The sequence below is a fragment of the Tenrec ecaudatus genome, chromosome 2 (genome assembly GCF_050624435.1).
Source record: "Tenrec ecaudatus isolate mTenEca1 chromosome 2, mTenEca1.hap1, whole genome shotgun sequence".
NCBI lineage: Eukaryota > Metazoa > Chordata > Mammalia > Afrosoricida > Tenrecidae > Tenrec > Tenrec ecaudatus.
In genome coordinates, this window is record NC_134531.1 from 255,080,265 (window position 1) to 255,152,353 (window position 72,089).

General features: G+C 39.8%; 2 pseudogenes; one reads left to right on the top strand and one right to left on the bottom strand.

The window, feature by feature from the left end:
- Nucleotides 1-18,374: 18,374 nt before the first annotated feature.
- LOC142440590 (uncharacterized) lies at nt 18,375-58,075 on the bottom strand (annotated as a pseudogene).
- A 10,043-nt stretch (nt 58,076-68,118) lies between these two features.
- On the top strand, nt 68,119-68,490 carry LOC142440591 (large ribosomal subunit protein eL30-like; annotated as a pseudogene).
- The last annotated feature ends 3,599 nt before the right edge of the window (nt 68,491-72,089 follow it).

Consider the following 72,089-nt stretch of genomic DNA (forward strand, 5'->3'; position numbering starts at 1 on the left):
TCTGGGTGGTATAATTAACATTTATTGTGACACTTTAGGAGTATGAATATACATGTTCATGTATATTTGTGGTGGCATTGATATGCTGTTCTATACTTTCCCAGGCTGAATCTGAAGGGTTCTTGAGATAGAATTCCCAGTATAATGTAGTTCAAAATCTGCTCATGCAGACTTGAATATACTGCATTATACATACTGATATTTAAAATAAATTTGGTCAGAAGCAGAAAAATTAAGGACAGATGTCATCAATTAGTGAAACTTGCTAAAAGGGGCAGAAAAGGCAATTATGGCAAGGCTTCCTGAGATTGAAGCTGCAATTCTTCCTGTCTGTCTCGCCTATTACCAGACACAGAACAAACTAGAATGCAGAGGGTGTTATTTGATATCTTAAATTTAAGTGTGGATTGCTTTGGGGAGAGGGGGAAGATGGCCGACAGGGACACCCGCATACTCTGAGAGCTCCTCCAAACAAAGCGGGATTGGCGACCAGGTAGCTGAATAGTAAGAGTCTGGTGAGTGAAATATCCCCCTGGGTCAGCACCCCAGTCCTACCCCACGTATTTGTCCGGAGCAGGGGTCTAGGTGAAAGAGGACCGGACTAGTGGGACATCTCTGGCCACTAAGCTGCCGTGAGCTCACTGGCGACCGGCTTAGGCTCCATCCCCAAACCCGGCGCCTAGCCCAGAGCCACTTGCCTGCCCTGCCTACTCCAGCGGCCCACTCCCCACTCCCTATCGCGGATCCCCACTGGGAGAGAAGCTTTCCTCTCCCGCAGTTCCCCTCTCCCCACAGGGCAGCGATCTGCCCTCGGGCCCACGTCCCTCCCTCCATTCATCCAAGCTCAAGGGAGCGGACCCGCGGGTTGTCTGGCGACCCCCACGGGGGACCATCCACCCGCACCGCTGCCGCGGACCTCTCCACCTGCCCTCCGTGCACTGGCCTCCCACCCCCGCCCGCCCCCGCCAGCCCCTGGCAGCCTAGCGCCAGCTCCACTCCTGGCGGGGACCCTGCGCTGAGCACTTCCCGCCAACAGGAGCCATAGCCCAACCCGCGCCTGTCCCGGACCCTGAGCTTCCGCGGAGCGCCGCGCCCCGCGCTGCTGAGTCTGCCCACCAAGGGCCCCCCCCTGCGCAAGGCACAAGAGTAGGTGCCCTCCCCAGGGTGCTGCGGGGACCCCGGCGGCCGCGACTCTGAGCCTGAGCAGAGGAAGGGCGCCATTGCCCCCTGCGGTTTTGCGCCAAGCCTCCTTTGCCGGCGCCATTACCCCCTGCGGTTTCGCGCCAAAAGGGCAGAGAGCGAACACCATTGTTCCCTGCAGTGTCCCGAAGCTGCCTGGCAGCTATCCAAGGGGCCCCGCTCACAGCCCGGGCAGATCAAACACTCCACCTGCAGTCTCGGCTTTGCAGTCCCTGAGGAGCCGTCAGTGAGCTCCAGCCAGCTCTCACCACCTGGGGCCCTGTTGGGTCTCCAGTGCCAGCCCTAAGCCTGCCGCAGCCCGCCCCAGCCACCCCAGGAGACGGCACAGTGGCCTGAGCCTCCACACAATAAGGTTACTCCTCTCTCCCAGAAGCATGGGGCCTATTAAAGGATCAAGGAAAAATCAACAGACCACATCACTCCCAACAAAAAAATCAGAAAAATGAGGCACTTTAACAGACCTAACATCACTCATAGAAGAAACAGATATAGATCAGCCACAAAAGGAAATCTTCAGAACTCTGCTTGCAGTAATACAGGAGCTAAGAGAAGCAAACCAAAATAAGGATGCAACGATAGAAGGGATGAAATGCACAATAGAGGGGATGAAGTCCACAATAGAGGGGATGAATACTATCCACCAAAAGGAACTGCAGAAACTAACAGAGGAGGTAGCAGAGGCCACACAAAAGGTCACAGAAGCTATATCTAGGCTTGAGGAGGCTGAGAACCGTATCAGTGAACTCGAGGACGCTCAAAACAAACGAAGCAAGCGAGAAAAACAATCAGATAGGAAAATTAAAGAAACAGAAGACAGCCTGAGATCAATGACAGATGCTATGAAGAGGAATAATATTCGAATAATCGGTCTACCGGAACACAACATAACACACAAATCGACCGCCAAGATAGCAAAGGAATTCCTGGAAGAAAATTTCCCCAACCTAACAAAGGAGAATCCGACTCTCATACAGGAAGCAGAGAGGACGCCGGCTAAGCTAAACACCAAGAAGAACACGCCAAGGCATATAATTGTAAAATTATCCAACTTAGAGGAAAAAGAGAAAATTCTACGAGCATCAAGAGAAAGGAAGACAGTCACATACAAAGGAGCGCAGGTAAGGGTATGCTCAGACTTATCAGCTGAAACCATGAAGAGGAGGAGAGAATGGAGCAGCATCTTCCAAATTCTGAAAGATAAAAATGCCTCCCCCAGAATCCTATACCCTGCCAAGTTATCCATTAAGATAGAGGGTAAGATAAGGGTCTTCCAGGACAAGGAAGAACTCAAAAAATATACTGCAAGTCACCCGACCCTGCAGAACATACTGGCTGACTCACTACGGCCAGAAGATCAAGCTCCAACTAGAACCTCCAGGAGACCACCATATAGCCCATCTCCATCTAGAAGCCAACATGCCAGCAACACGTACCAGGACAACACGGTCTCAGATGGAAAAGAGGACAGGATAGAAACCCTCCACTCAAACGCAGTACACTGATATGAAGGAAGATAGGCAAAGACCCAAAACACAAAACAGAATATGGCAACCATGAAGCCAGAGATTGTAATAATCACTTTGAATACAAATGGGCTCAATTCATATGTTAAAAGAAAGAGGCTGGAGGATTGGATTAGAAAACATAACCCATCAATCTGCTGCCTGCAAGAGACACACCTTAAGCAAGCAGACAAGCATATGCTGAGAATAAAGGGCTGGCAGAAAGTTTACCAAGCAAATGGTAACTCCAAGAAGGCAGGAGTGGCTATCTTAATCTCCGACAAAATGGATCTCAAGATCCAAAACATAAAAAGAGACAAAGAGGGACATTACATAATGCTCAAAGGCTCAGTAAACCAGGAAGCAATAAGCATACTGAATATTTACGCACCTAATAATGGTGCTGCAAATTTCGTCAAACAAACTATTAAAAAAATGACAGAAGAAATCACGGAAACAACAATAATAGTGGGGGACTTCAACACTCCACTATCAGAGAAAGACAGGTCACAGGGAAAGAAGCTCAGCAAAGAGGCCAGAGAGCTAAACAATGTAATTAGGCAACAGGGCCTGATAGACATCTATAGAGCCTTTCATCCAAAAGCAAAAGGTTTCACATTCTTCTCCAATCCACACGGATCTTTCTCAAGAATAGATCACATGCTGGGGCACAAGGCCAGCCTGAGTAAATTCAAACACATAGATATTATCCAGACGTCTTTCTCAGACCACCATGCCATAAAGCTGGAGATTAATAGAAGGGCACCCAGAAAAGCAAGGGCCACCAATTGGAGAATAAACAACGATCTCCTGCGACATGAATGGGTTAAGGTCCAGATCAGAGAGGATATCAGGAAATTTCTAGAAACTAATGAGAACGAGCATACAACATATCAAAACTTATGGGACACTGCAAAGGCAGTTATCAGAGGTAGCTTGATATCACTGAATGCATACATGAAAAAAGAAGAAAGGCGTATGACAGATATGTTAACACAAAACCTCCAACAACTAGAACAGAGTCAACAGAACTACCCCTCCAATAGCAAGAGAAAAGAAATAATAAAAATCAGGGCGGAGTTAAACCAGTGGGAAGACAAAAGAACAATGCAAAGGATTAACGCAACTAGAAGCTGGTTTTATGAACGAATTAATAAAATTGACACTCCCCTGGCAAAGCTTACCAAAGACAGAAGGAACAATCATCAATAGCCAGGATGAGGGATGAATCGGGGGCAATAACAACAGACCCCAATGAGATAAAAAGGATAATCACAAAGTACTATGAAGGTTTGTATTCTAATGAATTCAGAAACCTGGAAGACATGGATAAATATTTAGAAAAACAATCTATTCCTAGATTATCTGAGACAGAGATCAAGAACCTCAACAAACCCATAGCGAAGGAAGAAATAGAGAGTGTCATCAAAAACCTACCAAGGAAAAAGGCCCCAGGGCCAGATGGCTACACAGCAGAATTTTACCAAACATTCAGGGAAGAGCTGACACCGATCCTCCACAAAGTATTCCATAACATAGAAAAGAACGGCAAGCTCCCAAACTCATTTTACGAAGCCAGCATTACTTTGATACCCAAACAGGGAAAAGACCCCACAAGCGTAGAGAATTATAGACCAATATCTCTAATGAACATAGATGCAAAAATCCTTAACAAAATATTGGCCAATAGAATACAAAGGAACATCAAACATATCATTCACCACGACCAAGTAGGATTCATCCCAGCGATGCAGGGATGGTTTAACATCCGAAAATCCATCAATATCATTCACCACATCGAGAAGAAAAAGGATAAAAACCATATGATAATATCCATAGATGCAGAAAAAGCATTTGACAACATCCAGCATCCATTCCTAATCAAAACACTCATGAAGATAGGATTGGAAGGTAAGTTCCTCAAGCTCATACAAGCTATCTATGAAAGACCAACAGCCAACATCATAGTCAATGGAGAAAAGACAAGAACAATACCACTGAAAAAGGGTACAAGACAAGGATGCCCCCTTTCCCCTCTTCTATTCAATATCGTTTTGGAGGTTCTGGCTAACAACATAAGACAGCGGAAGGACATCAAAGGGATCCAGTTGGGAGAGGAGGAGGTGAAACTATCGTTATTTGCAGATGACATGATCCTATACATTGAAGACCCCCAAAACTCCACAGTTGGAATACTTACAGCAATAGAGGAATACGGAAGAGTAGCAGGATACAAGATCAATAAACAGAAGTCGGTAGGGTTTCTATACACATCGGACAGGGCCATGGAAGAGGCGATTAAGAGGGAAGTACCCTTCACAGTAGCCAAGAACAAACTGAAATACCTAGGAATATACTTAACAAAAAATACTAAAGACCTATATAAGCATAATTATAAAACCCTATTACAGGAAACCAAAAGTGACCTTCACAAATGGATGAAGCTCCCCTGCTCATGGTTAGGTAGGCTGAACATAGTAAAGATGACAGTTCTTCCTAAAGCACTCTACAAGTTCAATGCTATACCAATCCAATTACCATCAACCTTCTTCAAAGAATTGGAAAAACTGACCACCAACTTCATATGGAGAGGGAAGAAACCCAGAATTAGCAGAGAACTCCTCAAGAAGAAGGATACAATTGGAGGACTCGCCCTACCTGATTTTAATGCCTACTACACAGCTACAGTGGTCAAAACAGCATGGTACTGGCACAATGATAGACACTCAGACCAGTGGAAAAGAATAGAAAGCCCAGGAGTAAAATCATCAGCATATAGACAACTGATCTTCGACAAGGGTCCCAAAAACGTCAAGTGGGAAGCAAATGCCCTCTTTAATAAGTGGTGCTGGAAACAATGGATATCCACATGTAGAAAGTTGAAACAAGACGTCTACCTCACCCCATGCACAAGAATTCACTCAAGGTGGATCACAGATCTAGAAGTCAAACCCCAAACCATCAGGACCATTAAGGAGGGAATCGGGACTAATCTCAGAGCACTGGCCCAGGGAGCACATAGGCTCACTGCAACAGGGAAGGGGACACACACAGGTGATCTGGAAATCGACAAATGGGATCTAATAAGAATAAAACACCTGTGCACCTCGAAAGACTTTGCCAAGAGGGTGACAAGGCAACCCACAGACTGGGAGAAGATTTTTAGTAATGACACGTCAGACAAAGGGCTCATTACTAAAATCTACAACACCATCATGACCTGCAAAAAGAGGAAAACAGTTAACCCCCTAAGGAAGTGGGCAAAAGAAATGAGAAGAACTTTCACTAGAGAGGAGATCAATATGGCCAATAAATATATGAGAAAGTGCTCGAAGTCCCTTGCCATAAGAGAAATGCAAATCAAAACAACCATGAGATACCACCTAACACTCTCAGGATAGCTCAGATCAGTAAATCAGAGAGCAACAAGTGTTGGAGGGGCTGTGGTGAAATAGGAACCCTCCTCCACTGCTGGTGGTCGTGCAGATTTGTACAGACACTGTGGAAAGCAATCTGGCGATACCTAAAGAAAATGGAAATTGATCTACCTTACGACCCAGCCATCCCTCTACTGGGCATATACCCGGTTGAAGCAGCAAATAAAACACGACCAGTCATATGCGCTCCAATGTTTATTGCGGCACAATTCACAATAGCAAAGACTTGGAAACAGCCTAAGTTTCCATCGATAGACGAGTGGATTAGCAAACTTTGGCACATACACACAATGGAGTATTATGCAGCACTAAAAAGCACCGATGAGCACATGAAACACGTTATTTCATGGGAAGAGCTGGAAGGAATTATGTTAAGCGAGGTAAGCCAGACCCAAAGGGACAGGTACAACATGAGTCCCCTGAGGTAAGTACAATCAGCATGACAGAAATGGGGCATTAATCCACCCAAGGGGAGGGTATGGTTTATATCTCCACAGGGAAAGTGGGACCAGACTTCAACCCAGTGTCGCAAGGTGTGAATGCAATATCCCGGCGTGGAGGACGGAACCGGTGGAGAGGTCTGGGAGGCTGGCCCCAGCACCATAAATTAAGTGGATTCCTGCCCCTCCCCCGAAAAGAACTTGTTCCAAAGGACGACATTGACCCTGCAGCTATGGGAGATGGACATATTTGATCAGAGCACACGGGAGCAGATGAAGGGGCAGGAGGAGAGAGTGGAGCACAGCCTGGCCCACCAGGCCGTGATGATGATGTTCCTGAGTAGAGCAGTCAGTCCACAGAGAGAACAACATGGCTGACCCTACTATGAGACATGATGCCCCTCAGTGACTAAGGGCGATACAGGGGACAGCACCGGAGACACAGTGTGGGAATTGCACCTGACCTGATCCCACCACACCGAGGCAATGCACTGGGGGAGTGCAGCGGAACAGCAAGGGAATGGAGTGGCAAGGTCCCCAGGGAATGCTGAAAGCGGACTTTGGGGCCAGGGCGTGGTGCCCCAACAGACTGGACTGGAAAACGCTCTTAAGGGCCAGCAAAGATCCCTGAACTAACTACAAGCTTTTCTCTTGTGAACTGTTTTGTTCTGTTCTTTTTCAGTGGTTTGTTTTGGTTGTATTGTGGTCTGGTTGTATACTGTCGCTTTGTGTTCCTCTGTCTAGTTTTCGTGCATGTTAGTGATCCCACAGGTCTGTCTGAATAGGACAGGCTGGATGAACTATCTGGATGAAAAACAACGGGACCGACAGTTCCGGGGGGACTTGGGGTGGGGGGTAGGGGGGGTAAGGAAGTGGTGTTAACAAACCCAGGGACAAGGGAAAAACATGGGACCCCAAAGGGTAGAGAAGGGGGAGTGGCAGGCCTGATGGGAAATGATCAAGGGTAAGGTTGCTTAGAGAAGAGGTATACTCTAGCCCAGGGGGCGATGAAGCATGGTAGTAGGGCAGGAGGAAGGTCAAGGGAGATGGAGGAAAGAGCTAGGAGTCAAAGGGCATTCATGGAGGTCTAGACAAAGACATGTACATGCATATATATATAGGAGGTTGGGGAAATAGATCTTTGTGTCGATATTTATAGGTCAAGTATTAAGGTGGCGGAAGGACCTTGGGCCTCTACTCAAACACTCCCTCTATGCATGAATACCTTCTTTTATTAAATTGGAACTCTATGATGCTCACTCTCCCGACACAACGGCTGGAGCCAAAGTGTGTGAACAAGTAAATGTGGTGAAGAAAGCTGATGGTGCCCGGCTATCAAAAGAGATAGTGACTGGGGTCTTAAAGGCTTGAAGATAAACAAGCGGCCATCTAGCTCAGAAGCAACAAAGTCCACATGGAAGAACACACCAGCCTGTGTGATCGAGTGGTCCCAAAGGGATCAGTTACCAGGCATCAAAGAACAAAAAATCATATCATTGACTGCACACCTCCATGATAGGATCGCTGAAGACAAATGGGTGCACAAGCAAATGTGGTGAAGAAAGCTGATGGTGCCCGGCTATCAAAAGAGATAGTGTCTGGGGTCTTAAAGGCTTGAAGGTGAACAAGCGGCCATCTCGCTCAGAAACAAATAAGCCCACATGGAAGAAGCACACCGGCCAGTGCGATCACGAGGTGCCCAAGGGACCAGATATAAGGCATCATGCAAAAAAAAAAAAAAAAAGATATGTGTGTGTATGTATGTGTATATATGTGTATATGTATATATGTATGTGTATATATATTATATTAAATGAAGGGGGAAGTGCAGAGTGGAGACCCAAGGCCCAAGTGTCGGCCAATGGAGATCCCCTCATAGAGGGGCTTAGGAGAGGAGATGGGTTAACTAGGGTGTGAGGTAGTATTGATGAAGAACACAGCTTTCCCCCAGATCCTGGATGCTTCCTCCCCCCAACTACCATGATCCGAATTCTACCTTGCAGGGCTGGATAGGACAGAGGCTGTACACTGGTACATATGAGGGTTGGAGGTACAGGGAATCCAGAGTGGATGATACCTTCAGGACCAAGGGTGTGAGGGACGATGCTGGGAGAGTGGAGGGTGAGTGGGTTGGAAAGGGGGAACTGATTACAAGGATCCACATGTGACCTCTTCCCTGGGAGAGGGACAGCAGAGAAGGGGGGAAGGGAGACCCCGAATAGGGCAATATATGACAAAATAACGAGGTATGAATTACCAAGGGCATATGAGGGAGGGGGGAAAGGGGAGGGAGGGGCGGGGGGGAAAAGAGGACCTGATGCAAGGGGCTTAAGTGGAGAGCAAATGCCTTGAGAATGATTGGGGCAGGGAATGTATGGATGTGCTTTATACAATTGATGTACGTATATGTATGGATTGTGGTAAGAGTTGTTGGAGTCCCTAATAAAATGTAAAAGAAGAAAAGAGAAAAAAAAATGACTAGGGCAAAGACTGTACAGATGTGCTTTATACAATTGATGTATGTATATGTATGAACTGTGTAAAGAATTGTATCAGCCCCAATAAATTGTTAAAAAAAAAAAAAGAAAGTAAATGCCTGGAAAAAAAGATGGCAACATATGTCCAAATGTGCTTGATACAGTTGATGTATGGATTGTTATAAGAGCTGTAAGTGCCCCCAATAAAATGATCTTTTAATTAAAAAAAAAAAATTTAAGTGTGTTTAGCAATCATTAAAGGTTTTAGCTATGGTATTGACGATGTGATGTGATTATTTCAGACTGGCTTACCAACCGGTTTTTCTTGGGGAGAAATGTTGTATGGTAATGAAATCTCCAATTTTAGATTCTGATAGATGGAGCATTGACAGAATTCTGGCATTTACATTTCTAAACTTTCTTTTCAATTTATGGGTTCTTGAAATGGGGATGTAGAGCTTAAAAGTTTCCAAATGGGTTCTAAATATCAGCTGGCTATCTATGCTCATTAGTTAATAACCACCTTATAGCTTGTAGGTACTCAGACTTAAAAAACAACTCACTGACATTGAGTTGATGTTGACTCAGCAACTCTATAGCACACAGTAGACTGGCCCTTGTGGGTTTGTGAGACTGTTTACAGTAGTAGAAAGCCCTGTCTTTCTCCATGGAAAGGCTAGGGGGTAGGGGGTGAAATGCTGACCTTGCAGTTAGTAGCCCAACATTAAATCACTGCACCTCCATGGCTCCTAGAAGGTAGAGAACATATGACTAGACAGACTTTCCAGCACGTTTCTTTATTAGAAAAAATTACTTTGTTATTTCACCCACATGTTTCAGAATTTGACTATTAATAACCAATGAAATTAGTACTTATCTTTATCCTTACCCATAAATTACTCAAAGATTGGATATAAAGAAAATATTGAATATAAGGATGCTTCAGAAATGTTGTGGAAAATCAAAAAGGAAAGATAATACAACGTTTCCATGAATTTTGGGAGACCACTCATATTATAGCTAGAAAGTTCATATCTAAATTTTAGGTCTGTAGCAAGAGTCTACAGACATAAATACAAATTTAGGTCACTCCTGAGCTATATCTCAAGAAAGGTGCTTTAGTGATTGAATCTTTAGAAAACAATAAGGTCTTAAAATGAAGAATTCTGCTTTGGAAACTATAGCTTGTATGGTCACATAAAACCCAAACCCCAAATTGAGTCAATGGCAACTCATAGCAACCCAGATTAGACCTGCCCCTGTGTGTTCTAAGTCTATAACTCTTTATGGAAGAAGAGTGTCTCTTTTTGCTTCTAGGGAAGCTGGTAGTGTTGAAGTACTGAACTTGCAGTTACCAGCCCAACATGTAAGCACTACTCCAGTTTGTAAAGATGAAGATTCAGACTATGGGTAGCTGTCCTAGAAGAAAAGGTGACATCATCATGTATTTGAAAAAGAAGTGAAAGCCAACCAGTTCGGTAAACGACAGTGATTCTGATTGGCAAGATTTTGAGTGCAGTGAAATGTAACTGCACGGGTGACTCTTACATCTATTGTCTGTTTAATGCCCACCATGGACTGGGAAGGTGGCCACAAGCAATGCTAGAACACTCGAAGTAATGCACTGGTCAGTTTTAACATTGTTGTTTATAAAAGAGGTATTTCAAAAACAGGGAGAGGGATCCCTTAGCCATCAAGAAAGAATAGTCACCAGTGGAGTGCATGTAAGATGCCTGTCTGAAGTGCCAGAGATGACAGAGACCACAGAACAGACAATCATATTGAGGAGAGGATCACACGGATGGCATGGAACAGAACAGCAGAGCAGCTCCGAGTCCCAGGGATGGAGCAAGCAGAGGCCAATGAACTACTTGGAGAGAAACCACAACCCAAGGAGAAACATGTCTGTCTGAATGACTGAGCAGGGGCACTGCAGACAATATAACTGTATTATTACTATGCTGTCGCCTGTTAGCTTCCACAATAAACCTCCTGAATGGTTAATGATTGCCTGGGGAATACGCCAGTCATTGGAATGGATTACCAAACCCAGCAGAGAAGTAGAGTGCTGTAGGAGGAAGGTTTGGTGTTAGAACAGGCTGAAGAAAATGGAGACTGGAAGCATAGCAAACACCTATCTTGTGGCAATCATCCTGGATTGGTGTCAAGTTGGATTATCCTTATCCCTGATGAAGCTGAAAGTGGTGAGCCATGGAGCTCATGTCATTTTCTGCATGAACGTTAAGGCTACTACACACTATGACACCTTAGGGGATGTGTTCAGATAAACCCAAATAAATTAGGAAATGAGAATTTTAATGTAAGTTCTTTCTTTTTGACAGAGAAATAAGCATTCACAGTTGTATGGACAGTAGAGGCAAAGTTTAGCAGCATGGTGCTAAAAATATGGAAGTCTGGGTAGTTAAAATGCTATCAGTAAAGTTCAACCTAGTCAAAATTTAAATTAAATCCATCAAGTCAGTTAGTTTAGTTTTCCAACCTTTGTCTGCGTGGATATTGGTATTCTTAAAAAGTTATATAAAATTATCTCAGAGAGTGTGTTAAACTATATTTCAATTCTTCAAATAATCCTTTGGTGAGTGGTAAAAGGCAGATTAATCTGAGTGATTGCCAAGGAGATCTAGATTATTGTTAGAGAGACGTTATGAACAGTGACTATCATTATGTCACACTGCTAGCAAATGTGTACCTTCTTTCACAAATATGGATGTAAGAAATAACATTTTATTTGAGCTCATTTTTCACTCCACTACTGCTGTTACTAGGGGCCATCAGGTCGATTCCGACACAACAGAACTATCATTATCTGGTGTGGCACCATCCTGAAAGTTGTTATGTTTGACCAATCGTTGAAGCCATTGTATCAATCTGCAATTTTTTTTTTTTGCCGCCCAAGCATAATGCTCTTCACTATTGCATTCTTTAGTTGGCCTTTTAACCTGAAGGGCTCATCTTCTGGTATTCTATTTGACAATGTCTATTCTGACACTCTATCTGACAATGTTCTGTTGTTATTCATAAGCCTTTCTGTGGCTAATTTCTAAGAAGTAGAGAGCTACTCCTTCTTCCAACAAAAAAATTCAATCAGCATAGAAAAAATTATGATGAACAAAGAAAAAAATAAGAATCCAACAAAATGATAGCAATAAAACCATATCTATCAATTACAATATAGACTGTAAAAAATCTTTCTAGATAAGAGACAGGGTGAGCAAAAAATGGCTAAGAAAACATAAGGTAATATGCTGCTTTCAAGAAAGACATCTTAGATGCAAGCACAAAAACACTAAAAATCAAAGGATATGAAAATATATATCAAGTTAATAAGTTAAAGAAAGCAAATGTGACTATATTAATTCCTGAAAAAATAGACATTAAGGTAAAAGCCGTCATGGGAGAATAATAAGGCCATTATGTAATGAAGGAAGCCACAATCAGACAAAATGACATAACCATAACAAACATCTGTGCACCCTTACATGACCCTCGGAATACATTAATGTATCTTTTAGAGTGGAGGAGAGAGACAAAGAGACAATAAAACTATAAGAGTAGGAGATTTTAATGCATAATTTTAGAGCAACGAAAGAGTAGCTAGAAAGAAAATTAGCAATGGTCCAGAAAAATTAAACAAAACCATTAAATGACTTCACCTCTTAGACATAAACATAGCACTTCACCAAACAATAACACAGTATGCATTTGTGGTAGTTACATAATCTGTCGCCAATTTGAAAGCCTTAAAAGTGAAGTGGTGGAGTTTACCCTGTCAATTAGGTGGCAGCTTGATGACCTCATTTGGAGGCGCTAAGGAGATAAATAGCTTGCTGATGGAGAGACACATGCTTAGTCCTTTTGAGACATCCTTGTGGACAAGCCACATAGAGACAGGCTGATAGCAGCCAGAGACCCCTGCTGGTGCTGAAATGCTTACACTGCCACTGGATCCACAAGACATGTGTTTTGTGAGTCTGAAGAGGACTTTATAGTTCGGTGTCAGACATATGGGCTAATATCAGACTTATGGACTTGATCTGGACTGGGCTGAGATATTATCTTAATACACAAGGGCTCTTTTATATAAAGCTCTTTGTTACATACATATGAGTGTCTTTGAATGTGCTTCTCTAGTTTACCCAAAATAACACAGCATTTTTATGTATATTTTATGGAGTGTGGAACATGCTTCAGAATAGATCATGTGTTACTCCACAAAACAAACATCAAACTAAAAATCATTTCATTTCAGATTATAATGCCTTAAAATTAGCAATCAATGTCAGGAGGGTCAAAGAAACTATTACATAGAAATTTAACAGCATCTCATTTTAAAACTGATAGATAATTGAAGGAATAAAGAATGCAATTAAAAAATTTCCTTGAAATAAATATAAATGAAAACACAACATAGTAAGACCCTTAAAACACAGACATATCAGTTGTCAGAAGTATCTGCAGCAATAATTTGTACCAATAAGCGCACATATCAAAAAGAATAAAAAGCTAAAACCCCAAAGAAACAAAAATCCACATCAATGCCAAACCTGTAGCATCATCAGAGTAGAGAACTAGAGAGATCTGTCTCTTATGAACTTAGATGCTATAACAAGTAGAACAAGACCAGCAAACAAATTCTCAGTCACCAGAAGAAAATAAATAATAACTATTAGAGCAGAAATGTGTACGTTAGAAGGCAATACAAAAGAGAAAAAAATTGACAGATATGAAGTTGATTTTTCATTTGATAATTGATAAATGACTGGCAAAACTAATAATAGAAAATGAAGAGATGGAGCAAGTTTTGCCAATAAGAGGGATATTGGTCCAATGTTGATTAATTCCAGATCACGGTATCTGAATTATTCACTTGTACAGAATCAATCCTTTCATGAATGGATACAATTTATACAAACAATGTGGCTTATTTGTCAGAAAAAATTACAATTATATTCATTGAGAATGTCAGTTACAGGTTTGAAACTGTGGTAGCAAGTACACAATACTGCTTGATGTGACTGAACTATAGAATGATATGATATCTGTATTAACCCTTTGTGGTAGTCACCTAATCTGGTGTCAATTTAAGGAATAAAAATGTAGGGGTGGAGTCTAGGCTGTCAATCTAGAGATAACCAATGAGACTTCTGTGGGAATGGCCTTCTCCTGAGACTTCTGGGAAATCTGGTACTTCCTCCTTGGAGGCAGAAGACACTGCTCTCTCTCTGCTACCTCCTGGGAGATATAGCAGCTGATGAGACACTCTGTGCAGGGAGCCATGCAGAGATCTCTGTCAGCGCTGAGATGTTTCCAATGCCACTGGATCCAAAGACTTTCTACCCACTAGCCTGTGATCTTCTACATTTGACATCATTGTATGTGTTTCGTCGGTCTGAAGAGGACTTTATAGATTGGTATCAGACATCTGGGCTAATAGCAGACTTATAGACTTGATCTGGACTGGGCTGGGATGTTTTCTCAATGTGAACTTGCCCTTGTATATAAATCTCTCTCTTATACACACATGTGTGTCCATGGACTTGTGTCTCTGTCCTCCCAGACTCACACACCCCTGATAACGTGGCTTTGCAAAAAGAAAGAAAAGAAATATAATAAGTGGCATGACATCAGAACTAAAAGGAATTTAAAACATTAGACAACACTATGAAAAACTGGATTGCAACAAATTTAAAAACAGAAAAATGAACAAATTTCTATGAGCAAATCACTACCTAAATTAACACAGATTGATATAGAATATCTAACACCCCTGTAATACAAGAAAAAATGAATCTTGGTAAGACAGGAGAAATTAAGATGGTCACCAAAAACTCCCAACCGCAAAAAGCTTATAACCAGTTTATTTTACTGGGGAAGTTCAAGTCTACATAAACGATTCGAGAAAAAAAGAGATCATATGCTATCAAACCACTTTATGAAGCAGGATATAATCCTAATATCAAACCCAGGTGAAGGCATCACCAGAACAGGAAAACTGCAGGCCTCTGTCATTTAGGAACCCAGATGCTAAAATTTTCAAAAAAAAAATTTTCGTTAACAGAATTCAACAAACACCGACAAATCAATACTTTCAGAGTCCCGGTGAACATGGCTGCCAGATAGCAAGCGCAGGGAGGTCCCGGCAGACAGAGAGAAACCCCACCGTGAGGGAAGGCCTTCCTGTCACAGGTTTGAGTAAATGAAGAACACTACAATGTCCAATTCAAGCTATGTGGCGTCTTTATTATATCTGGCGAGCCCGGACTGCCCAGGGGACGTTGAAAAGGAACCGTCCATCATACCGCAGCGGGGGTGTTTCATTGGTCAAGTCTTTTTATATCATTTAGGAAGCGAGGGGGATACAGCAAGCAAATTAAAAGTGCATACATCACAAGTGAGAGAAGTCAAACAAAAGTACTTTTAGGTAGTCTTAGGTGCCTTGTTTTATAATCCTGTTCCTGGAGTTCTCCTGTTGAAGGGAAAATAAACACACCTGTCTGGGGTGGAAAGAAGTACTGCTCCTCTTTGATAAGGGTCATTTAAGTAGGAATTGCTCTAAGGGCCCTTACAGGCCTGCATTCGATTGTGATGACAAAACACAGCTTACCTTGGTCACAGCCAAGTCCTGAGGAGGAGGCCTTTGCCTTCAGTGGCAAAGGACTTTTGTGACAGTTCTGTTTAGCCTCAGGTCAATTAAATAAATAGATAAATGGGATGACAAGAGCCTGTCTGTTTCACTGCAATCTGTGGAAGGCAGTGAAAGCTAAGTATAGCAAAGTTTCTTAACGCTGGAGATCAGCAATGCCCGTGGGCTGCCAGTGACTTTGCTTCACTGTTGGCCAGTGGCTCCTCTGCTTTTGTGCACTTCTCCCCACGCACAGGCAAACCCATGGATATCCCTGGATCCTTCAACCAACCCAACTTAACTTATGACATTTATTGAGTCTGCAGCCCTGGGTGGATATCAGACTGCACGGGCAGCTTGTTTCAGACATCCTCACTGCCTAGTGACAGTACACTGCTAGCAATATTTCTATGCTTTTTCTTTCTTTTCTTCTTTCTCCCTTCACCCACGTGCTTCAGACTCATGCACTCATCAATCGCACCAAAAAATTCAGAAATTGCTACCCAAACCATGGTTGTTTTGTTTTGTTTAATTTTCCTTTTTCCTCTTCCTTCCTCTTTCTGTGCAATACCACTCCATTGGGGATTCTCAGGCCAACACTGGTGCAGATTCAGACACACAGGCCAAATTAATTTTTTTGTTTGCTTTTCTCCTTCTTATTCCCTTAACGAAGCCCTGTTGGGGTGGTGCTTACCCCATGGACTGGTAACCTGTTGGTCAGCATTTGGAAACCCCAGCCACTTTGCAGGAGAAAGACTGGACTGTTTCTTCCCTTAAAGAATTACATTCTCAGAAATCCACAGAAGTTGTTCCACCCTGCCCTAGATGGCCACCGTTGAGTCACAATTGACTTGATGGCAGTGTTTTATATATTTGGGGTATTTGTAGTTTTAGCTTTGTTTTTCCTTATTCCCTCATCCTATGCAGCCCTGCCCCATGGGACTCCCACACCTCTGAGGCAAACACAGCAAGAAGGCCAACATCATCATACATCTGCACATACCCCCTCAAATTAGGTTTGTTCTTTCTTTCTTCAAGTAAGAAGGAAACAGAGGAAGCATATCAGCTTGTGTGATCCCAGATTTATAAATTATGAAATCCAAACCAGAGAAAGAAATTATATTAGTGCTGGAAATCTGAGCACCTGGTTTGCAGCCTGCTGTGAATGACAGTGAAAGTGTAAGCTATCTCTCATGGGAAGGATATGCCTCTGTCCTTGGCTTCACATGAGAAAGAATCCATGCCGAAGCCTGGCTTGTGATCCAAGTGAGATTTTTGAAAGCTGAAAGAAGTTTCAGGTTTGCACAGGCAACTCGGGGCACGTCACCCCACACGTGGAGTCCCGAGGTCACAGGAGACCGCTGCAAGAACTCCGAGGGGCAGCTGGCTAAGCAGATGGGCCGTAAGGCTCTGGTTTCTGGCTTTTCAGCTCCTCCACTGAGAGGCCTGGTCAACTACCCAGGTTTACCCCACTGGCTGAATTGAATTCACCTGGTCCAGATGGGCCAATCTGGTGAAATGCCCACTTAGGTGCACCACCCCTTCCTGGCCGGAAACTCGAACCTTTGCGCTTGTGCATTGGATGTCCCACAACCTATGCTAGCTACCGAACATTTCACCCCTGAAGAGGTATGGACCCAAATCTTTGGGGTACTGGGCAACGGCATCTCTAGCTACTTCCTGCTGGCAAAGCGGTGGGGTGGGGCCTTGGGTCCACACCCTTCCTGCTCTGTTGGAAGGGGTTGTCCATTCAGGGCCCAGGATGGATAAGGTTGAGGTGGTCTAAAAGCTGGCACATTGGTTCAGGGTCTTGGTAACCTGAGAACTTCTGGGGACAAAAGAAACAAACCGGTGAACAGTTTAGGTGAGACTGGGGTCAAGTTGTGAGGCAGCAGTGAAACACCCCCGACAGCTCTCAGGAATGTTTGTTTGTATGCTCTGCTTCTGAGGGATCTGGGTGCAACAGCTTCCCCAGGTAAACCTGTGAACGGTGCCCAGGGTCCAGGGAAGAATGTGAGGACAGAATAGGCGGCCCAGTATCTAGGAGGACATCCACTGACCTGGCTGCCACATGGATCACCTGAGGTTCCAGACCTTCTACATCTGTTTCCCCTGCTGGGTTCTTATCGTTCATCACAAGCAGCTCCTCTGAAAAGTTCCTAGCACCTTTGAGCACTCGCTCTTTCTCAAAGTCTGTCATAGTCTGTCCGAGTATGGCCATTATATCTTTCCAGGTTAAATCATAGGCTGGGGTGAGTGCTGGAAGCGTTCTATGTGCGGTTCAGGTTTGTTAGAGTAACTGCCCAAGTCACTTTTAATTTGCTTGAGTTCAATTAGAGTGAAAGGCTTGTAGACTGCCTGGGGAGCAAACTCCCCAGCTGCCTCTACTACAGGTAGAAGGTTGGCAGGGGCAGGGCCCCTAAATCCAGGGTCCCTTAGGAGGTCCTGGGTGCACTGGCAATGAAGGGGGCCACTTCTCCTCAAGAGGAAACTGCTCTCACATACGGGAGCTCCGCCTACTTCCCCAGTCCTTCACAGAAACGTGCTAGCTGAATCAGGGTGTGCCCTTCTCTGGCCATGATTTTCCTTTTTCTAAAAGATTTTGTGGCCAAAGAGAGTTGCAAAATGATATCAACTTCTGTTTGTCCAGCCTCTCCAGATCAAATCTCTCCCAATTAGACAGGATTCATCCGCGGGGGTAATTCCTGGGTATCGAGCTGGTAAGTCCCATCTAGAAAACACAAAACAAGGAGGTTATCAAGAGCCTGATGCCCTCTAGGGTGCCATGAATCTGGGGCTCAGGCAGGGCCCCTGCCCAAGGTCAAAGACCAGTCGCTGCAGTCGACGTTAGGTCCGACCATTCTCTAGGCCACAAGCTTGCAGGGCCATTTCTTGGTGTGGCCCCATGGCCTTCAAATCTCTGAAGGGAAGGGACGTTTGTCCAGCAGCTTGGGGGACCATAAGGGAAATTGGGATTTCTGGGTGGAACATCGTGGCAGCAGAGCTGTATTAAGAACTGCCCCCCAAAATGCTGGAGGCAGTATTGTTGAGAGGCGAAAGGTAACAGTTACTCGGGCTTGGCTTCCAAACACCTTCGGCCTAGGCCTGGGCAACAGAAAACCAGCCAGTAGCAAAAGAACAAGCCCATGCTGGTAGGACTCTAAAGCAGCCTGTTTGTAATACCAGGAGACAGCTAAAGGGAGTGGAGGGGGGAGGGAAACATTTGGCTGGAACTAGGTGGGGCTAACTTCTGTGCCCAAGCAACCAGCTATCTAGGTACCACCCTCTCCCTCTCACCCCCACCCTGCCCATCCTGCCAGGGAGCAGAGAGTCAAGTGGTTGGGAAAATGGCAGCCACAGCTAGGGCCTAATTGCAAGTCAGTGGGGGGCCAGACACCAGAGCAAGAGCCATGCAGAAACCAGCAGGGTTTTTGCAGGCATGCCCAACCTTCTAGCTGAACACAGAGCAGAGCACTGAAAATCAAAGAGGCATAGAGGTTCCATCCCATCCCAGCAAGTGAGGCTGGGGGGTGCATGAAAACCCCTGGAAACACAGGTAGGCAGACGTAAAGTCCTGTTTACCAATAAGAATAGACAAAAAGACAGACACAGAGGATGAGACTTCTGCAGTACATTACGTGCGTCCCCAAAAGCTGGTTCTGGGGACCATCCACTCCACTGTGGTTTGGAAGGAGAAGTTCAGCCTGGCTTCCTTTCCAGCTTATATCCAAGCCACGTGGCACCAGGATGTCATATCTCTCTCATGGGAAAGATATACCTCGGTCATTGGCTTCGTGCAAGAAAGAAGCCTAGCTTGTGATCCAAGGGAGATTTATGAAAGGTGAAAGAAGTTTCAGGTTTACACAGGGACCTCAGGACCCTTCACCCCTGCACGTGGAGTCCTGAGGTCAGAGGAGACTGCTGCAGGACCTCCGAGGGGCAGCTTGAGAAGCAGAAGGGCTGTAAGGCTCTGCATTCTGGCTTTTCAGCTCCTCCACTGGGAGGCCTGGTTGATTACTCTGACGACTCCATTGGCTGAATTGAATTCACCTGGCCCAGATGGACCAATCCAGGTGAAATGCCCACTTAGGTGCACCAACCCTTCCTGGTTGGAAGTGCAAACCTCTGTGCATGTGCAACGGACGTCCCAGTCTCTATGGTAGCTACCTAACAAGAGCCAAACTATATTGGCAGGATGGATACAATTTGATCAGTCACCTCTGACCATTGACCAGGAATGTGAATAATCTTGCTACCAGAGTTGATTGTAAAATGAACAATATAGATAGATTTATGTTAAATTTTAGCACATTAACCTTTTTTTCCCCTTTGAAACATTTAACATGTGTTCTGTTTTTTTTTTTTTTTAATCATTGTCTGCTTCCTTTTGAAGTGAGGTCTTTCTGTGTTTATTTTGTCATTGTTTTGGGGGGCAAGGTTGTATGCTTTCCTTTATATGAAATCCAGGATAGGTAAACATATAGAGACAGGAATTAGATGAATAATTCCTTAGGGTTATGACAGGGGAGGTTGGAGTGGGAATTGAAGAGCTATTAAGGATCAGTACAAGAAAATGTTTCTTAATTGTGGTGGTGATTGCAAAAATATTTTTAACATGTTTAAACTATTGAAATGTATGGTATGTAAATTATATGTCAATAAAACTGTAATGGCATGACATTCATTGTCAGAAAGCATCTCAATAAACCTATCATACAGTACAATGCTGTTTGGGATAGAATAATATTTGTCTGCCTTCAAGAAAATCCAATCCATACAACTATTTTTCAAATGAATGGCCAACCACAAAAGTTATGATGAAGCAATTGAGGAATTCTACCAGTGACTTCAGTCAGAAATCGATCAACCATGCATTCAAGATGCATTGATATTTATTGGTGGTTAGAATGTAAAAGTTGGAAACAAAGAGGAAGGAACAAGAGTTGGTAAAAATGGACTCAGAATTCTGCAAAACTATTGACTTCTTCACAGCAGATACGACAAGTAAAGCAACACTACTACAGCAGCTAAAACCAGATGATGGGCCAACTGTGGAACAGACTATCAATTGCTCATTTGTAGGTTCAGGATAAAGCTGGAGAAAATTAAAACAAGTCCATAAGAGCTGAATTATGACCTTGAATCTACTTCACCTGAATTTCCAGAACATCTCAAGAAAAGTTTTGGCCCATTGGACACTAAGGACACAAGACCTGATGAGCAGTGGGAGGAACTCAAGAACATCATCCATAAAGAAACCAACAAGTCATTAAAGAACAGGAAATAAATAAAAGATCCAATTGAATGTCAGAAGAGATTATGAAGCTTGCTTGTAGAGTAGCTATAGTAAATGGAACAAAGGGTGAAATCAAAGAGCTGCATAGAAAATGTAAAAGGGCAGCTCCAAAAGTCAAAGCCAAATATTTTAACAAAATGGGAAAGGACTTAGAAGTAGAAAATCAAAAATGGAAGAACACACTCAAAATATATGAAACTTAAATTGATCAAGAAAAAATCAAAGCCTCTGACTGCAATTTTGAAAGATTCTGTAGGCAAACTATTAAATGATTGAGAATCCATCAAGAAATAATACAGTCATGGTACCAAAAAGATCTAGCAACATAGCATATGAACATGAGCCAATGTTGCTGAAGGAAGAATTTCAAAGTGCACAGAATGCATTAGTTAAAAGCAAGGATCCAGGAACTGATTGAATACCTATTGAAATGTTTCAGAATTTGAAAAAGCACTGGAAACATTCACTTTTATATGCCAGGAAATTTGGAAGACAGCTTCTTGGCCAACTGACTGGGAGCTATCTATATTTTCACCCACTCATTCCAAAGAAAGCTGAGCCAACAGAATACTCAAATTATAAAATGATATTGTTGACATCACACGCAAGTAAATATTTGCTTACAATCAGCCAACAATGGTTGCAACAATATGTTGACAGGGAACCGACAGAAGTTCTGCCTAGATTCTGAAGAGAACATGGAACAAGGGATATCATTGCTCCTGTCAGATGCATCTTGACTGAAAGCAGAGAATACTAGAAAGATGTTTACTTGTGCTTCATTGACTATGCAAAGGAATTCAACTGTGCAGACCATGATAAACTGTGGATAACCTTGAGAGGAATGGAATTTCCACACATGTCACTGTGCTCATGAGGAAACTTGTGCATAGACCAAGAGGTAGTTGTGGAAGCACCACAAGGCAATACTGCATAGCTCAGAGTCAGGAAAGGTGTGTGTCAGGGGTGTATCCTGTCACCATACTTGTGCAATCTTTATGCACAATATTGAGCAAATCATCAGAGCAAGTAGATTATATGGAGAAAAACCTGGCATCAGTATTGGACAGTCTTTTTTAACAACCTGCAATATGCAGATAAAACAACTTCGCTTCCTGAAAGTGTGAAAGTGAGGAGGACTTGAAGCACTTACTCATGAAGATTAAGGATTGTAGCCTTCAGTATGTGTCACAATTCAACATAAGGAAAATCAAAATCCTAATAACTGGACAAATAGGTAGCATGATAATTGAATAAAAGATTGAAGTTGTCAAGTGTTTTGTCTTGTTTGGATCCACAATCAATTCTCATGGAAACAGCAATCAAGAGATCAAAAGATGTATTTCATTAGGTAAATCTGCTGCACAAGACCTCTTCAGAGTATTGAAGAGCCAGGACTTTGAGGACTAAGGTGAGCTTGACCCAAGTCATGCTATTCTCCACTGCATCATATGCCTGTGAAAGTTGGGTATTGAATAAGGAAGACTGTAGAAGAGTAGACACATTTGAATTGTGATACTGGAGAAGAATATTGAAAGTACCATGTACTGCCAAAAGGACAAACCAATCTCTCAGGTAAGATGGACGAATTCCAGAGTGCTCCTTAGAGGTAAGGGTGGCAAGATTCTGTCTTACATATTTTGGACACATTGTCAGGAGAGACCAGTCCCAAGAGAAGGTCTTCAAGTTCGTGAAGTGGACAGGCAATGAAAAAAAGTAAAACCCTCAAGGAGGTGGGTTGATACAGAAGCTACATCAATGGGTTCATGGATAGGAACAAATCTGAGGATGGCATAAGACTGAGCAGATTTTTCCTTCTGTTCAGTTTTCCTTCTGTTGTACATATGATCCCTACGGTGGGGAGCTGGCTCCATGGTACTTAACAACAATAATATTGCTAAAAAAGGATACTTTATGATCAAGTGGGATTCACACCAGGTATGTGAGGATGGTTCAATATTGGAAATACAGACAATGCAATCCATCATACAAATAAAACAAAAGACTTATCTTTATTAAAATTGATGCAGAACTCAATGTCCATTTTGTTTAATGAACACTCAATAAAATATGAATAGAAGGGAACTTCCTTAACATATTAAAGACCAAATCTGCAACAAAAAGTTTAGCATTTCATTCAATAGAGTAAAACTGAAAGTATGCCCTCTCCAAAAGCGCACCAAAAAGGGTTGCTCTTTATTATTATTTTGTTAGTCGGATGGACTAGAAACAAATCCAGGGAGACTCATATGTGGATAAGAAAGAGCTTAATATACAAGAGCAATTGAACATTGAGAAAGCATCCCAACCCAGTCCAGGTCAAGTCCATAAGTCTGATATTACATCATATGTCTGATACTGATCTATAAAGTCATCTTCAGACTCACAGGATGCATATAGGAAGATCAGGTGCAGGAAGATCAAAGGCCAGTGGGTGGGACGTCTTGTGGATCCAGTGGTGGTATAACCATCTCAGTACTGGCAGGGGTCTCCAAGTGGCTCCTCCAGTTCAGGGAACTAGCTTAGCTCCATGTGTCTTGTCAGCTGCAATGTCTCCTGAGGAGTGAGCCTGTGTCACTCCTCATGCAAGCTATTTATCTCCTTAGTACCTCCAAATGAGATCATCAAGCTGTGCCCTGATTCACAGGCTATCCTTCGGATATGAAGATTTAATACACTGAAAATACCAATATTTCCAACAGCATTCTATACATTCAATGCAATTCTAGTTCAAATTCAGTACAATTCTTTAAAGAAATAGAAAAACTAATCACCCAATGCAGGTGGAAAGGAAAGAATTCCAGGATAAACAAAACACTACTTAAAAACAACAAAAAATGAGTAGGCCTCCTTCATATTTCAAAACCTTCTAAACGGTCAAATCCTTTGTTTTGGTACAATGATGTCTTTCTTCAGGGGCTGGTATCTCCTGACAACATGTACAAAGTACATGAGATGAAGTCTTGCCTACCTTGTCTCTAAGGAGCATTCTGACTTTACTTTTTCCAAGACAAATTTGTTCTTTTGGCAATTCATGATATTGCTAATACTCTTTACCACATTCATAATTCAAACAAAATTGGTGATATGAATTCATGGACATAACCAAATACCTTGAAGAAAGGCGTCTCTGGGATTTGTAGATCCGATCACAGTCTCACGGAACACCAAGACCAATTGGCATAAGATAGGTCACAAAAACAATATTCTGCTTCATACTTTGATGAATAGTGATTAAAATATCCTATGTGACCATCTAAAGTACAGGTATTGGTTTGAGTGGATAGAGGAAAGAAGAGGAACTAAATTCAATTCTATATGAAAACATGTGATCCTTTGAGTTAAGTGGCTGTGACTAGCAGCCTCCCTGGGCACACAGCCAGGAAAATAGATGGTGCCCAGCTACTCCGACCAACTCCTCTCAAAGGGGATATCATGAAGGCCCTAGATAGAGTGGGAAGAAAATATTGAGTAAGACTAAAAATCATATAAAACGCCAGGTTCATTGGTTGTATCAAGGCTGATTAAAAGTCTGATACTCTAAATGTCACCTTTCCGATTTGAAATCACCTGAGCGCTGTGGGTCAATTTTCAGCAAACAATAGACATGTCTTTAAGGGGGAAACATGATACCAGTGAGTTGTGTGCACTTTTTAATAATCAATCATTTGAGATCAACTGGGTTGCATTTATCACAAGACAAAGTTGAAAAGAAAAGAAAGAGGAATGGAGACACAAACATAGGGAGGAAGCGGGTAAGAGAGGGCGCAAAAGAAGTCAACAATCTTTTTTTTTTTATGGAATAGTTGGAAAATCCAACAAGTGTGTTCTCATATTTGCTAATCAATTATGTTTCTTTGTGTTGGCTTCTTTGAAAGAAAAAAATAATTTGGCAAGAAATGTAATCTTATATGTTTTATATATTTCTATTTTTAACCGGACATGATTTGATATTGTTTGCTATTACATATTTCTTACCACTTAAACAGAAATTGTATCCGTCACAATTATGAATAAAAATAAATCCGCTGCAATTGAGTCAATTCTGAACCACAGTAACTTTGAAGGATAGAATAGAATTGCCTTTTTAGGGATCTTGAGTGTGAATGTTTATGAGAGCAGAAAGCCCCAAACTTCTCCCATCAATGTGAGTAGAATCAGCTAAATCATTAAATTTACAATTTTGTTTTAAAGTGAAACAAATGCCAAGTTACCTTGCAGAAATACATCTGCAATTATTTAGTTGGATTAAAAAGACATTTTTGGACCATTTTCCTTCTTAGATCTTAGTACTGACTTTTGACTTAACAATTTAGATTTAACTCTCAAAATTACCTGGTCAAATGTCAGTCTATCTCTTCACTAGAAAACAGTTTTATTTTAATTATTCAACTGAAATATGTCGTAAAAATCTGACTTAGGTAACCCTATTCACGAATACTTGATTCTGAAGCTTATTAAACACGTGGCTTAAAAATTCTATTACTTTCTAAATTTTGCTTTATTTTTTTCAAAGTGGAAATGATCACATATATTCTATCAACTCACCATTGATTGCATTATACGAGGTAATGGGTAAAGAATTTAGCACATATTAATTGTTCAGGAAATATATTTACCCTCCTAATATTAAATTTCCTCTTTCAACTTGGAGAAAATATGATTTCTTACTTAACCATTATAAAATCATTCCATTATAGGGCATATACATATACTAGTATATTATAATATGCTAAAGTTAATTAATGTTGCTCCAACGAAAGGGCTGATGGTGCCATCATGGCTAAATATCAATTTTATTGTAAGTTCCTAAATTGCTCGATTTATTCTAGAACCACTAAGGACAATGAGGAATGTTTAGTTGTATTACAACTTTTACATCAAATACCACTAGAGGGACTTGTATTATCAGAAGTGTCTTTCAGAAGCATCAGTAGGAAATGTGGTAAGATGAAAATGTCAAGTAGTAATTTTTAGTAGTTTCTAGATTTACAGTTTCAACTTTACAGAAAAGTGGGTGAAGGGAGACATTGGACAGTGTAAGACATAAAATATAATAATTTATAAATTATCAAGGGTTCTTGAGGGAGGGAGGGTAGGGGAAGCAGGGGAAAAATGAGGAGCTGATACCAAGGGCTGAAGTAGAAAGAAAATGTTTTGAGAATGATGATGGCAACAGATGTACAAATGTGCTTGACACAACCGATGGGTGTATGGTTTATGATAAGCATTATGGGCCCCAAATAAAATGAAAACAAATTTTCAACTTTATATGAAAAACAATTACTCTCCATTGATTCACGTTGCTTACATATGTTTTATTTCTATGTACATACTATACAGTATACTGCATTGTGTACTCTTGAGAAGTGTCATACTTTGCATTTAATTTTAAACCCTTAAAATGTATTAAGAATGAATCCTCTGAATATTTGTGCGACCACAATCAAAACCTGCAGTGACTGTGCGTTGGGCTCCTAACCACAAGGTCAGTAGTTAGAAATCACCAGCAACTCTGTGGGAGAAGCACAGGGCTTTCTACTCCTGCGAAGAGTTGCAATCGCAGAAACTTAACCAGGGCAAGTCTATCCTGTCCTGTAGGGTCGGTGTGAATCGGCATGGACAGTGAGTTTTGAGTGAAATATTGTTAAAAGAGAGTCTTTCTGAAATGTTTAGTTATCTTAGCCTTATTTTGTCTGCTTCAAGGCTTTCTACTGTTAAAAGAATATGTCAATATTATTATAGAAGATCAAATGAAAATGCAATCCATGGTTCCCTTAAGGCTATATTTGGAACTTTGACTTATTTGTAATATTTGACCTAAACGTGATTTTCAGTGCAATTGATTTCATATTGATCGCATATTTACTTTGAAATAAAAAACTCTATCCTAGAGTATACATATAAACAGATACATGACCCATTTTTTAACCCTAGCATGTGCCATTTTTATTTTCAAAAGAAACAATAATTTCCTGTTTAGTTTACCAATAAGTATATCAAGAAGAAGGGGATGATACACTCAACTTTAGATATGCTAATATTTTATTCACAAAGCGGATTCTTGCTGTTCAGTGAGGCTCAGAGGAGCACTGCAGGTGCCGGTTAGGACCGTTGACAGGTGAACAAAGGCTGGAGGAGTGGGGTCACTGCGTGTGGTGTCTGCCAGTGTGGTAACCCATTGGGTTACACATCCTTTCTGAGGCCCCCTGGTTATTAATACAGAATCCTTAGTAATGTTATTATCAATTTTATTTATAAAATTTTATGTGATATATATAGCCATACATTTATGCTATTTAATTTAATAGTTCTCAAATTATACAAATGTTAACAACAAAAATGGGTTGTTAGGTATCTCCATAATCCATTGTAATACTGTAAGTTACAATATTAGTAATGGAGTGGAAGGCTAATTCTTCTCTCTGAATAATACTGCTTTCTCACAAAGTAATGGATATAGATTCAGAGATAATACTTATCACAATGTTGCAATGGTGTAGCTAAAACACTAGAAATTTTGACAAATTCAGGACCCGTGAAAACACTGACAGCAGAAACAAAAGTGAATGCTTGAAGAACATGCAGACAAAAAAATACATGATTTGACACATCATTGGAGCTGGAAAATATTGACACTTCTGTTTGAAGCACATAAAAATGTTTCAGAAGGTTAAACAGCACAGAGCTTTAACCTTGTAGATTCATTGATACATGTAAACTGGGCTTATGAAAGATACATGTCTTGGTATAAATAACTAAAGAGATAGTGTTTATAAAACTAGTAAATTTATGCCCCAAAACAGCACAAACACTTTAGAGTAATTTTTCTGCCATAGCCTCTGACAATGTGGCATGCATAGTTCACATCCCTCTGTACTCTACTGGGTCACACCCACCAGCTAGTCCATGAGAGAAAAGACCTACCTGGCCATCAGCTCAATAAATATGTCAAATAAATCCACACTATTGCCAGTCACTGAGCACATAATCTGAAGTCAAAGGAGTTAGTTTCAGAGCCTAAAGTCTGAGAATCTGGTTGGCAGAAGGTTATGGATGGCATTGTAGTCCAAAATCCATACATAGAACTACATAGGAAATAAGACGTTGGCGATCTCCCTCGATCCACAGTTGAGGGACAGGAGGCAAGCGGTTACTAAACAGAGTTCATTGGAGAGTTGAGTATAGACAATCAAAGGCATTCATCTGACTTGAAGAGTTAAAACTGCGTCAGCAGATCCCCCCTATGATGCAGGCTGGACCTGATCTGCAGTCCAAAGGCTCCTGTGTTTTTGGTTTGTATTGTTCTGTTTGTACATATTCGGGTGTAGCTCAGAGGTGCTGTCATTGGGGGTCACCCTTTTGAAGTTCTGTTATACGTTTTTTTGGGTTTGGGGATATCAAATCCAGGATGGATGACCTATGGAGATAGCAAGTAGAGTAAGGGTTCCTGGGGGAGGGGGTGCAGTGCTGGTAGCAGGTGAAAGATTAATGATGTCAAGGATCCATGTAGAAAAGGAATGTTTGGAAACTGCTTGTGACAGCAAATTTGCACGTGTGGCAATTCTATTCTGTCCTGTAAATGCACTATTGGAATTAGGTCAAGGGCACACAATGGCAACTGTAGGTCTTTAGAGGGGACCTCAGTGTGAGTAACTAGAACTGAGGAGGAAAAGTGCAAGCAATTACAGAAAAGAGAGAGTCTCCTGGAAAGAGCTGCCTGAAGAAGAGCAGGGATCTTAGAGGAGCAAATACTGGTAGGTTAACATGCCCTAGAGCGAAGGCCATGGGGGCTGGGGTAGCTAAGTCACTCATATTTCCCCTCTTTTCCCAGGGTCTGCCAAGCCTCCAAGAGTTTATTGGCATCGTCTGTAGAAGTTTCCTTCTGGAAAGCGATCAGAGTAGATAGGGGTGAAGAGTGAAACTGAGAGACACAGGAGTCAGCCATGAACAAACACTAACATTAATTTTCTGAGTTCTAAATTGCAATGTAGGTAGCTTTATATGGAAATTTAGGAGGCATTTTGATTAATTCCCCAGCTCGAAGATGCAGACACATCCTAAAGGAGGAAATGGTGTTCTAAGTGAAGTAGCTGAATGACAAAGTGCAACTGTTACTAAGAAGCAGAAGTGATGAAAATGTGTACGTTTCTAAGCTGGAAACATGTTTAATGCGCAAAAATAGCTAAACTTTTCTACACATATCTACAGAAAATATTATGTGCCTCTGTGTTTTGTGTGTAAGAAGAAAAAATTGAAATAACAACGATTAAAAACTTATCTTCCCCATCATTTCTGTTTTTGTTAATATATTTTAGTAGCCAGTGAAATATAAATCCCGATCCCAATCCACAACCATCAATTTGATTCTGACTTCTGACAACCCTACACAAGGTTTCCAGTGCTAGCAATCCATTTGGGAAAAGCAGCCGTCTCTCCCACAGAGCGGCAGGTGGGTTTGAACTGCGAACTTTGTGGTTAGCAGTCCAGTGTCTCACACATACTGTTAACCTTGAAATATAGGAAGGACCTTAAAACCAGGCACGGTACTTACTTGAAGAATATTTGCTTGGCTCTTACAATTGTTGTTATTTTGCATTAGTTTTAATACAATCATGCATGTATTAAAATGTCAACTGGTGGTAATGGCTTATAACAAAAACAGCAGCAAAAGCAAAAGGCATTCTCAGGCCACCCTGCTTCAACATGTCCCACCTCCAGAGGCACAGATTTGCAATTTGGTTAGGAGTTTCTTGCGACATCTCACTCCATGCGTTTTCACTGTGAAGGCTCTAAATTCAAACTCATTGCCGTTGGGTCTATGCCAGCTTATTGTGCCCCACAGGACAGAGTCACGGGCCCTGCTGTGTTTGGCAGTCTGCTTCTGGCAGTCGGATTCTCTATCGAAGCAGGCGACTCTCTGGTGGGGCTCAAACTCCTAGTCTTTCTGAGAGCAGCCCAATACTTAACCCACTCCAATACCAGGCTTCCTGATTAAAAAATTAAACCTAATACCCTTATTTATACAAACTGTTAAAACAGGAATTGTGCCATTCATAATGCTTTCTGGTTTTGATGTTGCTGTTGTTTCTTTTGTGTTTGTGTCATTTTTACAGCCAGAAAGCTCGTTGGAAGTTAGAATGGTGAGAGTTTGTCTCGTGTATTTTTGGACAAGTGATCAGGAGAATAATCCTGGAAGAAGGACATCCTACTTGGGAAAGCAGAAGAGTCCTGAGAAAGAGGAGCTCCTGGATGAGATGGCTTGACACCGTGGCTGCAACAATGGCCTCAAGGAGAGCAATGATTGTGAGCATGAAGCAGGACTGGGTAAGGTTTCATTCCACTGGGCAGTCACTCTGAGTACGCACAGACTTGGTGGAATCTACAAACAAGGAACTGCCTCATAAGCATGTGAAAGTTGGACATTTAATAAGGAAGACCAAATAAGAACTGATGCATTTGGATTTTACTGCTGGTGACGAATATTGAAAGCATCATCAACTCCCAAAAGAACAACAAAATCTGTCTCGGAAGATGGACAGCCAGAATATGCTCCTTGGAGGCAAAGATGGCGAAAGAGACTTTTTCTCAAGTAAAAGGTTTGACTCAAACCCACAAGCGGTTCAGGAGAAATGAGAGAGAATTTTCTTCCTTAACGTTTTACATGCAGGAAACATACGGGGCTGTTCTACTCTATCCTATAGGCTCATTTTCAGTCCGAAGAGACTGCAAGACAATGGATTTTGTTTGGGTTCGGTCCATCAAACAACCTCTAACACATGCTAGGGTCTATAAATTCACATATGTGTCATGTGGTGCACATATATGTGGGATGTATTCATATACTATAGTGATTGAGGCCCTAAGATATTACTAAACATATTTTTCTGTATCTTTCTTTTATCATACAACAATATCTGATGGAATCATTTCAAATGAATTGGAATTGTCAGTCATTTAAAAAAATGGTTTCATGATATTACATGTCATAGATATACCATCATTTATTTAACCATTTTCTTCTTGAGGGAAATTTACTTTGATTATGAAAAATACTGCGATATATATCTTTATGCATATGTCATCATACAGTGCTGGTTTTATTTCCATAGTATAGATAGCTCCTGGATTTGATTGCTATTAACTTTGGGGCATAACGTCTTATTTATCTTATTTAGTTTTTATTACACATATCTATAGTATAATTAAGTGTCATTTTGGAATTATTGATGTAATCATACAGGTTTTCTCTCTTAATTTGTTAGTGAAGTTAATTCTCCTGTTAGGTTGCTTATAATTTTAAGATGTTTAAATTACTGTTACAAACTGCTGTGTCAGTCATGATTCTTTTTGAAAATAGCAAAATTTATTACAGCATCCTAGCAATTTAGTAAATTTTTAGTTTCAGGTCTTGTTAGACTGAAAAAATGCACAAATCTCATGCTGCTGACAAGGAGCAGCCAATGCAGTCGGACACTGATAAGATGGAAAAATAGCAATGCTCTGATTACACTGAACAAAGGGAGTGAATGCAAACATTTGGCCACTTTCAATTGCTGGCTGTCATTGATATGACATGTCTAAGTAGAAATCAAATTCTTTTGATAAATTGCCATATTCAACTCAATGCATATTTTAACAAATTTTTGCCTTTATTCTTTGGTGAATAGCAGTTTTCTCTTTATTGTGTTAATTTGTAAATGTTTTGGGAGTTATTTTCATGGTGACATTTGGTTTCACTTCCCTCAAAATTCAACATTTCTTCTGATTTTGTTCCCATAAAATAAATCATGGACAGAGGCAGATTCTTGACTGGCCTTTAACAAGTACTCACTATTATGTTCTCAGCACTAAGAACTGAAAGAGATTCAATAGGATGGTATTCTGTGATTACTCTTACTAGCATTCTAAGACACATACCAATGTTTTATAATAAGATGTTGAACTTATGTTCACGAATAACTCAAAAATAAACTTTACAGAATCAATTTGACTGAAGCATTAAAATATGCAAGATAGATTATTTGTCTAAACAAATAATGTCCTCAATTGAAAGGTTAAAACATCAATTAATTTTCAATAACAAAGATATTTATGAGAATATTCTAATAAAAAGAACATCTGGTGTTTAATTCATAGAATGATCAAAGATAATAAATCTAAACTGGGGTTCATAATGCTCGTAAGGTCATGTATCAATATATAAAACTGGAAGAAAATTTTAAAGAGTCAAAAATAATTAAGTAAGGATAGCAGAATATCAGTTGAAAATATTAAGTATAAGCTATGACAACGAAATGAAACTAAAGGAGACAAGCACACTAAATGTAATGCAATAATCTCAATGGAATTCTGGAATATGAAGGAGAAACCAAAAGATGCTAGGGGAAGCATAAGAAAATCTGAATCCAATTTCAATGTTAGTAGGACGAGGATAACTTTAAGTATTGCTTTAAGATCTTGGAAATATTTAAAATCAGCCAAGTATGAAACAATTGTGTCTTGACATATCCTCTATCTAGGCCTATCCACTTCTAAAAGCAACATTTTCATTTTGATGACCTTTCTCCAAAGAATTGTGTAGTCTTTGTAATGCACAGTGTAGAAAGTTTGGTTTGGAAATACTCCAGAGACTCTAGCTCTGTTAAATGCACTGCAATACGGAGGGACGAAAGAAATCTGAAGGGCAAGGTAAGGACCGTGGGTATGATTTCCCAATAACATTTTCCTAGGACAGAACTTGCAACTTATAAGAATGAGCATGTTTGTTGTTGTAAGAAAGGGAAACAATATTGGCACAAAATTCCTGACCTTTTCTCATCAATTAGTTTTCAGGGATTTTTTTTCTTAAAATTTCCTATGGTAAGACCCTGTGATCATCCTGTATCCTTCAAGAAAATATACCAGAATTACCTCTATTAAAATAAAAATATTGGCCACGAGATAGTTAACGTTTATTGAGCCCTCATGGCCAATGAACACATGTGGGATTGATTGAAGAGCGGAGAGATAAGTGGCTCGGCGAGCCTCGCCCCTCTTGTCTCTTACTCTTTGATCATCCGACCAGTGTGCGGCTGCCTTGCTTGTTCTGTGCCTCAATTTGTGAGCTACCCTACCTGTGGGACACCTAACCTGTGGACTGCACCGCTATAACTTGAGGTTCCTTCAAGATCTGCTTCGTCACACTATGGCGGACCCTGTCACCTGGCTGACCATTGGTCACTATTGGTGACCTGGCTTGCTGTTTGCTGCCTGTGGCTGGATAGCCTGAATTGCTCTACAGAAGACTACCCGGTGACCCTCAGGACTTGAAGGACTGCCAGTGCCTCACAGCTGTCTCATGGGAGTGAGTTGCACTGAGCCATTTTTACTGCTTTGTAGATTAATTAACTGTTTATATTTATGTTATATATCAATCTCTTTGTATAAATATATATAAAATTATCAGCATTCTGGTTTTGTTTCTCTAGAGAACCCTGTCTAACATAGCCACAAAACCCTTCTGAACTAACATCTCTGTCTTGAATTTAATTGGCTCAGTAGATCCAATAAGAAGCCATTGTTCTGATTGGACCTTTTATCTGAATGCACTCAATGAAATTACATCTGCAGAACTTGCTTGGAGCCTCCTAACAATTGCAGAGATGTGTTTAAATATGTTTTCTTTAGAAAAAAAAAACCTCATGCATGCATTAACGGAAAGGTTAGTCATTCAGTAATTGCCATCACAGTCATCCCGACTTTGACCACTCTGTAGGACAGGTTAGAACTTCCTGTGTTTCTGAGGCATTACTGTTTATAGGAGCATGAAGCCTTATCTTTCTCCCATACAGAAGCTGGTAGTTTTGAACTGTCAACATGGCAATTATCAGCTCAATACTTATTCCACCAGTGCTTGAACCCCAATAGCAATACATCTTAATTACCCTCATAATGCATTAATATTACCAGTATTATTTTTCATTGGAACAAATACTCCACATAAATCTGTTGATGACAGAGAAAACTAGAGGTGTGATATATGGGAACTCTCTGTACTATCTTCATAATTATTCTGTAAATTAAAAACCAGTCCAAAATTAAAAACTTAAAAATAAGTTAAGCTGTTATGAAACTTCAAAACATGTGCAGTTTCCTCAATATTTCATCAATATTAAGAATTTTTAAATTTGTACACACAAACAGATATTAGAACCCTACAAGACTGTCATTCAAAATATATAATTTGTCTCTATCTGAGTACTGTACTGGAAAGAAATCAGTAGCCCATTTTCTTTATTGAAGTAGATCAATGCCCATGAGTAAAATTATGCAGCCATTATGTTTAGGTATTAGTATGAGAGGATGAAGCAACAAATTTATAAAAAGGTATTTATATTTAAGTGGATTTTAAATATATATTTTACATTCTCTAAAATGGTCTGGACCTAATGCCAAAGGTTCGGGAGTAATGTTAATATTAACAATATCCACAAAAATAATCATTTATCTTTTAGTTGAATTTGAATTATGTCAAATGTATTCATCTCATTAGTAAAACATTCATGACATTTTAAAATGTAATAGTGAATATAGTAACACACCAACGAATCATCTTTCTTTTAAAAAATCTATACAATATTTCATTTCCTTGGGTATATTACTATAAGGGATTAAGAAATAAAACATATTATATACAAAAATACACATTTATTCATGAACAATAGTCTTCTAAATACATCAGATGACAACACAAATGCAATATTTTATATAACATTAATGGCTCCCAAAATGAAAATTTTGGGGTTGTATGTTTAAATGCTTTGCCATGGACAATTAGTTACATATGAAATGGCAATTTTAAAAGTGAAATTCATATACTATTAAATATGTGATCATATTTTATGTACTAAGTGATTATTAATTAAGTTTGCCCATTTTACAGGCTCAGAATATAAAGTAATTATTATAATCAGGCAGAATTTCTTGAAGAAAAAGGCTAGAAGAAAATCATTCTGTAAATTAAATATTTAAATTTCCAAATATGTAATGTAAATAATTTGTTATAATGGGTTTTTATTATGGGTTCTGAAAGAGTCAGCCTTACAGAAATTCTATCTTGTATTAGAGGTATTTTGTGATTTCGCCTTAAATCCTTGACTAAATTGCTGAATGCTGCTGTATTTCCTTCATACTACTAATTTGTTAAGTGAAAACATTAAACTATAAAAATTGCTATTCTGTTCCCAATATCAAAACTCTCAGATTATGCATACTGTATTTACTGATTGAAGATCTCAATAGCAATACAAAAGCAAAATGTGTTTTTCTTTGCTTTACTATGATTTGAATTTTGTGATGAAAACATCTATTTGTTTAGATTATTATCATTGTAACAGTGACAATCACAAATTCTACATGCTACTTTAAGTGGACATTAACTTTTTAAAATGAAAAATCTTAGTTGCATTTAAAGTTATGTGCTTTATATAACAGTTAATTTAAAAATATGAAATACACAATTAACATCATTATGGTGACTTGCAGTACCATAGCATCCTTTCAGGGAAGAGTGCAAATGTTATACCTAATTTGCATTTGCTACAGATTATTACTGCTTTATTTGATTTTATTCAATTATACAGACATTATTGTTACGGTAATTACCAGTTGTTTCTTTTTCACTTTGTTTTTTAAAAGTATCCATATTACTCTTAGTTAGTTTTGGTTTTTTAGTTGTATTCAGGAAGTTTATTTCAGAACTGAAACTATTGACATAATTCTTAAGTCCTCTTTTATTTGTAGGGTGATTATAACGTGGATATTACAGAGATTTCCCCAAAATTTAGTAGGAGGACAGTAAGTGAATCTATACTTATTCAGGTCAGTTTGTACTACTGTAATAATGTAGTAAAGTGGTTGATAGCTGTAATGAGATCACAGTGCCATAAATTGTGTTCCCACGAACATATGTTGAATTTCTAACCACTATATCTCTTAACGAGGAGCCCCCATGGCACACTGGCTTGGCGTTGGGCTGCTAAATAAGAGGTCAGCAGTTTGAAACTACCAGCCACTCCTCAGGAGAAAGATGAGGCTTTCTACCCGCTGAACGAGTTACAGTATCAGACAGCCAGAGGGGTAGTTCTAGCCTGACCTACATGGTTGCCATTTGTCAGAGGTGACTCAATGGCTCTGAGTTTGGTTTTAATGTTTTTGTTAATGCTTAACATGATCCTCTTTAAGAATATGGTTTTCTTTTGTTCTGTTAATTCAGTCAGACTAAAGTAGGATGAAACTCAATCCAATCCCTTCAGAGAATCTCATTAAAAGTGAACCATTAGCTTTAGCTCAGAAGCAACAAAGCCCACATGGAAGAAGCACACCAGCCTGTGTGATCATGAAGTGTTGAAGGGATCAGGTATAAGGCATCATCAAAAAAAAAAAATCTTACCACAGTGAATGAAGGGGGAAGTGCAGAGTGGAGACCCAAGGCCCATTTGTCAGCCCATTTGTCAGCCACTGGAGATCCCCTCACAGAGAGGTCTAGGGGAGGAGATGAGTCAGTCAGTGTGCGATGTAGCACCGATGAAGAATAAAGCTTTCCTCCAGTTCCTAACTACCATGATCTGAATTCTACCTTGCAGGTCTGGATAGAGCAGAGGTTGTACACCGGTGCAGATAGGAGCTGGAGGCACAGGGAATCCAGGGTGGATGATACCTTCAGGACCAGGGGTGTGAGGGGTGATACTGGGAGAGTAGTGGGAGAGTGGGTTGAAAAGGGAGAAACCAATTACAAGGATCTACATGTGACCTCCTCCCTGGGGGATGGACAACAGAAAAGGGGGTGAAGGGAGACGCCGGATATGGCAAGATATGACAAAATAATACTTTATAAGTTATCAAGGGCTCATGAGGGAGGGGGGAGTGGGGAGGGAGGAAAAAAAAGAGGACCTGATGCAAAGGGTTTAAGTGGAGAGCAAATGTTTCGAAAATGATTAGGGCAGGGAATGTACAGATGTGCTTTATAAAATTGATTATGTATATGTATGGATTGTGATAAAAGTTGTATGAGCCCCTAATAAAATGTTAAAAAAAAAAAAAGAGAGTGAACCGTTGGCTTGTGGAAGGCTATGGAAGACACTGGAAGCCCAAAATCCATGTACTGGACCCACACATAGATTAGGCCTCTGGTGAACTCCCTCTGTCAATATCCAGGGATGTGCATAGTTTTGTTATCAGACAGAGGGTATTGTAGATATGATTATAGTAGATGTAAAATATAAAATATATTTATATTAAAATATAAATCTGGTTTGATACACTTTTTTGATCCATTTAAAAGCTATAAATAAAAAGGTCAAGAAATAGACGTGGATTAACTCCCCATGGATCCCCTCCCTCTGCACACAGACCAGAGATGTGAACAGCCTGCTGTCATGCAGAATGCATTGGCAAGTGGATTATGACAGATGTAGTTAGGTTAAAATCTAAGACTATCTCATTTTATTTCTCTTTCGATCCATTTTAAAATATTAATATTTTCAGCTCTTTTTGTATAAGTCAAGAGCAGTTGAATATTGAGAAAGAATCCCAGCCCAGTCCAGATCAAGTCCATAAGTCCAGTATAAGCTTATATGTGCGATGCCAGTCTATACAGTCCTCTTCAGACTCACAAAACACTTGTAATGATGCCGAATGCAGGAAGCTCACAGGCCAGTGGGTGGGAAGTCTTGTGAATCCTGTGGTGTTGTAAGCATCTCAGAACTGTCAGAGGGGTCTCCTCAAGCTTCCAGGACTGCATTAGGGTATTTTCAGCTTTTTAAATTGTTCAACTGTTTTGTCTCTATTTTATTTTGTTCTGGTTGTTAGCATTTTTGACTCGTTGTTTTTGTATGTTTTTCAGTATATGGCTTCTACGATGCGGAATCTACATAGGCAGTAACTAGATTAATGGTGCCTTGGGGGTACAGTTCAGGAGGTTGGGAAGGTTAGCGGGAATGGGGGGCAAATAAAAAGGACTACAAGAAAGAGAAAACTGATTGAAAACGGATTGTGGTAATGCTTGTATAACTCCTCTTGATACGATTGAACTATTGAATTGTATGATATATGGATTAGGTCCCCCAAAAAACCTATTCATACAAAAATGAAAGAAAACCAAGAATAGAGGGACAATAAGTTGTAAAAGTCTAATCTTTCCCTAAGTACAGTGGCCTACTTGGCTCTGGTGGAATAACCCATGGAATAAAAATTCCATCCTTAGAAGACAGGATGGAATTTCCCCCTGTAGGTTTCCAAGACTGTAGAGAATTGCTGGAATAGAAAGTTCTCTCTTTCTTCTGAGGACTGGCTGGTAGTTTAGAACTGCTGACCTTGGGGTTAGCAGACCAACATGTAAGCAGTATGCCTCCAGGACTCCCATCATTACATAATAATTACTTGTTTTTCCCTTTGTCTGAGACATCCAGGCCACACTAGAAATGTGTGCTGACTAGACAAAGACTCCTCTGGAAGGTCAATATCAAGGAGCCTCAGGAAGCACAGCTTAACTTAACCCACTGCCATTCAATCAACTCCAACTCTTGGGGAATCTACAGGGTGGGAGAACTGCCCTCCTATGGATTTCCAAGACTGTAATTTTTACTGGAAAAAAAAACCTCATCTTTCTCCTGAGCATCAGTTCATGGTTTTATACTGCTGACCTTGCTGTTAGCAGCCCAACCTATGAAACCCTCTAGCCCAGCGGTTCTCAACCTGTGGGTCACGACCCCTTTGGGGGTTGAAAGACCCTTTCACAGGGGTCGCCTGATTCATAACAGTAGCAAAATTATAGTTATGAAGGAGCAATGAAATAATGTTATGGTTGGGGGGTCACCACAACATGAGGACTTGTATTAAAGGGGCATGGCATTAAGAAGGTTGAGAACCACTGCTCTACCCCATTAGGGCTACTGGCTGATTTAACTTATAGCTGGTCAATAAAAGCCAAGAACACTACGGTTTAGATAACTTCCTGGCAATGAAAGGGAGAGTGATTTGCCTTCTCTTCAAAATAGCAGTCCTTCATCTGAAAACTTCTCAGACCCGATTTATCAACTTTTATCTAAATAAAAAGCAGTTCTGGTTGTATAGCACATTGGACATCAATCGGCTAACCACACAATTAACAATTCAAATCCAGCAATTGCTATGTGAAAGAAAGATAAGGCAGTCACATCCCATAATGGGTTAAAGTCCCAGATATCCTAAATAGCAGTTGTATAGTTGTTAAGTGTCATGGCATATCACTGGTGGATAGCAATGCTGTGCACAACAGAATGAAGCACTACGTGCTCTTGCCCCTTCTCACAATGATTTCAATGCTTGCACCCATTGCTGTAGCCACTGTGTCCGCCTCTCGTGTCACTAGTCTTCCTTTTCCACTGACTTTCAAATTTACCAATCATGCCGTTCCTTTTCAAAGACCAGTCTCTCCTGACAACACATACTAAGGATATGAGACAGTCTTGCCACCATTGCTTCTAAGGAGTATCCTGGTTGCACTTTTTCCAAGACATATTTCCTTCTTCTTCTGAAAATACTTTCAATATTCTTCTCCAGCACCATGATGCAAATACATCGATTTTTTTAGTCTTCCTTGCTCATTATCTAACCGTCACATGTATGCAAGGTGATAGAAAGTAGTATATATGTGTGTGTGTGTTTGTGTATACAAGTATAGAAATAAAGGAATGGAGATAGTAATAGAGTCATGTAAGGAGACAGTAATAGAGGCATGAAAAGAGACTATAGCACTGCAGCAGCTCTGGTAGCATAGTGGTTATGAGTTGCACTGCTCACCAAAAGGTTAACACTTCAAAACCACCCGCTGCTTCTCCAGAAAAAGATAAGGCTTTCTACTCCTGAAAAAAAGTTACAGACTTTGAACCCCACAGGGGCAGTTCTACCCTGCTCTATAGGGTCACTGTGTGTTGGAATCAACTTGAGGGAAGTTGAGTTTGAGTTTCTGATAGCATCTCTTTCTTGAGAAGGGCAAACTATTACGTTGATATTGAATCTTTTCAGGCTTGTATGAGTTGAAATTGACTCAAGAGCAGTGAGTGCATTTTGGTCTTTTAAAAGCGAATATTATCAAAGTTGATCAAGTAGTAGAAATCTTGAGCACACTAAAAATAATTATAAACATCTTTACAAGCCTGTAGGTAAAAAATTAAAATGTTGACTTACAAAATAAGATGAGGTCTACTGCTGGCATGAATATTTAGTCTCAGAAACTGTCTGGTGTCATTCTACTGTCCTGTAGGGTCTCTGTATTGTAACAAAACTAGTAGTCATAAATACATTAACTTCTGCCACTTCTGTGAGTTGTTCCATAGAATTAACAACTCCCAAGACAGATTACACTTAAATTAAAAAGGTGGACCGCTAATGTCAGAAGTGATGGAGAAGTTGGAAAGTGAAGATATAATTGATCTTACCTATCTATAAGGGTTTATTCTGATTCTCAATCACAAAGTTAAACACACGTGCGCACACACACACACGATGCCCTAAGAAGATGTAGACAAATATAACCTTGGGAACATTAGGGATTATCAACAGCTCCTAAAAGACTGTAGTACAAAAGAAGTATTTTCCCATAGCTTAAAAAATAAGGTCAGAATTTCACCACTAGTAAGTAAAATTTTATGGTTTAAAGTCACTTATTTGTGACAATTTTTATGGTAGCACTAGGAAATTGACATAAACACAGTATTAATATTTAATGTTTTTTAACAAAGTCAATGAACAAATATTTCACCAGTATTATACTACAAATGACTTTTTGTAGGCAATAGTAATCATGCAAAGGCTGCATCATCAATGGAAACATATCTAGATCATTTTAATAGCTTAATAATATTTTATCATGGTGCCCGCAATTAATTCAAGCATTATTTTTTAAATAGAAAAATAAGGTTTTGATTTTGGTTTATGTTTATTTTATATTTGATTGCTGTTTTGTGATTACTAAAATATTGGAATAACTTTCTGTTTTAAAGAAATATTTTTATCTACAGACATATGATAACATCTGTAATTTCTTCTAAAGATTTCTGCTGTAGAAATCTTCAAGATTTCTATTTCTTGGACAATTTGGATAATGTGAACTTGCCTGAAAATATTCTCTTTCTTTAAGTTTTTCTTCCTTTTTTTCTTGAGAATGGGATGTCATAGTCTTTCATACTTCATACAGTCTCTTATTTATCACTTCTGTGTCACAAATTGATATAGATAGGTGTAGATATAGGCATAGGTATAGAGATAGATGATAGATACAGCTATAAATACAGTTAGTGATACAGATATTAATATATTTGTTGTTAGGTGCAGTCAACTCCATTCTGACTCATGGTGGCCCTATGGGCAACAGAAGAAAAAAAGTTCATGGACGAATGGCATTAAAAGATAATGGGATTTTTCCACAAACTTTTTGAAACCTCTTCATATGGCTTCTCTCCTGAATGTGCCCTCTGGTGCACAAGAAGATGTGGTTTCTGCTTAAAGTCTTGGCCACACTCATTGCAAACATAAGACTTCTCCCTCGAATGTATTTTTTGGTGCATAAGGACACTTGAGTTTCGGATATAGCCTTGTGCACATTCCTTGCACACATATGCCTTCTCACCTGAGTGTGCCCTCTCGTGTGTGATGAGAGTTGATCTGTAGCTGAACCCTCACCCACACTCCTTGCACACATGTGATCTCAGCCCTGAATGTGTCCCCGGGTGGACAAGAAGACCTGCGTTCTGGCGGAAGCCATGGCCATGAAAGGCTTCTCACCTGCCATCAAGTTTCTTGCAATTCATAACGATCTCATAGGTCAGGGTAGAACTAGTACTAAGGGTTTCTGAGAATATGTCTTTATTTTTAACCCAAGAAATAACTGGTGGGATTGAACCACCTCTTTTGATGCTAGCAGCCTAACAATTGGCAAAATGCACTACCAGAGCTTCCTATGAAAACGTATATGTATACACATATATATAATGTTTGTATATGTACATTTATACATTTGCTCTTTTTCAGTCCCTTTTAATATGAATTTAAGATATTATGTAGTCAACTGTTCATTTTAAAGAACATTTAAATATTAAAATTTTATAGTGTTTATCGACATTTCATTATTTTAGGATCAATTGTATTATCTTTTCTCCCTACTTGTGGTAGAAATTTTAAAATATTATACTGAAATGTGTGAAGAATTGATTTAGAAAACCAAATAAGAAGAATGTGATAAAAATATTTTTTCAAGCTGAAGCAAAATCTAAATCCTTGAGTTTTACTAATGAAGGAGTCTATGGCCAAAATATTGAACAATGCACAAAAAAATATGTGGAAGGAATATGCAATCATTGTACCAAAAATAATTGATCACTGTTTAGCCATTTCAATAAGTAGCATATAATCAAGAACTCATGGTCTTGCAGAAAACATTCCAAAGGCACAGAAAGCATTAGAGGAAAGCAAGAGTTCGCGGATTTATAGAATACCAATTGAAATGTCTCCAAAAAAATGCTGCAACGCTGGAAACACTCGCTGATGTATGCTAAAATATTTGAAAGACAGTTACCTGTCCAGCAAGCTGGAAAAGATACCAATTTGTTTCTATTCCAAAGAAAGGTGGCTTAGTAAAATGCAGAAATTATTGAATGGAATAATTATTATACCATGCAAATAAAATTTTCTCTGAAAATGATTAAAACATGGTTGGAGCAGATATTAACAGAGTTGCCATAAATTCAAGTCAGACTTTGATGAGGACTTAGAATGAGGGATATTATTGCTGACATAAGATGGATCTTTACTGAAAGCAGAAATTATCAGAATGACATTTACTTGTGTTTTATTGACTACATTATGGCATATATGTTGCACATAACAAACTGGATAGCATTAGGATGAATGGCATTTTAGAAAACTTAAATGTGCTCATGCAGAGTCTACGCATAGACTTTGAACAGAGCAAAGGAATATTTAGGTATCAATCAGGATTTGGTATAAATACTGTACCAGGATTTTATCCTTTAACTATAGTTATTCAGTCTGTATGCTCATCAAAAAATATTAGTAAAATGACTATATGAATACAGCAAGTGAATTGGAGAAAGGCTCATTAACAACCGGCTGTGTGCCTATGATACCACCCTACTCAATCAGAGTGAAGAGAACTTGAAGCGCTTACTGAAAAAAGTCAGAGACTGCAGCATTCAGTGCATATTACACCTCAATGTAAAGGAAGCTAAAATCTATGAAAGTGGACAAATAGACAACCCCATGATAAATAGAGATAAACTGGAGCCACAGATTTCCTTTTTCATGGACCTATAATCAATGTTCATAGAAGCAGCAGTAAAGATGCCAAAAGATATTTCCTATTGGGATTATCTACTTAATAAGACATATTTAAAGTATGAAGGAGCAAAATTATCACTTTGAGGTTAAAGATTTGCTTGTCTCATTTTGAATTGCTTCATGTAGGGAACTGCATGTCCCTCAGCCTTGGATCAAAGCCATATACAACCTTCATGTATTTACGCTCGGTTTCCTGTCATATAAATTGTGCCCAGCGGTCTTCCTGCCTTTGTTTCACCTGCAGTTATTAGTTACTTGACCTTTGCTAGGATTGGTGCTCAATTGCTAGCAGCCGCTACGCTCATTGGACAACACACACCTGGCGGCACTTCCGCCAGGTGCCCGGTATACCTCATTAGCATGCGGCCCTGTTTGAGCGCAATCACCCGCCATTTATTCCTTATTTGGTAGGTGCGTGACTATTGGTTACCCCAGGTATACCTTATTTCCATATGACATAATGGTGCCCGCCCTTTGCTGGCTATTTAAGCCTCTGCCTTTTGCTCAATAAACGAGACTTGATCAGACTCCTGTCTTGTCTCCATTTCTGGCATCCCTTGCCCATCTTAATTCTCAGTCCCTCTTTCAGGTATCCACATTGCTGATGACCTGCGGGACGGGTCAGCTTCATATGCGTGTGATAATTGGAAAATGAATAAAAAAGACCAGAGAGAAATTGATGTATTTGATTGATGGTGCTGGTGCTGAATATTGAAATCATCATGAAATACCAGGAAGGCAGACAAATCTGTGTTGGAAGATTAACTGCCAGGGTGCTCCTTGGAAGCCAGCATGACTGCACTTCCCCTCCCACGTGTTATCAATTGGACCGGTCCTTGCAAGAAGACATCATGCTGGGCAAACTGCACAGTCTGTGCAAACAATACCCTCAATGAGACAGACTGACAGAGTAGCTGCCACAATGGACACAAACCTACAATGTAAGGATGGCTCAGGACTGGTCAGTGCGCTGTTCTATTGTAAATAGAGTCACAGTGTTTCAAAACAGATTCCCAACACGGAAAAACTTGTGGTAGTTCAATTACTTACTTTTCCTTTAATTAGCACATTGTCCAGTGGACTTTCGGTCACATTTTAGGTAACTCTGAGCAGAATGAGAGAAGGAAAAATTGGTATAGCGCTTAGATCAGTCAGCAAACATGGAGTCTTCTCATGAAACATTGGCAGTTCAAATCCACCAAAAAGGCTCCACTGCAGAAAGTGCAGGCGGTCTCTCAGAATGAGCACAACCGAGAGAGTCCCTTGCGGGCAGTCCTATTCTTTCACTATTTAGGGCCATCATGAGCCGAGAATCAACTTGACTGCCTCTGTAAACAAGAACCATACAGATCAGAAATGAAATCTCTATGTACATCTAATGGCTAGTATTTGGCCACATAGTGATTTCATTTTTAGAATTGACAAAATAATACCATGTTTTATTTCGATGCATGGTTGTCATGATTGATACTGATTTTTCTATCACTAAATGATATAAACGGTATTGAGTTGTTTAACAGTTTGGGGTTCATCCTATTTTCCTAGTATAATAGAATGATTCTACCCTTTTGTGATTACTGTATAATTTCAAGGTTCTGGAATTTATGAAATCTATTTTTATATTTTCCCTCAGAGTTTGTCTCAATTCCTCTAAGAAATCTATTTTATAACATTTGAAAATTATCCAATCATAATAAAATTATCCATTTAAAGGTAATTATGTAAATTCAGGACTCACCGCTTTCTTCCTCTCTGTTGCCCTCAGTTTTTAAAATATCTTTGCCCTGAATTAATTATATGATTATGATTTATGGTAATTTTGTGATCTTTTTAGACCATATATTTATAACATCTTGTTTGTCTGAAATGATCTAGATATGTATTTAAAAATGAATAGTTATCTAATGTCATAGATTTTTATATTAGTAGATATTTTTTTAAACGTTTTTTTATGATTTAAAACTTTACAGAGTAAATTGGTTTTCTATTCAACAGTTCATACATTGATTGCAGTCCCCAAGATGTACCAGCCTTCTTCCCACTTCTGCCCCCTCCCTGTGCTTTTATACTATTCATCCTTCTTTCCTGTGTCTTCTAGCTTTTATGAGTTTTTAGCCATAAGCAAATGCTGTTCCTTTGATTTTGTATGGTTGATTTTCCAGGGAGTGTATGTTATTCTTCCCCTCCAAGTCTATATATTGTTGGGCTGAAAGCTGAGTCAGAGGAGTGAGTACAGGTTCAAGAGTGAAACATCGCTAAAGGCCACAATCTGTAGATTCCAAGTCTCCATCAGACCAGTAAGCCTGATCTATTTTATGATTTTGGTTTGTTCCACTTTCTTCTCTCACTCGACTCAGGACCCTCTTTTGTGATCCTTCTCAGAGTAATTAGCAGTGGAAGCCCAGCATCATCTAGTTCTTTTGGTCTCAGGGTTGTGGAGGCTAAGGTTCCCAGTGTTCCATTCATCCTTTGGCTTAATTGTTCCTGTACATCTCCTATTTTCTTCATTTTTATTTTATGTTTCTTCTGTGCTGTCTCCGGTGGCTAACGAAGAGCATGCAGGTGGGGCAGGTACAAGTGTCATCTGGGTGGGCACTCTACTGCTTGGTATAGCTGTGATCCAGAAACACCAGGTTCAGTTCTCTTTCAGGTACTGAAAGCTGGAAGACCAATGAGGTACCCATGCACTCTGTGCAAGACCGATAAGGGTTGGTCATGCCAGTAGAGGGACAGAAATGCAGAACATGGATCCCCATATGGTCACAATTGTCTGTCCCCACGCTTGGCCCAGGCCAAACTCTGCCACCTCTTCCTCTCTTTTGAAAGCTTTGTTACACTACCTCCAATGAAAGGTTTTCTTCTTGGAAATTGTCTAATGTTTAAGGAAACGACTTCCACATATAAGATTTTCTACATTTAATTCATGCAAAGAGCTTCTTTTCTTTGTGAAATCTCTGATGTGCTGTAAGGCATCACGTCTGGCTGAAAGCTTTACCACACTCAACACAGATTAAGGATTTTCTCCACAAAGAATTCATAGATGAGTTTTGAGATATGCTTTCTGAATGAAGCCTTTGCCACATTCACTAAATACATAGGCTTTCTCTCTCTGCACGATGAGTTTTCTGATGAACATTGAGCTTATTCTTCCTGAAAAAGGCTTTCCACATTCACCACATACATGGGGTTTCTCTTCAGTATGAGTTCACCAATGATCAGTGAGAGCTGTCTTCCTGATATAGCCTTTGCCACAGTCATCACATACAGAGGGTTTCTCTCCAGTATGAGTTCGCTGATGATCAGAGAGCACAGTTTTCGAGATAAAACCTTTTCCACACTCATCACACACATGGGGTTTCTCTCCAGTATGAGTACGCTGATGAACAGTGAGCTCATTCTTCTTGATAAAGGCTTTTCCACATTCTCCACATACAGGGGGTTTCTCTCCTGTATGAGTTAGTAGATGAGGTTTGAGATGTGTTTTCCAAATGAAGCCTTTTCCACATTCATCACACACATGGGGTTTCACTCCAGTATGAGTTCGCTGATGAACAGTGAGAGAAGCCATCCAGAAAAAGGCTTTTCCACATTCACCACATACATGGGGTTTCTCTCCAGTATGAGTTCGCTGATGAACAGTGAGTTCCTTCTTCTCGATAAAGGCTTTTCCACATTCATCACATGCATAGGCTTTCTCCCCCGTATGAGTTCACTGATGAACAGTGAGAGAAGTGTTCCTGATAAAGCCTTTGCCACATTCACCACATACATGGGGTTTCTCTCCAGTATGAGTTCGCTGATGAAGAGTGAACTCATTCTTCTTGAATTTTTGCCCACACTGACTGCATTCATAAGTCTTATCTAGTGTATCAGTGATCCGGTGTTCATAGAGCACAGACTCCTCGATGAAGGTTGTTCCACATTTATCACCTGTGTGCAGTTTCTCAATTTCATCAGATTTCTGATGCTGAATGCATTGTGACTTCATGAGCCTGGATTGTTCACACTCAGGGAATTTCTTTTCAGTACAACATTGCTCTTGTTCAACATGGAGAAAAGTTTCCTCATCTTCACAGAGCACAACTGATTTCTGTATTTTATTGCTTCTATTCTGATTTAATTCCAGAATGATTAAATCTGATTTTACAAATTTTTCATGTAAGCCAAACATCTCATCATTTTCCTTTGGAGGAAAATTATTTTTGTCCTGAGAAACAGTACTTTCCAATGTATTAACTTTATAACACCGTTCCGTTCTGTCTATGCATCTTTCACATTGCAAGTGCTCAAGCAAATGATCTTCATCTTAGTGGATTTCTGAAAAAAATCCCACTACAGCTTGTTTCTAATACCGACCACAGTTCTCTTGTTCCAATTGAGAGAATGCTTCTGGATTGTCAACTAGATAACCGATGGAAACCAGGTTGCGATAGTTCTCCAACATCACATCCTGATATAGGGTCTTCTGAGCAGGGTTTAGGAGCTGCCATTCCTCCTGAGTGAACTTTACAGCCACATCATTGAATGTCAGTGATTCCTGGGCCTTGGTCATTTTCTTTGGTCCTTAGGACACTGCCGGCAACTGGGATGCTCTATGTTTGTCCCATCTGGATCAGCTTCAATTATGTTCACAAATTACAATCTCTCATGAGGATCTCCCGAAAATAATAATATCCAAATCAGGCACTTCTTTCTCCTTTCTCTATGCTTCTGGTGATGCACAATCTGCAGGCTGGAAATATCCCATGGGGTCGCGATGACCCTACTAGGACCCTCGCACTGCATTAGTAGATATTTTATTTACTTCTAAGTTCTAATAATATAAATAAACTTTAGTCTGACTTCTTTTCTTTGACACATACCTGTTAACTTGGAAGCTAGTGAGAAATTGTATTTGCTGTTGGAATTTAAAATTTTCACCAGGATATATATTTAATTAAATGACCTTTTTATTAATCCTTCCTGGTACTAAGGGAATTGTGCCAATCTTCAGGCAAAAATCTTTCTTCAAATAAGGAAAACCTTGATTTATTTAAATATTACTCTTCTAACTTTACAATTATGTTCTTATAGGATCTTCGTTTACACTTAAAACTCACCTTTCTTCCCTTGTGTCATCATTCTCTAGTGGATACTATTATTTATGTTGTTTTCATGTATGTATTGTATTTACTAGATTTTCCCTCATCAATTTGCACCGTACAAATCTGACTTTTCTCTCTTGTTAGTTTAACTGCTAAAAAATGTCATGGAAATACCTGTTATATATATATATATATATATATATATATATATATATATATATATATATATATATATATATATATATATATATATATGATATTATTGAAATATCTCTTTGTTTTCTTTGCTTTTTAAAATCATTTTATTTGGGGCTCATACAATTCTTATCACAATCCATACATACATCCTTGTGTCAAGAACATATGTACATTTGTTTCCATCATCATTTTCAAAACATTTGCTTCTACTTGAGCCCTTAATATCAGCTGCTCATTTTCCCCCTCCCTCCCTACTCCCCCCTACCTCATGAACCCTTCATCGTTCATAAATTGTTATTGTTTTGTCATATGTTACACTGTCCGACATCTTCCCCTGCCCTCTTCTCTGCTGGCCATCCCCCAGGGAGGAGGCTATATGTTGATTCTTGTAATCAGTTCCCGCTTTCTACCCCACTTTCTCTCCACCTTCCAGGCATTGTCACTGTCACCATTTGTCCTGAAGGAGTCATCTGCTCTGGATTCCCTGTGTTTCTAGTTGCTATCTTTACCTATGTACATCCTCTGGTCTAGCCAGATTTGTAAAGTGCAATTGGGATCATGATAGTGGGGGTGGGGAAGAAGTATTTAAGAACTAGAGAAAAATTATATATTTCATCGTTGCTACCGTGCACCCTGACTGGCTCATCTCCTCCCCACAATCCTTCAGTAAGTGGGTGTCCGGTGGCTACCAATGGGCTTTGAGTCTTCACTCTGCACTCACCAAAATTTACAATGATATGATATTTTGTTCCTTGATGCTTCACATCTGATCCCTTCAACAGCTTGTGGTCACACAGGCTGATGTGTTCCTTCCATGTGGGGTTTGTGACTTCTGAACTAGATGGCCACTTATTTTTCTTTTAGCCTTTAAGACCCCAGACGCTATATATATATTTTTTATAGCCAGGCACTATCGCTTTCTTCACCACATTTGCTTATGCTCACATTTTTCTCCAGCAATCGTGTCGGGAAGTTGTGCATTCTAGAATGCCAATTTAATAGAACAACGTGTTCTTGCATTGAGCAAGTGCTTGAGCGGAGGTCCAATATCCATCTGGTGCCTTACTACTAAACCTATAAATATATGCACATAGATCTGTTTCCCCACACTCATATAAATGTATTTACATATGTTCATTCCAGCCTTTAGACCTCTAAAATACCCTTTTAACCTAGTTCTTTCCTCTCTTTCCTTTTCCTTTACTCTTGTCCCACTGTCATGCTCAACCTTCATTTGGGTTTCAGTAATCTCTCTCAGTTACCTTGTCCTTGCTGAATCCCTACCAATCATCTCATACCCTTCTTGCTACTGATTTTGGATAACTTATTGCCCCCCTGCCCCTGGGTTGGTCAGCACCACCCCCTTACTTTCTTCTCCCCCTCTCCCATGTCCTCCCAGAACCATTGGTCCTGTTGTTTGCGCCTCCAGACTATTCATACACTCTATCTTGTCTAGATAGATATGTAGAAATAATAATATGCACAAAAAATCAAGCCATAGCAAGATAGGCAATGAGTGAGAACACAGCAATGTCAACAAAAAAAGGAAACCAAATACCCATAGAATAAATTAATTAAAAGAAAAAAATGTTAAGAAAGAAAAACCTGTAAATAGATTATGGTCTGATTTTTGATCTCTAGGCATGTCCTTCAGTCAGGTCCAATGGGTTACTATGCTTTGTCCCCAGAGTCTGCCCTTTGTACTCCCTCAGGGGCTCCCTGCTCTGATCCCATGGTAGCTCTGTCACATGCTTTGGTGGTTTGCCTCGATGTCACAGGGTCAGTCTGGGCCAGTCCCGACACTGAGTCTGCAGTGTTGTCGCCCTTAGGGCCCAGGACCATCACGGAATGGTATGTCTCATAGTGGGACCAGACATATTGTTCACTCTGTCCATTGGCTCTTCAGAGCAGGGATATCATCCTCCAGGCCGGATGGGCCAGGATGTGCTCCATTCTCTCTTCCTCCTCCTTCATTTGCTCCCATTTGCTCTGATCAAACATGTCCTTCTCCTCTAGCTGCAGCTTCAGTGCATCCTCTCAAGTACATTCTTCTGGGGTGAGCGACAGTTGTCCACGTAGCTGGTATGGGGGCTGAGGCTTCAGGCCCCTCCACTGGCTCCCCACTCCTTGCTAGCACATTGCATTCGTCTGGCACTGGCTTCAATATCTGGTCCCTCTTTCCCTGTGGAGACATAAACAATACCCACCACTTGTGTGGGTCAGTGCCCTATTCCCCCATCACACATCTTTTTTTTTTCTTTCCCCTTTCCTCCCTCCACCTCTGTTTTAATAGGCTACCATATGTACCCTTGGATTTGGCCTGGCCCCTGCCATACTACCTGGACCTCACCCCTGGAGTGTTTACATACGTAGCTTTTTCCCTGTGCCCCCTTTCCACTTACCCTTCTGTTCTCTCTTTATTTTCTCTGTATATAAAAACTAACCTCAGCTGGCTCATGTTATACTTGTCCTTTTGTGCTTGGCTTACTTCACTTAGCATAATTTCCTCCAGTTCTTCCCATGCAGCAATATGCTTCATGCGTTCATTAATGCTTTTTACTGATGCATAGTACTCCATTGTATATATGTACCACAGTTTTTTAATCCATTCTTCTGTTGATGGAAATTTGGGTTGTTTCCCATTCCTTGTGATTGTGAACTGTGCCGCAAGAACATTGGAGCACAGATGTTTGACCGTGGTTTGTTTCTTGCATCTTTTGAGTATATGCCCAGTAAGGGGTGGGGGGGGGGTGTTCGCTGGGTCATATGGTAACTCAATTTCCATCTGTTTGAGAAACCACCAAATCTATTTCCATAGTGGCTGTACATTCCTACAGGTCCACCAGCAGTGGATGAGAGTTCCTATCTCACCAAAGCCCTTCCAACACTTGATGCTTTCTGATTTTTTGAATTGGGTTATCTTTGAGGGTCTTAGGTGGTATCTTATAGTTGTTTTGATTTTCATTTCTCTTATGGCTAATGATCAGGAACATTTTCTCATATATTTGTTGGCCATTCAGATTTCAGATTCTGTGAAACTTCTGTTCAGGTCCTTGGCCCAGCTCCTCAGTGGGTAATTAGTTTTTCTCTTATTGTAAGCTTGCAAAGTATTGTAGATTTTAGTAATAAGGCCTTTGATGTGTCATTGCTAATGATGTTTTCCCAGTTGATGGACTGAATTCTTTCGATGTAAACAAGTGTCTTATCTTCATTAGATCCCACTTGTCTATTTGTGACGCCTCTGTATTTGTGTCCTTCCCTATTTCTGATAGCCTATGTATTCCCTGTACCAAGGTTCTCAGGTTTGTCCCAATTCCCTCATTAATGGCCCTAATTTTGGGGGTTTTTATCTCAAGGTGTGTGATCCACCAAGAGTTTACTCTTGTGCATGGAGTGTGGTAAGGATCTTGCTTCATTTTTCTGTAGGTAGATATCCACTTTTTCCAGCACCATGTATTTAAAATGGCATCGGCTTCTCATTTAATATTTTTTGGGTCCTTAACAAAGATCAGTTGCCTGTATGCCAATGTGTTTTATTTCTGGGTCTTCAGCTCTTTTCCTTTGGTCTGAATATGTGTTATTATGCCAGTACCACATTGTTTTGACTACTGTGGCTGTATAGAACGTGCTAATCCCTTGATTACTTTTTCTATTTCTTCCTTTACTATGGGTCTGTTGAGGTTGTTGACATCCATCTAGGATAATTTAGAGAGGGATTGTGTTTCCAAATATTTGTCCATGTCTTCCAAATTGTTGAATTCATTAGAATATAGACATTCATAGTACTGTGTAATTATCATATTGATTCCATTAGGGTCTGTTGTAATATCCCCTGTTTTATCCTTCATCCTTGCAAATGTTGTTTGTTCCTTCCTTTCTTTGATTAAATTTGCCAGAGTTGTATCAATTCTGTTAATTCTTTCAACGAACCAACTTTTAGTGGCATTAATTTTTTCCATAATTTTCTTGTTTTTCCTCGCCTGTATCTCGGCTCTGATTTTTATTATATCTATCCGATTGCTATTAGTAGGGTTGTTCTGTTGACTGCTCTAATTGGTGTAAGTTTTGTGTCAGCATATCATCCAGGAGTCTCTTCTTTTTTAATGTGTGCATTTATTGCTCTCACCCTTCCTCTGATAAATGCCTTTGCTGTATCCCATAGGTTTTGGTACGTCGTATTTTCATTCACACTGGTTTCTAGTAACTTCCTGAGTTCATCTCTGATCTGGGTCAATACCCACTCCTTTTGCAATAAGAAATCATTCACCCTCCAATTGTTTTCCCTTGTTTTCTTCACAGTTCTTCTTTAATTTCCAGCTTTATGGCACAATGATCAGAGAGAGATGTCTGTATAACCTCTATGTTCTTGAATTTACTCAAGTTCAACTTGTCTCCCAGCATGTGGTCTAATTTTGAATATGTGCCGTGTGGACTTGAAAAGAATGGGAATTTATTTCCACGTAGGTGGAAAACTCTGAAAATATCTATCAAGTCAAACCGTCCAATTGTGCTATTTAGATCTATATCCTCTTTGTTGAGTTTCTTTCCCAATTATCTGTCTCTTTCAGAGAGTGGTGGATTAAAATCGCCAACTATAATTCTTGAGCCTGTGATCTCTTTTTTCATCTTTTAGAGTGTTTGATTTAAACATTTCTCCGGTATCTCGTTAGGTGCATATATATTTATTATGCTCACTGCTTTTTGGCCTATTGTTCCCTTGAGAATTATATAGTACCCATCTTTGTCTGTTGTTATGACCTCTATCTTGAGGTCAATTTGGTCAGATATTAAGATCACTACCCCTGTGTTTTTTGCATTACCATTTGCTTGGTATATTTTTCTCCAGCGTTTAACTCTCAACATGTTTTTGTCTGTGAGCTTGATATGAGTCTCCCTGAGGCAGCAGATCGATGGATAATATTTCCTGACTCAGTCTGTTAGCCTGTGTTATTAATGCCTGAGTTCAGACTATTGATATTCAGGGTTATTATATCCATCTGTGGACTCTGTGATGTCATCTTGTACCTTTTGTGATGGATATTTTCCCATCTATGTATCTTATCTGCTTGTTTTTTTCTGTGTGGTTTATGTTTGCCTTCTTTTCACTATTGAGCTGATGCTATCCTGGGGGATGTTTCCTCTTTGTTGCTCTATGAGTGGAGTTGTTCTATGTGATGGTCTCTTATTTGCCCTCAGTAAGTATTGATCTTCTAAGCCTATACTGGATCGGCAAGGATCTTTTGTAGGGCTGGGTTTCTTTTTATGTATTCTTTAAGATTGTCCCTCTCTGGGAAGAGTTCTACTTCTCCATCTATCTTAATAGATAATTTGGCTGGGTAGAGTATTCTTGGGTTTGTGTGGTTTTCCTTCAATATTTGGAATATGTTACTCCATTCCCTCCTCTTCTTCATTGTTTCCACTGATAGATCTGAACATACTCTTATTGGGGTACCTTTAGACGTGACTGTTTGCTTTTCCCTAGCTGCTTATATGATCTTCTCTTTTTCCTCAGAGTTGGATAATTTGAGGATTATCTGTTGTGGTGACTTCTTCTTGGGATGGATTGAGTCTCACTCATGTTCTTTCAGCATCTTGTATGGTTGCCGTATTTTCATTTATTAAGTTGGGGAAATTTTCCTATAAGAATTCCCTTGCTGTTTTCACTGTTGACTTCTTTGTTGTGTCTTCTTCCGGTCATCCAATTATTTCAATATTGTTTCTTTTTATAGCATCAGACACGGCTCTCAAGTTTTCTTCAGCCTCTTTGTCTTATTTGACTGCATTTCCCATTTGCTGAGGTCTATTTGGTTATCCTCTAGGTCACTGGTGCAATACTCTTCCTCCTCAAGCCTATTCATAAGGTCTGTCAATTTGCCACTGGATTTTATTTCATTCCTTAATTCGTGTATTTTCCTTTCATGCGTTATCTATATCCCCTTTATCATTTCATCTATTTTATGCATTGCTTTCCTCATATCCTTTATGACTTCAAGCACCATTTTGAAAATTTCTTTTTGTGGCAGGTCAATATCTGTTTCTTCTATGCTCATCATTAGGTTCACGACTTCTGGCATTTTCTTATGTTTCTCCTGCTTTTTCATTGAAGCTGTTAGAACTGGTTGTTGTTTATGTGCTGTTTTAGAGGAGCATGGAGCCATCATCCTGAGCGAAGAGCCCTGGGCTATCCCTTGGGGGGTTCGTATGAGTACTTCTATGAACTACCTGACGGTAGCTGTACTAAGGGGTCAGACCATCGCTACACCTTCCTGTGGTTTCACTCTTATCCATTGATTGGAATGTGTGTTGTATATTCCTCTCATGTGACACTGTTCAGGTTATTGTGGACCCATGAGGGCATCACTTCCCTGGCCGATCTCTAAGTAGGCTTCACAGTTCTTTGAGCACCTTGCCTGGCCTGTGGTGTTTTCCTCTGAAACTGGATTTTTGGGGACAGCATGTGGATATACCATCCTTGGTGTTGAGCTATGTAGCTGGCAGGGGAATTACCGCAGACAGAGAGATTGTCTTGTATTTTGGGTAGATGTCCCCGCAGTAGCGTGGAGCCCCACAAGTGGTGGTCAGGCAGTTTCCCCAGTAACTTGCAGGGCCTCAGGTTTTAGGCTGGAGATGCCCCCAGTTTTTGAAGGTGACAATTTCCAGCTGGTTTGTGTGTGGAAGAGGACCAGCCTGGATTCCCCAGCCGCTTGCCAAACCAATAAATGCGGGTGGGACTCCCCCAGTTGGGCCTTCAGAGTTGCCCTAGGCAGAGTGAAGTGGCCTGGAGGCTGCTAGTGTCTTGTGACAGGAAAGAGAGTGAAAGGAGGGGGAAAAGAGAGAAAGAGGAAGACACAGACTGGGGCAATAATGCCAAGCAAACTGATACCCATTCACCCACGCACAACTAAAATGCACGGAGTAAACAAAGGTGAAAACAGTACAAAAAAGAAAATGAGAGAAAGAAAAAAAGGAAAACAACTAAAAAGGAGAACTAAATCTGCTGAGATTGTGGTAGGAAATAGAGAAGAGCTAGAAGAAGAGCAGGAAAGAAGAAAACATTGACTGTAGAATGCAATGAACGAAAAAAGAGAAGAGAAAAGAAAGAAGGAGAGAGAATTTTAAAACTAGTTAAAGAAACAGCTGACCCCATGCGGTGCTGTGTGTAGCACTGACTTGTCCTGTGTGCAGCACTGTCTTAGGGGTCAGGCTGCCCCCTGGGAGGACAGGTTCCCCTAGGCAGAGTGTAGGGTCTGGGAACCAGCAGTGGCATATGAAAGGAATGAGAGGGAGCAGAGAGAATCATACAATTAGAGAGAGAGGTGAAGAGAACAAAGACAGAAAGAAGAAAGAAAGAATAAGAGAATAAAGAGAAAGAAGGGAAAAAAAACCCCAACTGAGTTCACTAAGATTGGCTGTGATGGTAAAGAGGGAGGAGAGAGAGAAGAAGGAAATAAAGGTTAAAGAGATAGTTGATCCCTGGTTGCTTGAATGTGAGGCCAGAGGGGTTTAGACTCTGCCCCACAATGGCAGATTGGTGTTCCCCTTTAATGCCTGGACCCATTGGTTGCTGGGCTGAATTGCCCTAGTTGATGAGATCACTTTAGTGGTCTGACGGAGGTTTCCTCAGCACCACAGCACGGTGTAGATGTTTGTCCCAGCTGCCTTGTGTAGTGTACAGCACTCCCATGGAGGGTAGGTTGGAGTTCCTCCTGCTATTTGGGTTGATTTGCCCTAAGTGGAGGGTAGTGACCTGGAAGCCAGTAGTAGCATATGATAGGAGAGAGTGGGAGAGAAGAGGAGAAAGGGGGAAAAAGAAGAAAAAAAGGAAATAGACAAAAGAGAGGGAAAAAATCCAACACAAACCCGAGCTCAGTGAGACTGACTGTGATGAGATAGACAGAAGGGGTAGTGAATAGATAGGAGAAGAAATAGAGTAGTAAGCAATGAGATAACTGAGGCTTGATCACCTGTCCATGAGGCTGGAGGAATTCCAACTCTTCCTCAAGGTAGCGGGTGCTGTACCCGTTTGATGTAGGGTTCCACAGATACTGTGTGGGATTACTTCAAAGGCAAGATCACACCAGGCATCACTTGTGTGCTGGAGGTTGCTAGTGTACCTGCCTAGTGCTGTATATAGCACTGCAGGAGGGGCTGGGAGGGGGGCACTGGGGTGTTCCCACAGCCCCGTCTAGGGCCTGAGGACAGGCAGGGCCTCCCCAGCTATGTGTAGGATCCCTGAGAGGGAAGCTGGGCTTATTGTCCAATCTAGTCTGCTGGTGCTTAATAGATCAGAGGATTTCATTTTTTATTTTTTTATCTCCCTGGCCAGGTAGAATAAAATCAAATGAAATTCTCTCCCACAGTCTCTGGGCTGCAGCTCTGTGCTGTTTAAAGCTGACACTTGTATAGCAGGTCTTTGTTAGGCAAAAGGCCGCCAGGCCCTGTAGCTGAGTTCTGCCATTCCTAAGCTAGGTTTCTTCTTATGCTGATTTATGTTAAGTGACCCCCATCTATGTTCTCCTTGGAGCTGAGCAACCAGACTTGGGTTTGAGTTTTAAACCAATAATATATATTCACCCTTTTTTATGCTTGTGATGTGCTTGATTTGGGGACTGTCAGGCTGACCCCCAGAATGGAAGATCCAGCTTCTCAGGGGATGTTTCCTTCTCAGCCAATTGGAACTATATTTGTTCCTTGACTCCCAACTTTCCACCTATTTTCTCCCACACAGGGATCTACCTGAGGTAAAAATCTACTTTTTCTTTTACTATAAATTATGGCTACCCACCACCACCACCACCTCCAAGGCCGTGAACTCAAGGCAGCCAACTGCACGGAGAGCTGTGGTGTGGGGTTCCCCACGTGTCTGGTACTCTGTCTCCTCTCTGGCGTCAACATGCAGAAAGGGCGCAGCCAGTGCCCAAGGGCTCGCCAAACCTAGAGCGCGTTAGAGCGTTCTTAGTTTGCTTTGTGAGTGGAAATCCCACACCAAAAGGGGTTCAGGAGAGACCCTGGTACCCTAGTTCTAATTTCAGGACCCCACCTCCCTGTTTCCTTCGCCTTACCTCCCAAGGTTCTGGTCTGGCAGCAGAAGCTCCAGACCGGTGAGACCTGTCGGGTCGCCATTTTTTTTCCTCCTCTTTTCTTAAACGACCTTGCCATCAGTTGCATTTCTATTGCAATGGCTCTTCTCTGTTTTTGAGTTTTTCTGATTTTCTTTGCTTCCTCCTGCTTTAAAAAAAACACAACAATTCATAAACCAATTCGGTAATATCCACATGCACAATTCGGTGGGCTTGGTCCTTCTTTCACTTTGCCTCCTTTCTTTGCCTCCTTTCTTTGTATCTTTCTCAAAGTATTCCACGATCACCGATGCACACTCCGTGTCCCCGCGAGTCTCGTGAGACAGCTGTCCTGGTGCCATAGTAGCTATGCGTTGGGCTGCAATTCAAAAAGTCCTCAGTCGGAAACCACCCGCCTCTGCAGAAGACAGACAGACTTTCGCTGGACAGATAACTGCAAAAGTTCAGCTCTTCAAAGACACCAGCTGCTCTGCAGGAGAAATATGAAGTTTCCTACCCCCATGAGGTTTACAACCTCTGTCCTACAAGTTGCAATCAATGATAGTGGATTATCTGCCCTGGCATAGAAGATGCCAGGTCAATTACATATATTGAAATTAAAGAGTTGCTACCAATTTTCCATATTGGTTACGATAGTCCACACTTGTATTAGTAGTACATCACAGTTTATGTTTGCTAGCATCTTGCATTTTCTTAGTTTTGTGTGTTTGTGTTATTATTGAGACTAACTTTTAAAAATTTGATTTTCTATTTTCCTGCACTAGTCATTAATGGTAAAAAGAAGTGTCAATCTTTTGAAAAAAATATTCAAGGTCCCCATTGCTTCAATGTGAGAATATATAATATTTATGAAATGCTACCTATAGTTAATATTATATATTTAATCTTTAATAAAGCCTCCCCTGTCATTTCCAAATAATAATAAGTGTTTACAGTAAACACACACATATATTTTAGTATATATATATTTACAGTAAATACATATATATATATATTAGCCCAAAAGAATTAATGAAGTTATGGACTTACATATTCAATTGATGAAGTATCATTGTCATGTTATTTATATATTTATATTTTTGATTATGCATAAATGTAGAAACTATTTTTACTCTATGTTTTGGGAAACAAATTAAGAGAAAAATGACTATTTGATCAGTATCTCTTGCTGTTATCTGTGATATCAAGGGAATAGGAGGATGCATGAATGACCTGTGGCAGGCAATTATTATAAACTTGCCTTGTGGAAGCAAGGAGGACTTGAGTGACTTGTTAATGAAGATTATGGACTACAGTTTTCAATATGGATTATACCCTGACCTAAAAAAAAAAAAGTTCTTCACGATGAGTAAAAAGTGGTGTGATAAACAGGGGAAACTGAAATTGTTGAGGCTTTCATTTTAATTGGATCCATGTTCATTTCCCATGGATGAAAAAGTAAAGACTTGGATAATGGGTATCACACAAAGAAACTCCTAGAAGTGTAGTAAAGCAAAGATGTTTGTTTGAGGAGCGCCTTACACTTGATGACTTGGGGCAGGTTTCAAGGTTTCCAATCCTTTTATATGGATGCAACAGTTAAACAATGGGCAGGGAAGGCAGAAGAAGTGTCCATGCACTTGAATTGTGGTGTTAGCGAGGAGTGTTGATTATACCGTATTCATAGGAATGAAAATACATGTTTTGAAAGAATTACAGAGTGTTCCTTGGAAGTGAGAACATTGAAATTTCATCTCATATTGTGGACATGCTATGGGTGTGGGTAGGGTCGATCCTTGGAAAAGGACTTTATGCTTGGCAATGGGAAGTTGACAAAGTAGAACCTTCTGAGGGATGAATTGTTATAGCAGTTGTCGTGGTGAATTTAAGCACAGAAATGGCTGTAGAGACAGCCTAGGGCCAGGACATATTTATTTCTGCTGTCGTCGTCATAGGGTTACTATGCGTCAGAACCAACTTGATGGCCTCTCATAATAACAGCAATGTGTGTATGTGCATATATACTTGCATTGTTATGCCTATCCTATACATGCGAGTTTGTATGCATGTCTGTCATGGAACATGTTTCTGAGTGTGAAGCCAATTGTAGGACCATAGTCTCAGAAACATCTTGGTCCATTAGCATAATATAATTCACATCATATAGCTCATGTTCTACATCATATTTTGTTGAATATTATCTTGGGTCTTAGAATACATCTAAATAACCATGTAAAACACAGCTATAATTTCATCTAATCTGGAACAATAGAGAAAAAGGAAACCAAAGACTTAGGAAATGAGTCTACAGGACAGACTGTCTACCTGAGCTTTGGCCACATCTCTCCAGAGATTGGTAGAAAGAGTGATTCCCAGCCACCAATCATGAACGTTTTTTCAGGCTCACAATAGATAGAACCTGATAGGGAGAATGTGGAACAAATCTAAAATCCTTAAGAAATACCAGCCATACTTGGCCAGTTGAAAATCGAGTATTCCTGTGACTATCATCCTGATATATTATAAACCTTGAACAAACAGAACCTCTTTTAGAAACCTCTTAGCTAAAAAAACAAATAGGCTTATAAAATAAAAATGACCAGGGAGTATATTATCTATAAGTTTAAAAAAATCTCTATGAAACCAAATGGTCAACAATTACTCTACAGCACCGATGAACGAGTAAGGTGACAGGGAACCGGGTCATTAGAAGTGAAGCATCCTAATGAGTGAAGCGCTTAAATATTGTGAAAAAATGTAACCTCTCTGAACAATAGCAGTAATTGTTCATTAACAACCTAATTTGCTCTGTAAATGCTCATTAAAAAACACAATATTATTTTTTAAATTGAGTGTTCAGGTATAAAAGGAAATAAAACAAATCATTATGTTGCAATTTTTCCTTGAACTGGAAGAACATTACAGATGTTAACACTAATATAAAGTAGCGCATGTATTCTTATTATTGTTTAGTATACAATGTGAAAATAGATTTTAAATGTTTTCCAACAACTGAAGGTTAATGAAATTTTCCAGTGACTGTCCCAAAATAATTTTGAAGCAAAATGATTGTTTGAGGGGAAAAATGAGCATCTGATGAAAATGAAATGGAAGTATTTATTCAAGAGTGTTTAGTTATTATCTGCTCTCTCAGGCCGAATTAGAGGTTAGAAATACAGTCAGAAGAAATGCCTCTGTGTATTTGAAGTCAGCTTGTTATTGTGTAAAGTCTTAAATCCAAAAGATCTCAGACTTTAACCACTTTTGCTCCTGGTCATGTCTAATAGTTTTTCTTCATGTTTCCCTGTCATAATAATAAACAAGACACATTTACTGTTATAGAATTAATTGCTTTTATTGGCAGTGTCACTGTCTTCACAGTGAATAAAATAATTTCATAAATTTTATCAAATGCCACAAACTTTAAAGACTTGAAGGAAATATATTTGTGTAAATGTTGGTAGAAATATTAGATAGTATAAAAAATTACAGAAGATGTCATCAGAATCAACTTTAAATTGGAAAATATTAAGTAAATTTCTGAACAAAATTGATTACACTGTAGCTAGCTAAGGTCACCTGTTATTTCATGACAAATTATGCAAATTTAAGACTCATTATTTATGCATATTTATTTTAATTGTGTTTATTATCAAACTTTAAAATTATGCACTTTTCATTTAACTGTATGAAATTTTGTTGCATGATCAATAGAGATGATAAACAATGACTTTAAAAAATTTATAATAAATGTTACTCATGCCAGAAATATTCCTTTTGACATTTTGGCATGCAGGATAATACATTTCTCAGCAAACTTGATATTATATAGGAAAATGTGCCTCATTATGGGCAATGGAATATAAGCAGAAGTGTGACATCAAATATGTATCCCTTTCTCTGCTCTAATAATATACAGGTCTTTGTACAAAAAATGCCAAACTTATGAATCAGCATGTAGCTATATCCCAGATTTCCAAGCTGCTGAACCAGGCCATCTCTGACGCTGGCCACTCTCCCTTGCCTCTGCACTCTTTCCTCTGCTATTTGAGGTTGGTAATCCACAACATTTCCTAGAACTCCTGAACTGTCCTTAGAATTAAGTGGCTTATTAAGAAACCGGGGACAACCCTGGAATCAGGATTAACAGGCTACAATGCAGGGCCAAGATTGTGATCAGGAAGAATGTAGGTCAAATCTCCCTTCCTCCGGACAGGTCAGCTCTTTGACCATGCCAGCTTCTGTTAGGTTCTGCATGGTCCCGCGCTCGCTTTCTCTGGGTCTTTGCCTGCTTTTCAGCGCTTTCCGTGTCGCAGTCCTTAACTGTGTTTCAGCTCTGTTTGAGGGTTTTGCTTTGCTTCTTGTTTCTTCTGTGGGACTGTCTACCTGAACCCACAAACACCTTATTAATTTGAAGTCAAGACACTCCCAAACGGGACAGAATTGGACCTATTCAAATATATATTCAAATACAGGGCAAGCTGCAGCCAGGCAGAAAACATCCAACCAGGGCATCTTTCTTCACCATAGCAATAGTTTTCTTCATTCCTCTCATCAAAAAATGGTAATTTTACCAATTTTTCTATGGGAAATCATTAGACACACATTTTACACTTCTGATTTGGCTCCTAATGACTTTTGTTTGTGAACATTCGAAATCCTTAAGCAATACTCCAGTTAGTAAGGTAAAAAAGACTGCATTGATATCGGTAGATTCCTATGACCCTCAGTTCTTTAGGCTTGCATCATTGCTTACAAATGACTTGACCTTGATAGAGCTTCAATTGAAAATAAAGTTGATACATATTTCATTTTTTACATATTAATTGCATTTTTGTGCAGGAATTTAAAAGTTCTTAATTTATTAACTTAGGTCACAATATCCTGTGAAGTAAGTTCTTTTTTACCTCTACTATGTAAATGGGGAAATGGAAGCACAAAGATTTTAATTTACTTTCCAAGGTCAAACATTAACTAGCAGTGGTAAAATTCATCCACAGGCTATCTGAGTCTAGAGGCTAAGAGTTTGTACCCTGTAGTCAACTTTTAAGGATGATTGCAAAAATGAGCCTGCTTAAATATTTAGTAAATCAATAAGTTGCTACTTGCTTGCATTTACAATTTTATTTTACTTTTAAAATTTTATAGACAATGAAAATATATTCTTATGTATTTCTAGAACCTTAGAATGAGACTTTCATGAAAAATTTTATCCACAATTTACTCAAAATGTCTTTAGAATGTTCAAAGTTAGATACTGTATGATGCTGTAAATTGCCTGAAAAATATAATAGGTCAAATCAATGTCCCTTTGTGCATTCCTAGAGAGACAATCATTGGTGTTTAAATAAACCATTTTTTGCTTGTAAGTTTTTCTAGGATTATGATTTCCCAAGTTAGGCATAGGCAAAAGACAAAACAATGTATATAAGCTTATGCTGTTGTTGTGTTAAATACCATCAAAGTGGCCCTGTGACCCTGACCCAGAGAGATCCTAAGCACAACAGAATGGTAAACAACACAGTCCTACGCCATCCTCATAATTGCTCCCTAGTCTGATACTATTGAAGCAGCCACTGTGTCAATCTGTTCATCAAGGGCGTTCCTCTTGGTCGCTGCCCCTGCTACTAACCAAACATCATGCCTTTCTCCAGGGACTGGTCTTTCTTGACAATATGTCCAACGTATGTAAGACAAAATCTTGCTATCTTTCCTCTAAGGAAAACTCTGGCTTACTTCTTCCAATACAGATCAGTCTGACCTTTTAGCAGTCTGTAGTGCTTCAATATTTCCAGCACCACAATCCATATGCATTGATTCTACTATGGTCTCCCTTATGCGATGTCCAATTTTCACATGCATATGTTGCAATGGAGAATGCCATGGCTTACGTCAGGGGCACCATACACCTCATAGTAACATCTTTGTTCTTCAATACTCCAAAGAGGCCTTGTCCAGAAGATTTACCCAATGTAATATGTCCCCTGATCTCTTGATTGCTGCTTCCATGAGCCTTGATTGTGAATCCAAGAAAGACAAAATCCTTCACAGCTTCAACCTCTTCTGCATTAATCATGTTGTAACTTTTTTTGGTCCAGTTGTGAGGATTTTGGCCTTCTTCAAATTGAGTTGTAATCCATCCTGAAGACTATAAACCTATGTCCTCAAGAGCAAATTCTTCAAATCATCCTCATTTTCAGTAAGCAAGGTTGTGTCCTCTACGTGTCTCAGTCTCAGGTTTTTAATAAGCGCTCCTCCAAGCATAATGCCACACTCTTTGCACACTGCCTCTTGATTCATGTACAAGTTCTGAGTGAGTACAATGAAGTTATCTGGAATTCCCCTTCTTCAAAAGGGTATTCACAGTTCGTTATAGTTCATACAGTCAATATCTTTGCATAGTCTTCCAAATGTCCTGGCTTAGACTAGTGAGCGCTTCCAGTGCTTCTTAAGCTTTTTAAAATATTACAATTGATATTCTGTCAATTCCTGGAGCCTTGTTTTAAGTGAATGCAATTCAATTTGAACGTCTTTGTTCAGCATCACTGGTTCTTGCTCATATGTTACCTCCTGAAATGGTGAATGGCCGACTAGTTAATAACCAGATGTATACTACCCAGTTGCATATAATGTTATATATGGGTAAATCTAAAAAGAATTAAGTGACAAGTCTCAAAAGTTTTTAGATATGTTTACCCTCCTTGAGGCACAAACACATAGACAAATGTTCATCAGTATTGTTCTTTAAATAGTGGGAAGAAGACCTACAGAAGAAGCCAGGAGTGATTGAATTGATAATTTTTCCTCTTCTTGCAAAAGATATACTTAAGTTCTTTGTTCATTTTTATTAAATACCTTATTTTGTTTCTGGTGAATGTCTACATAGAAAATTAGTTTCCAATTTTTAAATTTTATGCACCTTTTCAAGGAATTGGCCATATTTTCCCCACAATCTGTCAATATTCACATTTTTTTCTGTTCTAGGCATTACATTTCCAGGAATTTAGTTTCCTAGTTCATTTGACATCTCATACTTACTTTAGAAAAATCACTGACTGGCTTTAAAAACAAACAAACAGTGGAATTCACGGTCGCAGGTAGTAATATTGATAGTTTTATTTACCAATCTGCTGTTCATGAGAAAGTTTCAGTTCAAAATTTCAGGAGTATCTCAAAGCAACAGTCTCAGGGACTTCTTTAGTTTCAAACAGTACAATAAGTCTGGACTCTTTAAGACTTTGTGTTCTATACAATATTTTCCTCCAACTCTATCAGGATGCATCTCTTGTGGACCTGACCAGAAAGTTTGGTAGTGGTAGGTAGGCACCCTCTAATTTTATTAGTCTCTTGTATATTCCTTGATCCAAGTCTATTTTCTTCTTTGACTCTTTGGTTTCCTTCTTTATCCTTTGCTGTGCAGAAGTAGAGATCAATGGTTTTATGTTAGATGAGATCGTATCATGTTTATTTTTTTGTGACTGAGCTACTTTACTCAGCATAATATCATCCATAGTCCTTCAGATTTGTTATTACAAGGGCTTGTCATTGTATACTATTCATTGTACACACTTAATTTTGTCAAGTCTTCCATTGATGGACACTCAGGTGAGTTCTTCATTTTGGCTCTTGTGAATAATGCTGCTAAAATTATTATAGTTATGCCTATGGCTCTTCTTGTCATTTATCTTTCATCTCTAGGATACATACTTTAGAGTGGGATTGCTGGTGCATAGGTTTAATGATTAAGGTGGTGTTTCACCTTGGATTGCCCATGATCTCCGTGGTTTACCTGCTGTGATTTGGCATTACCTAGAATGAGATTTAGAGTGAGCAGCCAACAAAATAAGTTTCATTGGGATATTGCCTACTTCATATAAATTTTATGGGAAAGTTCTCGGGGTTTTCACTGGACCTGGATCACGCATCTGAATCATAATCTGATCTCTAGTTCTTTGTGCTTGAGCCAGTGAGCTGCTGAAGTGACCTTTCAAGAGGCAAGTCCACAACATGACCTGACTGTAGACATGACACCTCAAGATAGATTTTTCTCCCAGTGCCAGAAGTCGTTGCAATAGAATTCATCTTGCAGGCAGTGCTACATGCACATCTAGTTAGCAAAACCCTTCCATAACGGGCCTCTACTGTATAGATAAACATGAGGCCCCTTCTCTTGAAACGCCTTTCATAAATCTAGTGATGCCCTTATTAGGGAAAATGGGAATAAGTATTGCATATTCCAGTGGAAACTCTCCTTTGCTTGTTTGGTAAATGTTCGCCTCTCCTAATTATTCTTTGTGAATAGAAAGTAAGATTCTTCCTTTACAGAGCACATTGGGAACAGCATCCCCCAGTGATCCTCCTACTTATAGGTATGTAGACAGTGATAGGGTTATTATGTCAACTAGGCCAATAGGAACATGTGGGCAGGATTTTATCAGGTTGCAGCTTGATTGGAGGGCAATGAAAGAAATGGCTTCCCCCTCTCTTTACCTCCCTGATGGTTGTAGCAGTATGCTGCTGCTTGAGCAAGTTCTTAAAAAAAAAACAAAACCAATTACTTCCTAATACTTAGTTATCTTTTATAGAGATATCTGCCAACTCTAAAATTTTTCTTTGAACCAAGTTTTTTTTGCTTGTTTTTCTCAATAGATGAGTTTATGTGGGTTTTCTAAAGAAGCAAAACCAGTGAACTGTATATGTGTATGTATTTAGAAAGAGGTTTATATGGAGAAATGGGTAAAGTGGTTGTAAAAGCAGATAAGTCCAGTCCACTTCAAGTTGGTGGGTCAGATGGGTAAACTGGATACCTCACTCTTGACCCATGTCATTGAAGGGGCCAATGAACCAGGAAGCAGGAAGACCACAAGCTAGTGGATGAAGAGCCAAATGAATGTGTTTGGCCAAGTTAATCCAAGATCAACAATCTGTTGCTGGCTCCTGAGATCAGCAGATAGAATGACAGGTGGCAACAAAACAATCAAGATCCAGCAGAAAAAGTACAGTACCATAGATTCCCTATGGTGCACATCTATTATAAGAATAACCCACACCTGTGATGGAATCTCCTCTCAATTGTAGCAAGGTTGTGGCCAGATTAAGGTAGGACTCCACCTTACTCTCCCCACACCTTGGGCTACCTCACAGAATATCCTAACATGAGTTGTCCACACTATGTTTGATCACATTATAGAAGAATCCAGGTCAAATCAAGTTGCTATACTAACTTTAACCATCACATTAGGATATGATGTACTATATGGCCATCTAAAAATGACATACTATAATGCTCTGTGTATATAAGATAGGAGTTTTAAGCATTGGTACTATGACTTGTAGATCACATCAGCATGAAAACAACTTGCTCTAAAACAGCAATTTTCCACCCTCAGGTTGAATAAGTAATCACGCTAATAGAAATAAATATAGTAGAGAAGGACCTGTATTTTTTTTGGGGGGGGGGCAGGAACATCAGCTAAAGTGTCAGGGGAGCCAGACCCTAACAAGTAATCATGGGTCCGGTAGGTACAATTACACGGCTATATTGTATAAAGTTCATAGAAAAGTCATTGAGAATAAGAGAAATCCAAGAGAGTGTAAAATAAAGGAGTCAGACACATTTCATGGTAGCATGATCACCTCTGTGCCACTTGGAGGACCATATGGGGATGGCAGAAGAGAGGAGCAGGAGCTCATGGGAGAGATTTATTTCTAACCAAGGCTGATATATACTTGTGGAGGGGGGGCATGTAAGCCCCCTATGTCACAGGAAAGGGTTGACCCATAGGCAATACAGCAATGGGAGGGGGACAATTTAGGGGTATACATTCAAGAGGAAGAAGAGGGATTAGGGGTACACATGTGACAAAATGGACAGATCCTAGATTCAGGATGGCAGGCTAACCTTGGTTGTTACTGAGCTGGTTTGACCAGTTCTGAGCTCTCCAGGGAAACAATCACCAGCCTTATCAGTAGGCTGTGAGCCCCACTTCCAGGGTACCAGACAGTAGACTGATTGCTCTGGATGGCTGATGCCTTTAAGGGGACAACTTGACAATCACTGTCTTTAGTTGAAAGCAGTGTCCTAGGTCTGACATATATTTGAGGAGACAAGCTGGGGAAAGGCCTCTTTATTTCCCATAGTAAAGAACTACATTAGAAATTTCAAACGTCTGTATCATAGAGCCGCACATATGGAGGTGAAGCAACTGTAGTTTATAGGACACAGATTTCTATAAAAGCAAATGGATGGGTGAATATCTCTCATTTAAAACATGTAATATTTCATTAAACTATCATTTTTTTCAAACTCTAGTACACTGAGCAGGAAAATGTGAGATCTTGCTTTCTCCCTTCCAGGCCATCTTGGTGGCTGTTCTTGTGGCCGTCTTACACCTATGACAGGAAGATGGTGGCTGCAAAGAAGACAAAATAATCTCTGTAGTCAATCAACACTATGGTCCAACTCGCTTTGAAAAGTGGAAAATGGGTGCTGAGCTACAAGCAGAGCCCGAAGATGATAAGAGAAGGCAAAGCATAACTAGTCATTCTTGCTGACGACTCCCCAGTCTTGAGCAAATCTGCAAATGAGTACTATGCCATGTGGGCCAAAACTGGTGTTCATCACTCCTGGGGCCAAAATACCGAGTTGGGCATGGTGTATGGCAAGTGCTAGAGAGTGTGCACGCGGACCATTGTTGACCCAGGTGAGTCTGATAGCATTCGCAGCATGCCAGACAGACTGCTGAAAAATAAAACCTGCAATATTTTTCTGTTATAAAACTGGTCAGACCTTGTATTAAAACAAAAGATCTTCACTTCTGGAAACAATCTAAAATATATTACTAAGACTGTTAGTACATCAGATGTCAAAAGGAAATCAGGTGGCAGAAATTTGGAAGTAACAATATATTGGCAGAATATAACCATCCTATTTATATTACTCATAGTGTTTCATATTGATATTTTTCTAGTATAGTTAGCATAATTCTATCACTATGTATTCTCTCAATGTATACGTATACTTAAAAAATAAATATTAATATTTGCTTTTAAAATAAGTATTAACATTTAATGTGATTTTCCCTTTTGTTCTTTCTTCATTTCTTTCCCTTCCTCACTTACTGACTAAGCTGTTGTATTTTTTGTTTTGTTGTCTTTCATTTTGGAATTTTGATGCATAAATCTAAAGTTTCTTTAAGCAAAGATTGAATTTCTCTTTTGGGAAGGGAGAGCAATAAATGGTTAAGTCAAAAATAGCTGTTGAGAGAAGATTTAGGGCCTATATTCCTCTTCATTTCCCAACATATTAATCCTTTCCCCTTTATCTTGATTTCCTTCATACCTCTCTGGAAATACCTTAGATCCAATTTTGAAAGCAAATACTAGAAATGTGGGCTATTACTAAACCAATTACTATCTCAGACCATCACCCCAGAATTCAGGGTATGTATTGGTAAAACTAGGGCTCTTCAATTTTCTCTCATCCTCTTCTGCACCTCCGCAAGCCAAGATCATCAATACATGAATGAGGCAAGTGTAAAGGAAGGGGATACCCATAGGATTGTAAAGGGAAGAAGCAGATAAAACTTGATGAAATCAAAGGAAATTGCATGTTATCTGTCTCCTAAACCCATTCTGCTCCATTGCTTCTCATGAAAATCAAAGAAGTGCTCATTTGCAAAAGTTATCATATTTTCAGAAGAATGTAAAATATTTAGAAAATTTGGATTTAGTGTTTAAGCATTGAAATTCCAATATTCATCTTCCAAAGTATGATAGAAAACTGAGGACACTGTCTACAGGATAGATTGTCCTGTTCATATTTTGCAAATTATATCCTTTAAAAGGAATTGAGAAAAATGACAAAAAGGGCTATATATGAACTCTTTACCATGTTTGCTTTCAAGGAACATTCTGGCTGTATTTCTTCCAAGTCAAATTTGTTTGTTCTCTTGGCAGTCCTGGGTAATTTCAATAGTTTTTAACAGTATCATAATTCAACTGAATCAATTCTTCTCATTCTTCCTTATTTGATGTCAAATTTCACATGCTTATGAGGCAACTGAAAATACCTTGGGTCAGGTTTACCTATTGACTCAAAGGCAGTGAGTTTGGTTTTGTATACTCACAATTAAGGGGATTTATTAGGGATGTTACAGGTTACCACAAGTCGGGAGCAGTAAGTAGTATGGACAACCGCACTGGTCTACACTACTGCCCCTCCTCAGCCAGTAGCCAAGCCTTTTTCTAGTCCTCTTCCTTTCATCCACGAGTTCCCTTGGACTTTGCCTCCCTGGGCCAGGAAGACAGTTTGCTGCTCTGTGTCATGATCTCTGTTTCTCTGTTCTAGTTACTGGTCTTGGCCTGGCTCCTTTGATCTGGTTAATAATGGCCTCCATGCCACAAATACTGGTGCTTGTGCCACTTCAGAGATCTAAAATATGCTTCACTAGTGTCCTTTTCAGATGGGCCTAAGCATACCATCAGCTCCCTGTTGTTGATGTTTTTAGGTGCTTTCGAGTTTGTTCCCACCCCCAGCGACTCATTGGAGAATAGAATGAAACAGTGTGATCCTGTGCTATTCAGAATTGTGCATATGTTTGAGCCCATTGGTGCAGCCACTCTGTCCATCCATCTTGTCAAGGGACTTCCGCTTTCTTTTTTTTTTTTAAACATTTTATTAGGGGCTCATACAACTCTTATCACAATCCATACATATACATACATCAATTGTATAAAGCACATCTGCACATTCCCTGCCCCAATCATTCTCAAAGCATTTGCTCTCCACTTAAGCCCTTTGCATCAGACTTCCGCTTTCTTATTGCCCCTACACTTTACCAAAGAGGGCTGGTGCTGAGGTAGTTACTCACTGGCTGGTGATGGGCCTGATTGGCAGTTCAAAACCACCCCTAGCTCTGCAGGAGAAAGATTGGGCTTTCTTCTCTCATAAACAGTTACAGTCTCGAAAACTCACATTGGGTTGCTAGGAGTCAGTATTGTCTCTCTGGCAGTGAGTTTGGTTTATTTTGGTTTTATGCCAATATGATGCCCTTCTCCCAGGATTTGTATCTCCTGTGACATTCCCAAACAATGTGAGACAAAGTGCTCTTGATGCCTTTAAGGAGCTATCTGGCTGGCTTTACTCCTGAGAGAGTTCTGTTTGCTTTTTTGGAGGTCCATAGTACTTTCCAATATTTTTGCCAGCACCATAATGCAAATGCATTGATTCTTCTTTGGTTTTCCTTATTCAATGTCCAACTTCTACTTGCATATAAGGTGGTTGAAATACTATGGCTTACCACCTGCTTCCCCTCCCCCCACCCCAGGAGGATGACCTAGAGAAACATGGGTGAAGGGAGACAGCAGTTGGTGTAAGATATGAAAAAAACAATCATTCATAATTTATCAAGGGTTCACAAAGGAAGGGGGTGGGGGAGGGAAAACAGAGGAGCTGATAATAAGGATTCAAATAAAAAGTAAATGTCTAGAAAACAATGATGGCAACATATGGACAAATATGCTTGATACAATTAATCTATGCATTGTTATAAGAGCTATAAGAGCCCCCAATAAAATGATCTTTAAAAAGAAACAAAAAAAAACCAATTACCAGAATTACACCTGTGGGAATCTCTATTGAATCCTTCCATTCCACCCCACCAACCCTTCCTTTTACACTTGTTATATGAAAAGCATTAAATATTACATATATTTAAGAAAGAAAGAAGAAAATAACTATGGTTTAGGTCGGGCACACCTTAGTCCTCAAAGTAACCTCCTTGCTTTTCAGTACCTTACAGAGATGCAACAATTTAACCCAATGATATGTCAATTGATCTCTGAACTGTTGCTTCTATGAGTTTTGATTGTGGATTCAAGCAAGACAAAATCCCTAACTACTTCCAAGTTTTCTCCACTTATCATGATGTTATCTATTGGTCTGGTAGTGAAGATTTTTGTTTTCTTTTTTAATTGTATTTAATTGATACCAAGGGATGTCATATTTGACTTCATCAGTAAGTGCTTCAAGTTCTCACTCTCAACAAGCAAGGTTGTGTTATCTGCATATCACATGTTGTTAGGAGACCTTCTTACATTCCTGTTGCTAACATAATCCAGCTCTCTGATTAATTGCTCATCATACAGTTTGAGTATGTATGGTGAAAGGATACAATCCTGACACACACCGTTTCTGATTTAAACCATTCAGTATTCCTTTGTTTTCTTCCCACCACTTCCTCTTGATCCAATACAGGTTTCACATGAGAACAATTGGCTATTCTGTAATTCCTATTTTTCTCAAGGCTATGCATAGTTTATTATGGTCCACACTCTTAAATATCTTTGCATAGTAAAAAAAATAACACCAAGCAC